Source organism: Panthera leo, chromosome E2 (assembly GCF_018350215.1).
Source record: "Panthera leo isolate Ple1 chromosome E2, P.leo_Ple1_pat1.1, whole genome shotgun sequence".
Classification (NCBI taxonomy): domain Eukaryota; kingdom Metazoa; phylum Chordata; class Mammalia; order Carnivora; family Felidae; genus Panthera; species Panthera leo.
The window spans coordinates 12,644,622-12,703,696 of record NC_056693.1 but is presented as its reverse complement, the minus strand read 5'-3'; the positions used below and the strand labels follow the sequence as shown (position 1 = coordinate 12,703,696).

Here is a 59,075-nt window from a genome sequence, read left to right as displayed (position 1 = left end):
CCCTCCTCCAAGGCCCTGATCGCCCATCAGCGTGGCCACGGTCCAGCCACCAGGCCCTCCGTGCCAGTTGCACCCGCCGCTGCCCCGCCCACCTTCCCCTGTCCTGACTGTGGCAAGACCTTTGGGCAGGCTGCTTCTCTGAGGCGGCACCGCCAGGCGCATGAGACCCGCACCCCTCCTGGCCCCTTCGCCTGCACTGAGTGTGGTCAGGACTTTGCCCAGGAGGCTGGGCTGCATCAACACTACATCCGGCATGCCCGGGGGGAGCTCTGAGTGAAGGTTAAGCCCTCCCTAGGGCAGTGGGGGTTCTGTGGCTGCTGGAACCCACCTCTGGTATAGGATGGGGGCCTTGCAAGGATTTGCTTCCCTCCCGGGACAGGCAAAGGACTTCTGATAAATAGGACCCAGAAGATTCTCATCTAGAGCTTCAGTCTTTGGAGGACACAAAGGCCTTCAGGGATACAGTGAAATTAGACAATAGTGAAATCTTTTGTTTAAAAAAAAAAAGGAAGCAAAAGGGAAAATTGTTGTATCTCCCTCATTCCCAATTAAATAGTTTGAAATCACAACTAGCTACAGATTGTGTAATCACCTTTAATTCTTCCCAGATGGATGCCATGGGCCGTAGGAACAAGTTCCCCCAGATTTGTGCCTGAATGGGGGAGGGGAAGGCGAGGTGTTGTGGGACTGTAATGTCACTGGAAGGATCCCAGACGTGCAGCAACGTGGGCCTTTGGGGATGGGGCAGCCAAGTTGGGAGCTGTGTTCTGAGTCGTGTAGGGGTTGCAATCAAGCTCTTATCTCCTCCCACTCCACCCCCCATCAGTCTTTCCCACTCAGAGGGGCCATGGTATTGGGTGGATTCAGGTGCACACACACAAACACACACCCCGATAATTTATTGCCCACTTAAGTAATTTTATGTACCATTCTGGTCTTAGAGTATTTTTTTCTGGGTGTAGGTGAGATGACATGAATAAAATAACAAATAGTATCTAAAAACAGAAAAGGTCTGTATTGAAATATCTAAACAAGGAACTCTGGCCGTTGAGCAGATATTCCCAGAAAATATAAGGGCACAGGGAGGGGGGAGCTCAGGTCAGAGCTGGCCTGGCCCTGCAGGGAATCTGGTTTGGAATCAAACAGAGATACCTTCTGTTTCCTGTTGTATTTGGCCAACATTGGGAGAGTTCCCATTAAGATCCTATTTTCAGCTCTTGAAAGGCCTAAACCTGTGGAGTGTCCCTCCAGGGCACTGCTGAATGTGGTCAGGACTCTGGGTGACCTGCCCTGCCCTTAGAGTCAATGGCTGGTGCCCTGCATGCAATAATTATAGACCCTATTCGAACTGATGGATGTTTTTAAAATCCACAGCGGGGACACGGTAGAGACTGATAGCTGTCCCCCAATTTTTAGCTACGTACATGGTAGCTACAAACACAATTTCCCAAAGTCCCTTGCAGCTGGGTGTGGCCCTGTGACCCAGGTTCTTTCCTGGGTAGAGTTCTCAAGCTTCAGAGAGGGACACGCCTTTCCTGTACCTTTCCGCCTGGAGTGTGGACACGGTACCCAACCACCTAGGACCATGGTAGAGCAGCAAGACAGCAGAAGCCTGCGTCGCTTGTTGACTCCACAGAACGGAGTCCTCATCCTCGCGCTAGAAGATCCACTTCCATACTACCATGTAAGAGAGAAATAAACCTCTATCTTGTTTAAGTCACCATTATTTTTGGTCTCCGTCACAGGCAGCGTAACTTACAGGCTGTGTGCAGCATAGAACAGCAGATCTGAGTCGTTGCGACAGAGGCCGTATGGCCCACAAAGCCTAAAATAGTAAAGGGCCATCTGGCCCTTTATAATGGAAGTTTGCTGACCTCTTGTCTAAGTGATGAGACATACAATCTACTCTGAGCCTGGAAACCGGGATTCCCACCCTGGGAAATACTACCTCTAGTAGGGGACTGTGTGTGTGTGTGTGTGTGTGTGTGTGTGTGTGTGTGTGTGTGTGTATTTGTTTGTACAAGATTCGTGCAGGGCTAGCTAGCCTGGATCTCTTTGCTGGGGTGACTTGTGGGGAAACTGGGTTGGAGTCAGTTGGCCATCACTTTTCCCAAAAATGTCGGCTTCACCAAAGCCAAATATTTCCTCTGCACCTGGTGACAGCCCAGAAGTTTCCAAACCAGATGTCCAAACCTAAGGCTCTAATCACACATGCTCCCCTGAGACAGACAGCCGCCCTGCCTGTGTTCTTCCTGTTCTCTCCACTCTCCAGATGTCATAGATTCCCAGGACTTTAAATAGCATCACTGGTGACTTCCAAATCTTTATCTTCAGCTCAAACCCCAGACGCCCCCCCAACCATGAGACAATCACTTGGATGATGACAAATAGAGGAGTCTCAAAACCTTAAAACAGGCCACTGTGACTCCTACGGCCCCCGCCTACACCACTACCATCAGAATGGTCAACTGTATACTACTAGATTCCCGAGTCTGACCGGCCCTTCCCGTAGCCGCTCTCCTAACTGCTCCCCCTGCACCTGCCACCACTGCTGCCCCCTCCAGTGGACTACAGACCACCCCCTGTGTAAGTCAATTCATATCGCTCCTCATTTAAAATCCTCCAAAGAGATTCCATAAATAACATCCAGAGACACCTTACCCAGGCCCAGAAAATCCAACAATGATGGGGCCCCCACCCACTAAGCAGTCTCAACTCCCTCTCTGCTCTACCTTTACTACGCTCCAGCCACACATGCCAGGCTGGCTTCTGCCTCAGGGCCTTTGCACTTGCTGTTCCCTCTGCCTGGAGTGCTCTAACCCAGAACTTTGCAAGGCTGTCTCTACATCATTCAGGACTCTACACATGCCATCTCCTCAGACAGGTCCTCCTTGACCTGCCTGGCCAAAGTAGCACCACTGAACCTCACCCTGGCTTTATTTCTTCCTAGCACCCTTCAACACCTGGGACTATCCCGCTTGTGTGTGTCATTATCTGTGTCCATACTCTGGAATCCAAACTCCTGAGGGCAGGCGGTGTGTCTTCCTCACTTCCCCAGTACCTAGGACAATGTTCACTGCAGAGGCTCAAAAAAAATGCTCGACTGTGCCCACTAGAGTCTCTCGGCCTGCAGCCCTCCCGATGATGCTCTGTAATGCTGGGCTTTCTGCAACTGTATTTCCCAGATTCCCTCCAGAGCTGGCTTCCTCAAGTTCTGCCCAAGAGAGGTCTGGGCAGAAGGTAGACAGAAAGAGGGGGAAGGGACTCACCTCACTTTGGGCTGCTGGAACCCCTCTAACAGCAGCGGCTCAGGCTCCAGTGCATTTCTACACCCTCAGCACAAGGTACCGTGCCTCTCTTGTGGTGTAGGTACAGCCGCACATGGCCTGTCCCTCCAAGCTCCTGTTGGGTTCTGGTAATGTCCCTTCTCTTTCTGTGCCCCGGTCCTAGAGGTGGGAGCTTTGTGCAGACACGAATATCTTGGGGGCCTCAACTGTCCACATTTGTGCTTTCGGCCTTCAACCAGCTGCACACCCAATCCCCTGTGTTAAATCCTCTCTTTGGAATTCCTAGCTTGGTTTCCATAGCTCAACCAGGCCCTGGGGAACTGAATGATCCCCCCGCCCTGCCGCCCCTGGCAGCAGACTAGGTCTCTTGATTCCTAGTCCTCTCATATCCTTAGGAATTTTTCCTGATGAACAGATAATTCTCTACATCTATGCTTAGAAAGCCCTGTCTTATGATTCCAACTATATGACAATCTGGGAAAGGCAATACCATGGAGAAAGTAAAAAAAAAATAAATAAAAATAATCATTGGTTTCCAAGGATTGTGTCGGGGGATGAACACAAGAGGAATTTTAGGATAGTGAAAACAGTCTATGATACTATAATGATGAACTCAGGTCATTACGCTTTGTCCAAACCCACAGAAGGTGCAACAAACACCAAGAGTGACTCCCAGTGTAAACTATGCACATTGAGTGATTATGCTGTGTCAATATAGGCTCATCAGTTGTAACAAACGGACCACTGTGGTGGGGAATGTGGATGCCAGGGGAAGGTATGCGTGTGTGGGGGCAAGGAAGTACACAGGAAATGTCTCTTATCTTTCCCTCAATTTTGCTATGAACCTAAAACTGCATTAAAAAAATAAAGTCTGGTTTAAAAAACAAACAAACAAACAAACAAACAAACAAAGCCCTGTCTCAGGGCAGAAGAGGGCTTAAGCATGCTGCTCCAGGAACTAAAATCCATCCGTGGTGTTTTAACGAGCTGTGAATTTCTGCCTTGACGATCTGAGATTCATTGATGTTAAGCTGTGATGGCTATGAAAGTCTCAATTCAAAGAGTGGATAAATGTCAGGTTCCCAGATTCTGAGCTTCTAGGATGAAAAGTGTGGGCTTTGACAGATGCTTTGGTATGAGATCCTGTAACAGGCATCAGGATGCAAACGCTCTTTGTGGCCAAGCAGGGTACCATAAGCAGTGAAGCAGGCAAGGTGTGAGGGGTCCAGATGCCACATGCTGAGGAATGGGCACGTGGGAGGGAACGCCCATTAGCAGGAGGTAAGCCTTCCTCAGCTCCAGAAAGCTACTGCTCCTTGGGATTGTGGGCTCAGCGATCGAGATCTCACGATTTTCAAGGGAAGCCAAAAAACCTCCCTTTTGAGGTGAAATCTGCCCAGTTTTAAATGTTGGTAACCCACATGATTAGAAGACCCCAGTAACTCTATGGAGACCAAACACGCTCCTGGCCAGTCAGACGGTGGCTGTGGAGAGCCAGGCTGCCATTTCTGGTATGTGGCTCCATGGTTAAGAAGGTACGCACCGCATCCAGTCGTCTGGAATCACAGCTGCGTTCTGCTTATTAGCCGTGTGACCGACCTGTAGCAGCTAAGTCAAGTTCCCTGTGCCCTAGCTGGAGCGGCTGTGAAATGGTCACCATAATAGCCCCTGTGCCTCTAAGGGCTACGACGAGGACTCAGACATGGGACGCAGAGCCCAAACTGGTAGAACAGCCGACAGGGCCCGGCCCTCTGCCTCTCCCTGACCTTGCCCTTCCCCTAGTCTTCCCCTGCCTTCCTCAGCAACGGGTCTCATGCCCTAAGTGTTCTTCCGCCAACATCCCAAGTAGGGCCCCACTTCAGAGCCTTTGCACTCACTGCTCCTGTAGACAGTGCAGGGGCCCCACTCTTCCCTACTCCCCATCTCTGCCTGAAGTCCCCCTTTCCCTGAAGCCTCCACGACCACCCTCTTTGGAGCTGCCGCACACACACACACAAGCCTCCCCACCCACTCTGTTTCTCTCCACAGCACTTACTATCTTCTAACGTTCTATACTTTTTATATATTTTACTTAAATATCTAAGTCTCTGTCTTCTCTATAATAGAACCTCCACAAAGGCAGGGATTCTTGTTCATCATGTTTACTGCTCTGCTCTCAGCTCCCAGAATAGTGCCTGTGTCTGGAAGGTATTCAATACGTCATTGTTGAATGAATGAATAAATAAATAACAGCCCCTACCTCATAAGGATCCGATGCGATTGTCCATACAAAGCGCTTACAGGGCCTGGTCCACCGTGAGTGCTGCTTTAATGATGGCCATTATGGTCATTCAGGTTCTATTCTTGAAGGTTCTTAGTTGCCAAGCTTCTATGAGTTAACACACGTAAAGCGCCTTAGAACGGGGCTTGGCACAGAGTAAATGCTCAATAAATGGCAGCTATCATTATAATTAGGCTTCTATTTTCAAAGGAGCTTTGGTGCCAAACTTCTATGAATTAGCACGTCCCTTCTCAGAGCGAGAGCCAAGGTTTCGACAGAGCTGTGAGGAGCTGGCCCTCTGCTCCCCTCTGCCCTCATCCTTCCAGCCCTGCCCTGACAGGTGGCAGGCTCCTGCCTCCTCCCACCCAAGTGCACAGCCCCCTCGCTCTCTCTGGTCTCTGTCACCTCCTCAGGGAGGGCTATACTATTTAAAATGGCAACCGCCTTCCAGGAGCGTTCTCCCTTCTCTGCTTTATTCTTCTCCACGGCATCTACCACCACCCAGCATTCCCTCCAGCTTGATTACTATCTGTCTCTACCAGTGGCCCTGCCCACTGCCCCCCCCCACCCCCCACCTCGGCCCCATGTAAGCTCCAGGAGAACAAGGATTTTATGTTACTCACTGCTAAATTCCCAATGCTCGGCATACAGCAGGGACCCACAAGATACTGCTTAAATGAATTAATGGATCACAATCCCTTCCTCACAGAGTTATTCTAAGGACCTGATGATCTCATGCAAATAAAATGCAGCACTCTGGAAGTGCTGGGGAAATGGCAGCTGTAATTATAATTAAGGTTCTATTTTTGTAAGTTCCTAGATACACAACTTCTATGAGTCAATATATATAAAGCTCTTGGACTGGCACTTGGCACCCGGGAAGCACAGCTCTGATTATAATTAAAGTCCTCTTTGTAAAGGTTCTCAGGCAGTGGCAGAGAACATCGACTGTCCTCCACAAACCGTTTTCTGCTTTCTGGGCACTGGCTAGACCTGCCTTTCCCAGACTCCCTTGCAGGGAGCTGTGGTCATGTGACGAATTTCTCGGCAAAGGAACGTAACTAGGAGCAGGCTGTGCTACTTGCAGGCAGGGGGGCCTGTCCGAGATCACGTGTACCTCTCCAGGCTCACCTTCCTCTTCCACCGGCAGGGCCCAGGCCACGGCCACTCAGCCATGACCATGTGGACGACAGCAGGCTTAAGGGATGGCCTGGGTCCCCAAATCACTACATGGAGAAGGGTCGCCCACCTACTGGAAACACCCACCCTGGACTCTATTACACGAGTGCGAAACCGTTGTGTTGTACGTCATCAGGTCTATGAGTTAAATATACGGAAGCCACCTGAACATAAGCCCTTAGTAAATGTTAATGGTCTTGGCTACAGTGATCTTAAGCTTCCCCCGGGGAGGAGCCAGGGGAGGGGGGAGGGGGAGGGATAAATGCCCCAGGCCCGCGCCTCGCACACTCAAGCGTTTACACACATGCATGCACGCACACACACCAAACACGCTGGACCGACACACACAGAATTCGGCTTTTATTCTGGCCTTCACACATCTACTGCTAAGACGACACAGATCGGCGGTACCCCGTCCCACATGACCGCTGCGACCACCCCGATTTCCTCAGCCCCCTCCTCCCACCCCACCCCTTTAGCCAAGCTCCCTGGGTGGGGGGCTCTGCCTACACCTCGCCCCGGGCATGCAGCATGAAGTGCCCGTGCAGCTCCCCGAGGTTGTCGAAGGAATCCTCACACTCTGTACAGTGATAGGTGCCCTCCTCCTCCTCCTCCTCCTCCTCCTCCTCCTCCTCCTCCCTCCCAGCTGGTCGACCCTCCCCAGCCCGAGGCGGCTCCTCCTCTTCCTCCCCGAGGGCCCTGCCTTCAGGGGCTGGAGCTTCCTGGGGGGCTGTAGCAGGGCAGCAGAGCCGGCACGGTGGGGTGCCTGGTGGGGCCTCCCCAAGGGGTGAGCGGCCACAGAGCTGGCAGGGCTGGGCTGGGGGGCCCGGGGGCTGGGCTGCACGGGGGGCCCGGCGGGACGGGCCCCCCCGGCCCCCCCCCAGGCGTTGCTTCACCTTGTAGCCAGGGTCATATTCAGGATCGTCAGTGGCCTCCTCCTCCTCCTCCTCCTCATCTTCTTCCTCTTCGGAGTCTGGCTCTGAGAGAGTGTATTCAGAGTCAGAGGAATGCTCAGGGCCTGTAGAGGGACGGACAGGGAGAGTCAGAGGCATCTGAGGACAGGGCTGTGCCCCTCCCGGGGCCCCATTCAGACTCGCCACAGTAGGGAGGGGACAGCCAGGACACAACCCTGCCCTTCCCCATGGAAGAATCCCTGTCACATGGAACACGGCCTGGCACACGGCAGACACTCAGTGCCTGTGTATTAAGCAGATGAATGTCTTGCAAGAACTGCATCTCCAGGGTTTAAGAAGGACAAAGTAACAGTAATAAAAACAGTACCAGTAACAGCATCCACTGCTACTTTAAGAGCCCTGTTCTTCTATATTAACCTGCCGAATCCTTACAACAACCCTTTGAGGGACGTACTGTTGTCATCCCTAAGTGACAAACGGGAAACTGAGCTACAGGGCGGTTAGGCGACTCACTCGCCTCCAATCACACAGCTCTAACAGGGAAAGCTAAATACGGGCGGCGGCCTACGCCAGATCATTTTAGGAAGACCAACACCTGAACAGGGTTCAAGCAAATTAAAACACATACATATATGATATGTGTGATAAATGTGTGTGTGTGTGTGTGTGTGTGTGTGTGCAGTTGAGTGAATGAAAATATTGATTTGCAAGTACAGATATATTGCTGTGATTTCATGAGCATGCAGAACACGTCTAGGACAAGTTTAGGTTAAAAAAGGAAAAAGATTTGAAGCCGCCATACAGGAAAGGGTGACACCAGTGCATGCAGAGCCTGGGTCTGGGAGGAGGGAGTCCCCACCACAGCGGCAGCGGTCTGCCAAAAGCATCCCCTAGGACCGCAACAGCCTTGCCCTGTGTCCATCCCGGCCCCTCTTCCTCACTTTCCTCCAGCAGCCCAGAAGGGTCCTGTGAGAACTGAGTCAGCCACACTGGGCTCCTCCACCCCGCAGGCACACACCTGCCTCAGGGCCTTTGCTACCTTTTTTACAGATAGACAAGGCTTGCTCCCTCCCCTCGCCACGTCTGCTCAAGTGTCACCTTCTCAGTTTCACCCTGGTCACACTGTCTAAACAGCAAATCCTTCCCCCTACGCTCTTAACCGCTTTGTTCTCCTCCACTTACTGTAGGTGACATCTACTCATGTGTTTACTGCCTGTCCCCCAAAGCAGGGACTTTGGTTCATTGCTGCATCCTGAGCATCCAGGACACCTTCTCTGTGCCTGGCGTTCATTCAATTTGTCAAACCTTTTCTGAGGCTTTTCACATGTGCTGTTCCCTCTGCTGGGAGTGGCCCAGCCAGGTTTTCCACATCATTCTTTAGGACCCTGTAGGAAGCCTCCCTCCTCAGTGAGACTGTCCCAGGTGTCCTAGGCAGCCAGTCACTTTCTTTTGCCCTCTGGCTGTCCTCACCCAGCCCTGAGGGCTGTGCCGGTACAAAGTCCTTTCCCACCAGACCTGAGGGCGGGCAGGCCGGGTCTGACTCACTGCTGGGTCCCCGGCATCACCCAGCTTAGAAGAATGGGTTATAAATGTTGGCCTAATGTCCCTCCCTGCAGCTCTCTCTCTTGTTTCTGCCTCTGTCCTGCTTTCCCTCTGCCGTTTAACATATGTTTCCTGAGGCCTCGGCATGGGCTGGTCCCTCTGCCTGGAAGGCTGTTTCCCACTCTGGCCACCTGGCGACCTCCTACTCATCCTTCAGGACCTGAACAGGTTCTGTCGTCTATGACGGTGGCTCCCTCCACCCTGGCCCTTGTGACTGTCCTAGAGGCTGTAGCCATCTGGGCCCCGAAAGGTCTCCCCCATCAGACTGGGAACCCCTTGAGGGCAGATCTGACTCATCTTGGGGTCCCCAACACTGCCCAGCCCAGGACGTGCGGGTCGAGTGAACAAGGGGGGCCCGAGGCCCTGATCTCCCCCATCACTCCAGGCCTTTGGCTCCGCTCTTCCCCCACCTGGTGACCTTTTCTTCTCTAAGAGCAAACCCCTGCTCCTCTTTAAGGTCCCAGCTCACACATCACCTCCTCTGTGAGGTCCTCCATGCCTCCTCAGGTGGTTAGTGTCTCTTGTCTGGGAACTTCTGCCCCTGCCCCCCCCTCCAAACCCCAACATATCCTGACCACGTGGATAGTGACCCGGAGACTCCAGGAAGGCAGGACCTGGGTCTGACCCATCTCCATGTCCCCAGCAACGCTGCATCCCCAGTCAGCCTCAGAAGATACTCGCTGAATGGCGGCCAAACATGGAGGCAACCCCTCTGGCCTTCACCCCTCTTTCTCCTCCTACCGCTGACGTCACACCACCCACCCTCCAGGGGCTTCAATGCCCACTATGACTTCACGCAGCTGGCCTGTGAGAGGCAGTCAGGTGGTCGTCCACGGCTACCAGGCCTTTCATGTCCACTGTGACTTTCAGGGTCACAAGCCCTTTTGTACCTACCATGCCTTGTCCACCTACGAGACCCTCAAAGCCCAGCACGTCTCCAGCATCCACTGGACCCTCGATGTCCCCCGTGCCTCCCAAGCCTCCCGCCTCCTTGAAGACCACCAAATCGGCAAAGCCCAACAGTGCTTCGGTGCCCACCAAGCCATCAACAGCCCCTAACTCGGTCACAAGCCCAAGCAGTTCTAGGTCTCCCAAGGGGGCAAGTACAAAGACAGCTGCTTCTAAACAGTCCAGCAGCAAGTCCCGAGCCCGCAATGGGACAAGAACACCCAGCAAAGCCAGCACCGACACCAGGGCGAGGAAGGCCAGCACCGACACCGGGGCGAGAAAGGCCAGCACCGACACCAGGGCGAGAGAGGCCAGCACCGACACCAGGCCCAGGAAGGCCAGCACCGACACCAGGGCGAGAGAGGCCAGCACCGACACCAGGCCCAGGAAGGCCAGCACCGACACCAGGGCGAGAGAGGCCAGCACCGACACCAGGGCCAGGAAGGCCAGCACCGACACCAGGGCCAGGAAGGCCAGCACCGACACCAGGGCCAGCAAGGCCAGCACCGACACCAGGGCCAGCAAGGTCAGTGGGGGAAGACTCCACCAGCGGAGGGGCACACACAGCCGGGGCAGAACTCCCAGAAGAAGGGGAAGCCGCAGCTCCAAGAGGTCACCCAGCAGAGCCAGCACTACCAGCAGGATGAGAACTCATGGTGCCACCCCAAGTGTGCCCAACAGGATGAGAACTCCTACTTCCCAGAAAAAACAGAGTGGGGGCAAGAGTCGCAGCCGGCCTAGAAACAACAACCGAGAAAGAAATAACAGCCAGCTTAGAAGTGTGAGCAGAGAGAAGAGTTACAGCCTACCAGGAGCCTCAGGCATGGGGAAGAGTTCTGGGCTGGCTATCACCCCAAGCAGGGCAAAGAGTTACAGCCCCACTGGAACTCCCTTCAAGGAGAGAGGTTCCAGCCAGTCTCCATCAACATCAAGGAGGGTAAAGAGTTATAGTCAGATGGTCACCCCTGGCAGGGAATGGAGTTACAGCCCAAGTGAAGTATCTAGCAGGCTCAAGAGTTACAACCAGGATACTGCACCCAGCAGGACCCAGGGTCACAGCCGGTCTAGCACCCCCGGCAGGAACCAGAGTCACAGCCGGTCTGGCACCCCCGGCAGGAACCAGAGTCAGAGCCAGTCTAGCACCCCCAGCAGGACCCGAAGTGAGAGCCCGTCTAGCACCCCCAGCAGGACCCGAAGTGAGAGCGGGTCTAGAATGCCCAGAAGGGCAAGAAGTCATAGTATGGTGAGAAGTCACAGTTGGAAGAGAAGCCACAGTAGAGCAAGAAGTCGTACCCGGAAAGGAACTCCCAGTCAGATGAGAAGACACAGCCAATCTAGAATCCACAGCAAGGGGGGAAACTATAACCAATATAGAATGCCCAGAAGGGAGAGAAGCCCCAGCCAGGAGAGAGATCACAGACGATCGAGAACACTCAGGCAGGAGAGAAGTCATAGCCCATCTGGAACCTCCCACAAAGAAAGAGATCACAGCCGATCTAGAACTTCCAGCAGTGAAAGGGAGCACAGCCGAACCAGAACCCCCAGAAAAGAGAGAAACCGCAGCCAACTCAGAACCCCTAGAAATGAGAGAGATCACAGCCAATTCAGAACCTTCAGAAAAGAAAGAGATTGCAGCCAATCCAGAGAGGAGAGAGATCACAGCCTATCTAGAACCTCTAGCAAGAGAGGTCACAGCCAATCTAGAACCCCCAGCAAGGAGAGAGACCATAGCCGATCTAGAACCCCCAGCAAGGAAAGAGACCACAGCCGATCTAGAACCCCCAGCAAGGAAAGAGACCACAGCCGATCTAGAACCCCCAGCAAGGAAAGAGACCACAGCCGATCTAGAACCCCTAATAAGAAGAGCAATCCTAGCCAACCTACAAGCCCCAAAAGTCTCAGCCAGAAGGATTCCACTAGCAGGGCACAGAGTCCCAGTCAGAACAGAACACCTAGCAAGACAAGGTGCCCTTCCCCCTCCAGATTTCTCAGTGGAGCCCCAATTCCAAACCAGGATGATATTCAAGGTAATGCCGCCATCTCTAAGGCTGCCTCACCTGGAGAGAGGTCCTCATCGTCTTCTTCCAAGCTGGCATAGCCCCCAGTCTCAGCTGGCTCACGGGTCTCTGTCATGGCCAGGGGAGGAGACAGGAGACAGGAGCAGAGGAGCAGCTAGGCAGTGTCCCTCCCCGGCCAGCTCTCCACAGCCACACCTCAGCCACAAGTTCTCCAATGCAGGATGTCAGCAAAGAGAGCGGGATGCTGGACGGGGGAAGGAAAGGCTTGTGGTGACTCAATAAATTTTTACATAGCACCTGCCTCTCGGGGCCCAACTGTGTGCTCAGTGCTGGGGGAAAGGAAAAGATAGCCCCAGCTCCTCTGTAGATCTTAATTTCCCCATCTGGGCAACAAAGCCGTCTGTGGTTCTTGTTCAGCGGGATGGGGAAAGGTAATATTCCAAATATTTAGCAGCGGGTACTAGCAGGGGCACCAATCAGAACTGAGAGTGGAACAGGGGCCTATCCAGGAATTAACGCTTTGGTTGCTGGACTGTGGGAAAGTCTGGGGGCTGGGAGAGGGTCCAAAGTGGCAGTTGGGGGTAGGGATTATTTGGCGTGGTGGTGATATACTAATCAGCCTAGAGGTTTCAATATTTAAACAAGCGGTACGGCCGCCCTAGTTCGCGTCAGCCCTAGTTCTATCCCTTGGCAAGATGGTGTCCAGGTCTGAACCCTAAGTCTGCCACATTCTAGCTGTGTAGTTTCAAGCAAAGGACCTAATCTCTCTAGCCTGTTTCCTTCTCAGTACAAAAGGAGCTTCCAGGGCTTAACTCATGCAGGCCTTATAACTATGTTGAGACAGACTGTCTCCTTTGTACAGATGAGGAAACTGAGGCACAGAGAGGGTTAACAAGTAGCTTAAGGTCACACCAACTGGTTGATGGGTGGACTAGGATTTGAAGCCATGTTATTCTACCTCTCATAAATGGCCCCTCAGCTGAAATTTTTTTTTGAAGATTCAGTAGGGCTCATTCGATATAAACCACTGGTATGTGGCAGTTACCGCAGTAACAGTGGCTGTTAATACTCCCACTCATAACCCTTTCTATACACCCCAGCCATTCCAGACTTATCATCTCTCCCTGTGCACACCAGGACTTTTCACATCTGTGGGTCTCAGCAAATCCTGCCACTGCTGCCTAGAATGTCCTCCTTCCCCACCGTCTACCTAGAGAACTCCTACTCGTTCTCCAAAGCCCACCTCAAACACAAGAACCTCTGTACTTCCTCCCAGCCCCAACACCACCTCCACCTCTTCCAAGCCTTCTCTGAGTCCTTTCCTTCCTATCCCTCTTCACCGTACCTACACACACACACACACACACACACACACACACACACACACACACAGCAGTTCTTTTGTCTTCCACTGTAATCTTTGGCAGTAAAGAGCTAGGAAGAGCAAGTCAGCGAAAGGACTGGCAACCTCAGCTACGCCTCTTTATGCCAAGGTCCGTGCTGGGTACTGGGTACACAGTGATGGGAAATACACAATCCCTTCAAAGCCTGTAAGTCAAGTTTAACGCTGGGGACCGGAAGAAAAAAAAAAAAAAAAAAAAAGATTAAAAGTGAAGCCTGGAGGAGGCTGAGGCATGGGAGGGCTGGTATCAGTGGTAAACGAGCTTTCTAAAGACACCCCTGAATCTGGGCTTTAAGGACAGAAGATTCATAACTGGCAGAGGAGAGTTCTTATAATACCCTATTGCCTGTAGGGTCCCATTTAACTGAGGAGTTCTACTTTAAGCCAGGATAATTTGCCAAATTAAGTAAATAAAAGCAGACAATGCTAGGTTAAATGTGAATTTCAGATAAACAACAGAAAATTATTTAATATACATAGGTTCCAAGCAGTATTTGGGATAAACATTCCTAAAAGATTATTTATCTGAAATTCAAATTTTAAGTGGATGTTCTATGTTACCTGGCAACCACACACTACAATCAGGACTACCCAGGAGATGACCTGGAGACGCTGCTCACCAGTCCAGCCTACCCTCCCCCAAGCCCACATCACACAAGGACCCTTCCAGCGTACTCCAGATGTTAGGTGGAAGCATTCTTTGGTGCAGTCCCATTCCTATAAGGATTATGGTGGCCATACTGGCTTCCACAATTTTAAAGGGTTATAAATGACACTCCCTCGCTACCACAGGGAAAACACAGTGCCAAGACCCCACTACATTCTGAACCTACAGCAACCAACTCCCAAGATGCCCTGTGAGAACATAAAAGGCACCCGTTCCCACAATGGAAGGGCAAGGAGGCCAGAGCAAAACCTTACAACAGACAATAAGGACCAGTTCCCACAATGCCCTGCGGCAATTCTTCCCAGGATGCCTTGGGCCTATAATGACCGCCTTTCAAGGTGCTCTGCGTCGAAGCACTCCAAGCGTCCAAGATGCTGAGCGGAAGGTGTGTGACAAAAGGGGCCGGTTTCCCAAAAGGAGCTACAATAATCCTTCCCAGAATGCACCAGGCCCATAACGACTAGCAGACCGACTCCCACAGTGCCTTAGGGCGGGGCGTCCCGTTTCCCCAGGATGCCCCAGGGCTGCACGGAGCCGTGTTGGGGGAGAAAAGGGAGCCTGGGTCTCACCCTCCGGCCATGATGGGCCAAGACCGCTGCCAGCTCGCCCCGGTGATGGGAGCCGTAACTCCCATCATGCAGCGGTGTCGTAGCGCCCGCTTCCCAGCATGCCCCGCGCACCCCTATCCCTATCCCGGACACTCACCGGCACTAGCTGCCCCCGCTCTGGCTCGGCGGCGGCGGCTGCACGCCCGAGCTCTGCGCGTGCGCTGCAAATCGGGTAGGAGGGTGTACAAGCGGCGTGAAGCGCCTAGGGCGCTTGCGCGGCGAGGTGGACCATTCCCATTGCACAGTGGGGAGAGGGGCTCTCCGAGTCGGGCCATCGACTAGGCCCGCGCAGGGGCTTCCGGACTTTGCCCCTTGCTGTCCAGGTTTACTTGGTACAGTCCGCAGCTAGACGGAACTAGAAACTGCGAGGCTTGCGCGTGCGTGAGCAAGCAGGAACGCGCCTTACAGAAAATGGGATGAGCTAGGGGTTGGGGGCGCCAACTAGGCTTGGATCTTGGATTTGAGGCTTATTTGCATAACCTTAGCGCGGGACAATGGGAGCCCTACGGCGCTGAAGGGGTGATTTGCATATTCCCCGGAGAGGCTGTACTCTCGAACGTCGTGATTAGCATATAGGGGGAGAGGGGTGGCGGGGGGCGCGCCTGAGCAAAGCGCATGCGCTTACGGATTGCGGACTAGCGAGTGGCCTTGTTTTAGTTGGCGTCAGTTTGCATCCGGAGAGGGGGCGCAATGGCCAAGACACTTACTCTCACAAACCCCTTCCCCCACCACCATCAGAAATATTTATTGCCGTCGTCTGTGTCAAGCCCTGTGTTGGTGGGCACCGTGGTTTCCGCAGTGAACGAGACATACCTGGCCCCTATCCTGGCACCCCAATCAGAGGAAGGAGATCCACACAAAATCAGAACCACAACCCAGAGTGGTCAGATTTGGGATGAGTGAAGCATAGGAAGCTGTGGGAGCCAGAGGAAGTGCCTGCCCCAGCCTGGAAAGGCTTCCAAGAGGTGGTGATCTTTAAGCCATGGATGAATAGAAGCCAACTATAGCATAGGAGTCCTGGCACAGGGAACAGCAAGGGCAGAAGCCTACAGGCAAAAAGTAGTGCATGGTTTGATTGAGAAAGTGATAGCAGCTACGTATGCCTGAAACAGAATTAAGAGAGGGGAAAGGCTCCTAAAGGTAGAGTTAAGAGCTCTGACTATACAGTTTGATGGCATAGGAAGCTACTGCAGTATTCCAGGCTTTTAGAATTGACTTATATTTTAGCTCAAAACTCTCAAGAGCTCCCATTATACTTAAACGTTGTCATGGCCCAGGGGCTATACATGTGGTCTGTTCTTACTTGTCTCTGACTTCACTCACCTCTTTATCCATCCCTGTGTACCTCTACTTCCCCTCAAACACCAGTCCCCACCACCTCAGGCCTTTGCCCTTGCTGTTCCCTTTGCCTGAAAATGCTTTTCCCTCTGATCTTTGACTCATCATTCATATCTTGGCACAGGTGTCAAACAGGCTCTTCCTGATCTTTCAAAGATGGCACGTCGAATTTGCATTAGAGAAATGAGCAGGATTGTGGATACAGCAGGATTGGCCACGAGTTGATGGTTGTGGGAGCTGGGGTGAAGGGTGCATGGGACTTCATAGTCCTGTTCTGTCTACTTCTGTATTTGAAGTTTTCTATAATAAATTAATAGTACCCCATCCCCTCACTCTGCATTTTATCTTAAGAGTACTTATGGCAAGCTGAAATTAAAGGTTTTTTGCTTCCTGTTTTCCTCATGGAAGCTTTGTGAGGGTAAGAAGGGAGTCACCCTTTTTCCTTCAGTCCTCAGTGCCTAGAAACAGGATCAAGTTTCAGATTAGTACGAAGCCATCTAGAACACCTAACATTTGCCTATTTTATTCATCACGGCATCTCCAGATCTTTGGGTAGCACCTGGCACAAAGAAAGAGGTCAGTGTATTTTTTAATCTAAAATTAGAATCACTCATTTAAAATTTAGTCGAATGAATGAGGGGCCAGGAGTGCCAGGCTAAGGGGGCTTGACTTGACCTAGAGGTGATGGGGAGCTAGGGAAAGATTTTGAGCAGAGCAGGCACAGGTTTTGACAGGGCGAGATGTGAGTTAATTGAAAGGTCCTTTGGAGATTGATTTCCGGGTTAGAGGTAAACCAGGGGAAGGATCTGGGCCTTTGGCTGAGGACAGGGTAGCTCAGTGGCTACTGACTCAAGACTCAGTGACTTTTGGCCGAAGGAGTGGCCAGGGAAAAAACCAGATTCCTTGGAAGGGTGGAGGTGCCCCTGAAGAGGTACGGAACTTCTCCTGGCTTGTACTATCCACCAACAACCATCTTACTTCTCTCCCTCCTCCCTCCCTTAGTTCAGTTCCCCTCCCAACATAGTGCAGCTCTGGGCAGAGGGACAGACACACAGCCACCCCAGACACTTGTTCTCTCCTCAGTTTAATGGTGGTTAGTGGGATTGCCAAACCCCCTCCCCGTTCCCCTCCCCGCCCCGTACAAAATGTGTGGTTTTTTTTTTTTAAACAAGAAAAAGGGGGCAAAAGCCAGGAATGAGGGGAGGGGGGTGCAATCTGATATTTTCATACAGATTTTTAATTTTTTTTTAATATATTATATATAAAACCATAGAGACCAACGCACCCCCCCAGACTCCTTTCCCTCTCCCTGGAGGGCCTGGAGGAGAGATGGGGAAGGCCCCCCCAGGAGTGGGTGGACAGAGAGACAAATATGGATAGGACAGATATGGGGGGAGGAGGTGGGGAAGGGGAGCCCAGGAACCTGGGGATTGGAGAAAAGGGTTGGGGCTGTCTCCCTCACCGCCCCCATCAAAGTTATGACACAAAGACACAGAATCCCTGTTTCCATGCCCTCCCCCCCCACCCTTACCCCCACCGTGCAAACATGGCTTTGCAAAGAGGTGCCCAGAGCTCTGTGGAACTCCTACAATGGCTGGCATGGGGTCTGGGACCCCCAAAGAAATCTGTGTTCCCCTTCCCTGCCCACCCCACCCTTCCCAGAATCTGACCCCCTCCCCACAAGACCTGGTTCTGCAGCCTAGGGGCCCCGGCCTTCCCCCAGTTATCTTCCCCCAACCCAATCCCTACCGCCCTCCCTGGACTTGGGGGGTCCGGACCTCTGGCCCCTGCCCCCTGGGGGGCCCAGGCCTCTAGGCCCTTGCTTCTGGCCCTTGCAGAGACCTGGGATCCGACACCCCCCATCCCTGCCCAAGCGTCTGAGGTGTTAGTGGTGGGGGGAGAAGCCCACCATCCCAGACTCTGGTAAATGTCTTTGCAGCTGGCAGTGGGGTGGACCCCAGCCCAGGCCCAGGCCCAGGCCCGGGTGGAGGTGGGGTCAGATGAAGAATTCTTCTTTCCTCTTGTGTCCGTCGCTGCCATTGAGAAAGGCTTCTCTTGCTTCTCCCTGCTCATCCAGGCCACTGGCCTCGTGGGTCAGATAGGAGCCTGAGGGGTGACAGACCCCCAGACAGAGGTGACATATATGTGGACCCAGGAGTTGGACAGAAATATACGGGAAGGGGAGACAGACAAGACATACCAGGCGAAGGAAGAGGGAGAAACGGAACATTCAGGGAGGGAATCAAGTGCAGGGGATTGCAAAACAGGGGCAGAGAAAGAGGTAAAAGCAGAATTAGGAAGACTCCAAAAGTTCAAAGAAAGACCAACCCTTATCTGTTCTCCTGGTGGTGTCCCCTTACTCTGCTCCCAACGAATCCAACAATTTAGGGAGAAGAATTGTTTTATTCAAACTCTTGGCCTTAATTTCACCTTCAGTGTTTCACCCCTTTCAGAGTCAAGGCCGAAAAGTCAGCCCGGAATCTTGGCCTCAGGTCCCGCCAGGTTTCGAATCCCGGGTCTAGGTTCCGCCCTCTTATCCTCTGGGCTGTACGCCCTCCCTCTTTGCAAGCCGGGCTCTAGGGCCCCGCCCTTCCCGAATCCCACAACCAACCACACCCCCTGCAGAATTCAGTCCCCGCCCCCACTCACCCTTCTGCCGTACAGAGCACCAGACCATGCCCACCAGCACACATATGATCAGAAACACCAGTAGCGCCAGGATGCCGCCCACAATGGCGTAGGGCACCGACGTCTGAGCCTCTACCACCGCACCCGGGTCTGCCAGAGGGACAGGGCGCAGGACCAGGTCATCAGAGCACAGTCCCAGCCTGGCCCCATCGCTGCTGCTCTTGTAAACCAATCCACACAACTAACCGCGCTTTTACGCGTCACGCCCCTCAAACTACTGCCACGCCTGGCCCCTTGTCCTGGTTCCACTCTTTCCTGATGCTCCACTTCCACAAAGAACGCGTGTGTTGGTTTGTACACTGGCCCGAACCAGCCCTTGAATCATTTTGCCAGTACTACCCCACTCCCTCCCCCCACCACTCCCCAAAGAACGGAAACAGCACATCTCTTTTCGTTCGATTCCTTTGACCCACAGAACCTGAGGTCCAAGTCCCTTCCCATCTTGTCTAAAACGCTCCAGGTATTTAAAAATGCGGAGCTAGGGCCCAGCAACTTCCAAAATTCGTGCTCCACTGTCATAAGAGCTAAACACATAGCACTTATTTTGTGCTAGGGACCATTCCAACCGCTTTATATATTTAGCTCATATATAATCTTCACACCCCTATGAGGTAGGTGCTATTGTTTATTTCCGCTTAACCAATGAGGGAACTAAGGCGCAGAGTTACGCGCAATAGGATGCCGCAGAGCCCAGTCTGAACCCAGGCGGTCGGTCTGGTCGCAGAACTCCCGGAATTCAGGTGGCTGTGGACCCCAAAGAATCACCCTTTGCAACAGGCCCCTCAAACACCCCTGCAGGCCTTGAACCATCCAACCCAGCTCGCCCATTCCCAAGAACCCCTGCCTCCCGGGACGAGCAGAGACCTCCTCCGAGGCCCCGCCCCCGCCTTGAGCCCCGCCCCCAGGCCTGCGGCTGCGTGCCCTCACCGTAGACCACGAGTACATAGAGCGCCCTCGCGTGGCCGTGCTTGTTCGACGCCTCGCAAGTGTAGGTGCCATTATCTGCGGATACCAAGCCAGGCAGCGTAAGCGTCTCCCCGACCGCCTCGGCGCGCTCTGGCAAAGACTCATTCCCGCGGTTCCAGCGGATCTGGTTTGGCCTGGGCGTGAGGGAAGTATAGTCAGAGTTAGGGACACAGGTGCCACCATCCAATTCTGACTTCTCGGTAATCTAGATATGTAGTATCTGCCAGTAAGAGGGTCCTTACTCTCCCCATCCTAACCAATAAAACCAACAGTCCCGGGCACAGCTTTCACCCATCACCGGAGTCTCAAGAATCCTAGCGTCCTGTCCCCCGCCCGTTCCACTATCAGAATTCAGGAGTCCAGGGCCCCACAGCCTCCCCCCTTCAGGACGCAGAAGTCCGGGCCCCAGCCCCTCTGTTCGCCCAGTCCCCTCTTTCCCGAGACACAGGTGTCCAGGTCCCCGGTCTCTTCTCCTCAGGACCCAAGAGTGTCGGGTCCAAGAGCTCACCTGGGGTTCCCTGTTACAGCACACGTTAGCACCAGCGTGTCTCCCTCCCTCACTACAGCTTGGGAGGCATGGATCCGGGCCGTGGGGGAGTCTGTGGGCGGAAGTGAGATGGGAGAGTGGTGGTCTGGGTCATCTCGCGGGGCTAGAAACCCTCCCGGGGGCAAGCGGCTGGCGTTGGGACCCTCCGGCCCCCGGCGTCCCGGCCCGCCGGGCACTTACACTGCACGTCCAGCACGTACTGCGTCTGCTTGCTGTGTCCGGAGGGCAGCGCCTGGTTCTGCGCCTCGCAGATGACGATACCGCCGTCGTCCTTGCGGTCCACACGAAACCGCACTGTGCTCGCCACGCTCCAGACTTTGCCATTTTCCTGGCCGCTGCTCACTCCTGCCAGGCCCCGCCGGGACTCGGTCAGGCCAGGATTCCGGCCCCGCCCACCCCCAGCCCAAACCAAAGCAGGCTATTTGCCAAGCTCCGCCTCTTAGCCACAGGCCTCGCCTCCAGTCCTCCAAGCCACGCCCCTCCCCGAACGTAGCCCGCAGCCCCAGGTGCCTCTTCCCAAAGCCCCTCCCTCTTTCACTCCCAAGCCCTCCCATCGGTCAGTTCCTTCCGTAGCAGCATATTGGGTGGCCAGGGTCAGCGAAACCTGTGCGCTCTTCTCCAAGCCCCGCGCACTTATAAGCCAGGAGGTCCCAAGACCCGCTTCCTCTCAGTCCCACCCCTCGCCGGCACTTCCCCGGTGACCCCACCCCAGGTAGTACCTTTCAGCTCCTTGCGGTCCCGGTACCAGCGCAGGACAGCGGCGGGGCGGGACCGAGGAACCAGGCAGCTGAGCTCCACCTCGCCTCCCTCCACCGCCTGCTCCCGGACCTCCACCACGGGATTCTCTGGGGCCACTGCAGGGAGAAAGGGGTTAGGGGGGCGGTCAGCGGTGGCACTGAGGTGGACTCAAAGAAACTAGGTGCAACAAGGGTCCCAGGTGGCAGGGGTCAAACACAGGCTGGAGGTCAGGAAGACCGGCCGTGTTTCCTGGGGGCAGGTGTCGAGGAGGTTAAAAACAACCAGATTTAAAAATCAGGTCTCAGGATAAGGGACAAGCGGAGGAGAAAGGAGGAGGGGATGAGTTTGAGGAGGGAGAGGCGTTACCCAATACAGTGAGCGTGGCAATCTGGTGGTGGGTATCCTCCGTGTAGAGCTGGCAGAAATAGCCCCCCTCGTCCTCCAGGCGGGCATCTGAGAGCCGGATCCGCACGCGGCGCGGAGAGAACTCCTCAAGCTGGAAACGCTCATCCTTCAGGGCTAAACAGAAGGAACAGGAAGGAGTGAACCTAAGGAATTCTGGCTCCACGGACCTGCCCTTCTTCCAGAAGCTTACAGTCCTGCGCTCTGCCCCTTTTCCCCATCCAGCCATACCCGTGCATCTCAGGGGCCCCCACCAGTGACTCCCTTAGGGACCCAGAATGATCCAGGCCCTCGTGCCCACAGGACCAGTTGTCCAGGCCCCTAGCTCCATGCTCTGTCAGGACCCGAGTCCACACTCTCCCCTCTGTCCTCTTTCAGGACACAGGGGTCAGGCCCCAGTCCTTCTCCTTCAAGACTCAGGATTTCCTACCCCAGCACTCACCGCGGGTGCCGTTGAAGAAGAGGGTCTGCCGGGCTGGGTTCTGAATGACAACTATGGATCCATCGTACTGGTGCAGACGGCAGGTTATCTCGGCCACCCCTCCCTCAGCCACGGTCACATTCTCTGTCTGTACTTCCTGTCCAGCCCCTGGACCAGCAGACAGAGAGACAGGATAGGAGACTCGTTGAGGGCTGCGATTCAGTCTTTTCTCTCTCCCCCGTTCCTCCCCCATCCAAATCGCCAATCTCTCTCTTTCCCCTCTCATTCAGTTCCTTGCAGCCAACATTTCCCGAGGGCTGGATTCTGGGAGGTAAAGACAAGCTGCTCCAGAGAAGCTACAGTCACGATCCAGTGGTATGTGCTCTAATGGGGACAGCACAGAGCACACGGGGAGCCCAGAGGAAGGGGAGACTAAGGCTGCCTAGGGAGATGGGTGATCAGAGAAGGTTCTGGAAGAAAGCTCCATTGGATCCAGATTTTAGAGTGAGCAGTTCACCAGGTGTGGGAAACTGCTATGTGTTCCCCAAATCCCACCTTTCACACCTGGGCACCCGTTGTAATTTGTCTGCAGCGATGGCCACAATATTCTTCCCATCCCTGTATATGCCCTCTGTAAGTTGACTTTGTCCCTCCTCTGTCATAAAGCAGGCATTCTGATCCTGTTGATCTGGGCAGGCCCTGTGACTTGCTTTGACCAGCCACTCACTTTGACTTGTTTTGATCACATTTCCTAAAAGGATACTGTATGGGTTCTCGAGCCTAGCGTTTCTATTCGTGCCCTCTTGCTGCCCTGAGACCATCAGGTAAAGATGCCTGGACTAGCTTCCCTGAGGGCAAGGGACCACATGGAGAGAGAAATCCAGCCAGTAGCCAGCACCAACTGCCGGTCACGTGAGTGAGGCCATCCTGGCCCATCCAGCCCCAAGTGACTGCAGCCACATGAGTGACTCCAGCTGAGACCCAGAGATGAACTGCCCAACCAACTCAGTCCAGATCGCTGACTCCCAGAGTTATTTCCCAGAGCAAATGACCATGACTGTTGTTTAAAGCCACTACATTTTGGAAGGTCCCTTACACCACCAAAGTTAACTGGTAGGACACACGATTGGACTACATTTCCTCAGATCCCTTGTACTTAGTTGGGACCACGTGGCTGGTTTCTGGCCACTGGGATGTAGGTGGAACAGAGAAACACCTCTTCCAGGCTGGCTCATGTCAATCACAGTCGTTCTCGCTGGCTGAATGGAGAGGACCCCAAGGAGCCTGTAGGAGAACAGGATCACAAGCTGGAAGGAGCCCAAGGCCCTGACTGCCCGCTGTGACCTGCCTGCACAGGACTGTAACGTGAATGAGAAATTCACTTTTTTGTTAAGCCGTTGGGATTTCGGGGCTGTTGTTATTGCGGTTAACCTACCCCGATTAATCCATCAGAGGAGGAAGGTAGGGGATTAGTAAGGGGGTATTTTCAGCAGAGGCAGCAGCCTAGAGTACAGCTCGAAGCTGGGATTAATCAGCATCACCATCACCATCACCATTGTCACGGTCATCTTCAAAATAAAATAACCACAATGGCTACTGTTTATTAGGCACTTGCTATGCCTGTGCCAGGCTCTGTGCTAAGGGTGTTACCTATATAATTTCCATTTAATCATCAGAGTACCCAAATAGTTAGGCACTATAAGCAATCCCCAGCTTAAAATTTTTTTAATGCTTATTTTTATTTTTGAGACGGAGAGAGAAAAACCGTGAGTAGGGGAGGGGCAGGAGAGAGGGAAACACAGAATCCAAAGCAGGCTCCAGGCTCCGAGCTGTCAGCACAGAGCCCCATGTGGGGCTCGAACTCTCGAACCGTGAGATCATGACCTGAGCTGAAGTCGGACGCTTAACCGACTGAGCCACCCAGGTACCCCAATCCCCAGCTTTTTAAAATTCCCATTTCATGGGTGAGAAAGTTGGTCCAGAGAGAGAAAATGACTTGCTCAAGGTCTCAGAGTGGCAGTGGAAGGGCCAGGATCTGCATGCAGAGCTCTCTGATGCCACATTTTGCATCCACATCCACCTCCTGGTTGTCTGGGTGAAATTGTGCAGCCCTGGGGAGGGGGTGTGGGATGTGCTAGTGGAGGGCCACAAAGGCCAAGCCTGGAGATTAGCTTTTACCCTGAAGGCCAGTGGAGGTTTTGAAGCAGGAAAGTGCCATGATCAGATCTGGTTATTTACCTTTAAATGTGGGCTAACTCTGGCTTCGTGTCTCTTGCATTCTGTCCCATTCATTCGAGTATTTCCTGAGCAGTAGGTAGGTGCTTAGGGGCTGGGTGCCCAGAGATGAGTCAGATGAGGTCCCTGCCCTGGAAGGCCTTCAAGATTTACAGGGAGGTAGATGCAAATCACTGTAATTGACCATCAAAGTGTTATATTCCCTGTAAGAGGGCTCAGTAACCCAATTTGGATGCTGAGGGGTAGAAAAGATTAATTCTGGAGAATGGAGGCAGAGACAGCTAGCTTTCTACCCAGCATCCATAATCCAGCATCCATAATTCTTCTTAGTAAAAGAACCCTGATTATATTTTAGTATATGTGCTGCCGAAGCGAGCACGAACCCTGATTATATTTATGGTTGCCCTATGTCCAGCAGAAAAAGATATTCCCAGACTCCCTTGCAGCTAAATGAGGCCATGTGATAACAAGTTTTGTACAAACTCGATATAAGGATAAGTGACTTCCCTGGTAATTCATATGGTAATTTCAGGAGGACTTCCTAAAGAAAAGGGACAAGTCCTTTTTCTTCCAGGTTGCCTTTATGCTGCCTGGAACTGGGATGTGATGCCTGGAGTTCTGGCAGCCACTTGACCAAGAGGACAAGGGCACGAAAGATGGTGGAACTAAGAGCTGGAAGGTACCTGAGTCTCTGGTGATGATGTGGAGCTGCCTCCAAAGCCCTGGATGCCTACTTCTGGACTTCTCTTAGGTTTGAATACAATGCTTTGTGCACTTAAGCCACTCTTACGGGTTGATTTGGCACTTCTTGGAATATCAACATGTCCAATCCTGGCCCCACGTATTTTTTCCTCCCCATGTCTTTTTCAATCTCGGTAAATATCACGACCATCCACCCAGTTGCTCAAGCCAAAAACCTTTCCCTCTCTCTAACATCCATTCCATCAGCAAGATCTATCCATCTACCTCTAAAACATATCCCAGATCAGTTCATCTTTTTACCGCCACCCTAGTCCAATGACACGGTCTCTTCCCTTGACCTTTAAGAGCTACTCAGGGGTCTCCCAGCTTCTATGCCTGCCTCCCCTCAGGCCATTCTCCACATAGCAGCCAGATGGAGTTTTCCAGAAGGTAAATCAGATCAAGTCACCTCTCTGCTTGAAACCCTCTGAAGGCTGGTGCCTGGATGGCTCAGTTGTTAAGCATCTGACTTCAGCTCAGGTCATGATCTCATGGTTCGTGAGTTCGAGCCCCGTATCGGGTGAACACGAGCCCTGCGTAGGGTGAGCTCCGCTTCTCTCTCTCTCTGCCCCTCCTGGGATTCTCTCTCTCTCCCTCTCTCTCTCTCTCTCTGCCCCTCACTCACCTGCACCCTCTCTCTCTCAACAAACAAAAACAAAAGACAAACAAAAAAACCCTGGAAGGCTGCCCATGACACTTAGGAAATAAAGTAAAATCTATATTCCTTCCCTGGACCTTGAAGGTGGTATGTGGCCTGGACCCCTCTGACCACAGTTCCAGCCACCCTCCTGCTACTCCCTTTCCTCCAGGTGCATTGACCTTGATCTTCCTCAAATTCACTGAACTCGTTTCCACCCCATGGCCCTTGCACTTGCTCTCCCCTCTGCCTGGAATGTTCTTCACTGCCTCCTGTTGTCATTCAGGTCTCTGCTCACATCCACACCTCCTCAGGGAGCCCTCCCTCACACCTCACACGTCCCCTTACCTCCAGAACACTTTCTGTTCTGTCCCCACTGGTTTTATTTCCTCTACAGAAATGTCACTGAAATTATCTTGGTAATGTGCTTACTCATTTACTGTGTTTGTCCCCTGCCACCAGAATACACACCCCATGCAAGCAGGAATGTAATCCATCGGTTTCACTGCTGTATCCCTCCTCCCTAGCAGTGTCCCTGAAGCTAGATAAGTGTCTGGGAGATTGACAGATGAATAGCGTGTGCTGGGCACGATTTCATTTCAACCTCACGACGACTCTGTGGCATCATTATCCTCATGGTGGACACCTGGGTTGATCCCAGCTGGACCACTGGCCATCTTTGTGACCTTGGGCAAGCGGCATGACTTTTCTGAGCCTCAGATGCCCTGTCTGTAAAATGGGGATGATGCCAGTGCCTTGTCTCCTAGGGATCAGCCCAGTGCCCAAAGCTCAGGGAGTCCTTCCTGCAAAGCTACTGTTATTACAACTCCGGAAACATACCCGTGCACATGAAAACTGGCCTGCCTGCACATCCTGGTGCTTAAAAAACAAAACAAAGCAAAGCAAAGCAAAACAAAACAAAACAAAAACATCCTGAAGCCTAGCCATTGATCCTGGACCTCAGGGCTAACCCAGTGCTAGCCCCCCATTTTACAGATGTGGAGAATGAGGCTCAGGGGTCCCAGGCCAAGTCAGTGGCAGAAACTCAACATCTCCTGGGAGCCATCAGGACCTCTGCATCTGCCCCCGCCCCTACCGTGCAAATTATTCCTCTGCTGTCTGCTTGAGGGTGCACATGGGGTGAGGGTGGGGGGCTTTTGTCTTGTTCCCTCCCCCTCCTGAGGAGTCAGTAACCAACAGTGTCTGTGCCTGGAATATTAATGTCCCAGGAGCTTTTGTTTCAGGGTTGGGGAGTTGGGGGGTGGTGAGGCGGGACTTGTTAGTCCGAGAGGGCTAAGCTTTTGGGACTTGGGCACTGGCCCTTTAAACGGTGTTGACAGCCTGGAGTCGTCATGGGGATGGTGCCTGGAAAAAGGGACTGGGGAGGGCTTGGGAAAGAGTGGCTGAGCAGGTGATAGGTAGAGACCCAGAATCCAGCCCTCTCCTCCCTTAGACCCAGAAGTCCAGCTCCCAACTGCCTCTTTTCCCAGGATCCAGGAGTCCAGACTCCTAGCCCCCTCCTCCAATCAGGATCCAGGAGTCTGGGTTCTCAGCCTCCTCCTCCTTCATCCCCAGAAGTCCTGAGCCCCAGCCTTCTCCCCCTTCAAACCCAGGAGTCTGGGCTTCCAGCCCCCTCCTCCTTCAGGACCCAGGAGCCAGGGGTCCAGAGTACACAGCTGGTGGATGTTTCCACGGAGACTAGACAGGGTGGGGGGAGCACTTCCTGGGTCCTGAGTCAGCGAATACCCAAGGGAGTCTCAAGGTCACGGTTCCGGGAAGGTCACAGCCACCCCCTCCGTATCCGCTCCCCAGGGGGCTCATGGCTTCATGCCTCCTTCCCCCACTTCCTCCCCTAGGGAGGTGGTACATCCCTTCGTCCTGAATGAACCCCCCCTCAGCCCCCCATCAATGGCGGAGTCCGAACATCCTCGCACAAAGCATCAATTCTTCCCCAGCTCAGCCTTGTGAAGGCGCCTGTATTCGCAGGACCTAGGCGTCAGGGTCCCAGCCCCTCCTCCCTCGGAAACCTGCAGTGGGACCCCGGTCCCTTCCTCTCCCAGGACTCAGTAGTCTGTACCTCCATTCCTCCCACATGACCTAGGAGTATGGAGCCCCAGCCCTCTTCTCCCCTTAGACCCAGGAGTCCAAGCCCCCAGCCCCCTCCTCCCTCTGAGACACTTAGCCTTCTACCTCAGATCCCAGAGTCTAAAACCCTGGCCCCTCCTCCCTCAGACCCAGGAGTCCTGGCCCCCCAGCCCCCTTCTCTCCTGGAAACTTGACTGCAGGTCTACAGTCCTCAACCCTCAGAATCACAGTCCTGCCTTCCCCCAGCCTTCCGTCCCCCTCCTATCTGGGGACCAAGCATCAGGTGGGGGCGTAGGGGTGAGTCAGCAGCCTCACACACAAAGTGCCCCCTATGGCCCCCACGTTCCTGGGATATTCAGAACTCCCTAGATTCTGGGCCTCAGGCCCAGCCAGGGGGTGGGAGGTTTCCCCTGGGCGTGGGGTCATGGGGGAATTCCTGCTTCAGGAAGGGTGCAGGCCTGCACTGAGCCCTCACTGTCCTACCCTCCACCCCCAGTACCCTCTAGTCACCCCCTCCCAGGAGAGCCCAGGCTCTGTCGCTGCCCTCTTGCCCCACTGAGTTACTGCAGAGGAGCCTTAGTGCCTGGTTCTCGGAGGACTATGGGCCTGGGGTCTGCACTGGCAGGAACCAGAGGGTGCTTGGGTCTTGGTGCCACAGGCCATTGGGCGCTGGCGAGTCTGACTGTCTCCAAGCATCCCCCCCCACCTCCCCCACCCAGAGAGAGAAAGCTGCCTTTGTGTTCCCCAAGACGGGGACAGGCCAGGCTCGCACGACATTAACCCACCCCGGGCCCCAACCCTGCTGTGTCTAAGGTCTTGGAATCCATTGCTGAACCTGACCCCCCGCTCTGGAGACTCAGGCATCCAGCTCATGGGTGGGTGGGGGTCAGTGACAGAAACCACCCAAGGCCTGCACCCTGGGGTGACTCATATTGGGGGCAAGGTCCCCCTGCTCTCAGAGTGACCTGTCAGAACTCTAGCAGGGAAAAGTGAGTCACTGGGGAGGAAAACATTTGGGCAACAACCAACTCCCCCTCTACAAAGCCCCCTAACTCTAAACGGTCACTCTGTCTTTTCTCTGTATCTGGATATCTGTTCCCTCTGCCCCTCTCTGCTCTATCCAATTCCCGGCCTGTGGATCTCTGGTTCTGCCTGCGTGCATCTGGTCAGGCAACGCATCTCTCTCTCTCTCTCTCGCTTCCTCTCGCCTGCCCACCCTGGGCCCTTCTTCCCTTTGGCATCAATCTCCTCCTCCTTCTCTGGTATTCTTGGCAGATGTGTGAGCCAGGAAAGAGAATTCGGTTTTGGAAGGGCACAAAGGGACCCCCATCTTCCTTCGTGCTGGCTGGCCAAAGTGAGAGAGGAAAGGGGTGACTGAGAGGAAGATGATGGAGGGACCGTGAGCAACGCCTGAAATCTGGCGGCCAAGGTCATTCAGAAATATCCAGTGAAAAGGAAAGCAGACAGGGCCCTCTGATACCAGGTACCCCAGCCCCCTAGCCCACGCTGTACAGAAGGGGGAAAGTGAGGCTCAGAGAAGGGCAGAGACTGATATAAAATCACACCAGAGAGGCTGGTTCCTCAGCTCCCAGTCCAGAGTGCTCCCCGTGACACCCAGCTGTCTCCCAACTTTTAACGCCCCATGCCATTTAATTTAGCGAAAGTTTAGAGAAGTAGGATGCAGGTTCCAGGAAGCAGTGGTTTGAACATGAAACAAGAAACAAGCCTCTAGAGCTACCTCCCAGGAGCGCTGGAGAAAAGACTCTTGAACTGGGCAAGCCGTCATCTTAGGTTCTGATTCTGAGAGAATCCATCCCATGATTCTAAGCTGTCAAGATTCCAGATGTCAGAGGTGTCAAGACTCAGGATCTCCCGGAGGTCAAGATCTCAGAATTTTAAAGCTGTCAAGAGGCTAGAATCCTAACGCTGTCAAGGTTCTAGAATTTGCAAGGTGGCAAGATTCTAAAGACTTGGGGATTCTGGAGTCCTAAAGACGCCAGTGTTTTCAAACACCCTCAGGTTCTTTGTTTACTGGATTCATTGGTTCTAGGATTCTATGAACCTGGTTCAGGAGCCTAAAAGAAGACAGAATAATAAAACTGGAGGGCATGTAGCTAAGGTACCAAAGCGCTCATGGGGAGGAGGGCGGGGGGATTGTGGCTTGTCTGCTGCAAAGAAAGAAGGAAATGGTAAAAGTTCCAAGCAATGGCAGAAGACTTTAGAAGAAAGCAAGGTGCAGCGTGAGAGGTCAGCTTTGCCCCTCTGGCCTCGTCCTGAGGAGAGGGAGGCCGTGCCCAGCTTGCCAGAAACCCCTTGGGAGGTCCGAGCTGGAGTTCCCTTTCAGGTCACTGGGTTCAACACTTTACAGAAAGGGGAACTGAGGCCCAGAGAGAGGAGGGGGCTTGAGGTCGGCTGCTGGGGCAAATGGCAGGAGGCAGGATGCAAATAAACCCTGGCCCCCAGCCCTGTGCCATCTGGCTACACGCCTCTCCCAAATCTCTCCGTAGCATCCTGCCCTCCACTTCTGCCCAGCCACCTCCCAGCCATCCATTCCTCCTAAGAGCGGCCTCACCCGCTGGGGAGGGGGTGACCTGTGGCAGGTTTGAGGCACACGCAGTGTGAGAGTGTGAGTGTGTAGGTGACGTTTCCTGACCTTGTCCCCAGCCTCAGGGTCACCCTATCGTGGAGGTGTCCGGCTTTTCACAGTGTGTGATGTGGCTATGTGGAAGGCTCCCTAGACGTCCTGGAGGGGGGCTTCTCTGTAAGTTATGGTCTGGGTGTGTGAATGGGGGGGCAGCATTTGCGAGGCATTTGCTGAATCCACGTGTGTGCCCACATGCCAAGGTTCCTCACACACTTCCCAACACGCACACATGCGCGCACACACACACACACACACACACTTCCCTCCAAGGCCCTTCAGGATGCCCTGTCTGACTCAATTCCTCTCCAGGGCACAGAGGGATGAAGGGGTGCAGGTATTAAGGATGGGGTCAGGGAGGTTGTAAGGGCAAAGGGGGGAGCAGAGAGATGGGGGACAGGGGGACACTGGGACAGAGAGGCGGGGATGGATAGTGGGGGGAATGAAGAAGAGAGGTGACAGAGGGGGCTAGAGAAACAGGCAGGAAAGATAGGGGATAGAGACAAGGGGATGGGACAGATGGGGGACAGAGGGAAAGGGACAGAGAAACAAGGGTGACAGTGAGACAGGGACAGAGAGGGAGAATGGGGGCAGAGAGGGACAGCAGAAATATAGAGGGACAGAGAAGGAGAATAGAGAGGATGATGGGGGGACAGAGTGACCCAGTAAAAAGGGGCAGAGACCAAGGGACAGAGGTGGGGGACAAAGAGGATGGAGAGGTGGGGGACAGGGCGGCAAGGAGAAAGGGGGACAGACGGGGGGACAGGACTTCCAGACCGAGGGACAGAGGACAAGGGTAGGGGGACAAGGAGAGAGACTGAGGGACTCACAGACAGGCGGACAGAGGGACGCAGAGACCGAACAGAAGGACAGCGGGACCGGCCCAGAGAAGGCGGGCTTGCGGAAGGGGTGGGGGGGGGGGGTAATGGTGGTCTCGGTCCCTTTGTCCCCGCCGGGATCCGGGCCTGTGCGGGGGGGGGGGGGGGGGGGGCTGCGGCACAGCGGCCGGGGCCCGCGTCCCCCTCCCCCCGCTCGCGGCTCTCAGCTCCCGGCTCCCGGCCCGCGCTGCGCTTTGTCCCGGGGAGGGGGCCCGGCCCGGCCCCGCGCGCATTGTTCGGCCTCTGCGGCCCCGCGGCAGCCGGGCTGTCACCGCAGCGCGCCCCCCGCCCCGGCCCGGCCGGCCGACCCCGGCCCCCGACCCTACCTGGCCCCGCCGCGGCCGCCCACAGCAGCAGCAGCGGCCACTGGAAGCGCCGGGCCCGGCCCATGGTGCCGCCGCCGCCGCCGCCGCCGCCGCCGCCGCCGCCGCTCGCTCCCGGCCCGGCACCTGCACCGCCCGCGCCGCCCGCCCCGCCCCCGAGCCCCGCCCCCTGCCCGCCCGGGGGCGGGGCCGGGGCCGGGGCGGGGCCCAGGCCGGGACTGGGGGTAGGGGGTGGGAGACCCAGGGGACCGAGAGACCGTGGGGGTGGGGGGACGGTGGGGGTGCGGGTCCCCCAAGAGCGGGGCAGTTGCGGGCGGGGGCGTGCAGGGGATGCGGGAGAACGGGAGGGTGCTGCGTGAGGGCAGAGGTTGCGGGTGCTGTGTGAAGGGGTGAGTGTGAGTGTGTTGGTGGAAGGGTGTGCGAGGGTGCGGGTGTCGCGTGAGGGGAAGGAGGTGAGTGGTGTGTGTGAAGGCTTGGGTGTGTGTGGAGGGGAGTGTTGCGCGAGGGTGTGAGCATCGAGGGAGGGAGGAGTGTTCTGTGGGAAAGGTGAGTGTGAGAGGTGTTCTGTGGACAAGTGAGTGCAGGTGAAGGTGTCACATGACATGATTGTGACCTTAGCCACCCCGAGCTCCGGGAGGGCGGCAGAGGGGTGTCTGGGCAGGTCCTGGATCTCCCAGGCAGGGCTGGGCGGGGCGGGGGTCAGGCCCCACCCTTCCTACCGTCCAGACCCAGGAATCCAGTGTTTGCACATCATGCATCACTCTCCTGAAAGGGGCCCCCGAAAGGGAACCAACTGGAAGGAAGCCTAAGTCCTGAGCCCCAGAGAGGGAGAGGCTCCTGTGGATGCGTCCCACGCCCTAGCGTCTAGCTTCCCCACCCCTGCTTCCCCCGCTCTTCCTGCCCCAGTCTCTTTTGCGTCCCCGACTTTCCACGCGCGCTTCCCACTTCTCTCCCATCATTGTTGCTGACTCACCCCTCCACATTCGGGTCCCTTCTCCCTCCTGGGGAGTGGTCTCCCTGAGCCCACTTCTGTGGGACCTTGTAGACCCGGTGCACGCTTATCACCCTTAGAACCCGGGAAGAGTGAGAAACAGAAGGTAGGAGACCGCGACCTCTCCCGGGCCCGTTTGACAGTCAGACAAACGGAGACATCCCAACTTTGAAAACCCTTGCTCTTTACCTCCATCGCTACCGGAGTGTTCTACATTCAGGCCCACCAGGGGACTTCAGCTCCAGATACCCTTTCTGGCCTCGGTGTCCAGCTCCCAGCATCCTCTCTGTCTTCGGGACCCGGACTCCCATCAACCTCTGCGTCCCCAGGATCACACTTCTAAGCAACCCCTCTCCTTTTCCATTCTCAGTTCACCTTTCTATAAACTGGGGGAAGAGGCCTCGCATTCTCTGTCTGAGGACGGGTGGAAGAGAGATGTCTGACCTGGAGGTGGGAATCTGGGTTGGGAGGTAGGTCGCTAACTGTTGTCTTTGCCCCGAGAAAGGTCCCCTTGCCCATGGCTCCAACCAACGTCTCCTGCTTCAGCTGAAGGACACCCCAGTAGATGTTGGTTTGGTTCTCGTCTCTCTTCTTTGGGCCCCGCCATTTTTCCCTTCCAAGGATATCAGGAGAGTGGTGGACACCAGGGTACTTTATCCATTGGGGTTTTCATTCAGGTGACAGCAAATCCGACCCAAGAGGCTTCAGAGAAAGAGAACTGGGCCACATAGAAAAAAGTCTCGGGTACAGCTGGCTTCAGCATGGCCCGTCTGTCTCTCTGTCCTAAGGGTAAGTGGCTCCCCTCATGTTGCAAGATGACTGGCCACCACACCTTTCCTTCTCATCTGGAGAGAGAAAAAAGCAAGACAGATGGAGATGGAGAGAGCCAGACTGATAGAGACTGAGGGGAGGGGAAGAGAGAAAGAGGGGGAGAAGAGGTTTAAGCTTCTTCAGCAGAGTGGGGAAATACTTTTCCCCAGAAGCTCCTAGAAAACCTTTCACTGGGTCTCATTGTAAATTTTTGGAAATGTTGGGATGGTGCAGACTGGATGTTAATTGTTTACTCGATATCATTCTGTGAGATAATACGAATATATGTATATATATGGTCTTTGCCCCTGGCTCCTGACACAGAGCTCCCGAAAGCCTTGTAATTTCCTGGGCGATAGGAATGTCTTTTGTTTTTTTTTCCAATTTTTTAAATGTTTATTTATTTTTGAGAGACACAGAGTGTGAGTGGGGGAGGGGCAGAGAGAGGGAGACAAAATCCAAAGCTCTGAGCTGTCAGCACAGAGCCCGAAGCGGGGCTCGAACCCACCGACCGTGATAGCGTGACCTGAACCAAAGTCGGATGCTTCACCGACTGAGCTACCCAGGCGCCCCAGAATGTCTTTTGTTTTAATGAGGTGACTCTGGGTGGGTTTCTGGATGGCTCCTAGGTGAGAGTTGGTTCCTGGGATAGAGCAAGCAAGCCATGATGAGATGGGAAGCTTGGAATTTTCCATCCTGCCCCCCCCTGCCAAGAAGGGAGAGAGTGAAAAATGGAGTTAGAGAACGATCACGCCTATGTGATGGGGGGGTGCTCCAGGTTGGTGAGCACGAGAAGGTGCTGGGCTAGTGGTGCTCCTGGAGAAGCTTCGTGCCCCTTCCCATAAACCTTGTCCTATGAGTCACTTCCATCAGGATGTTCATCTGTATCCTTTGTCATATCCTTTTACAATCTACTGGTAAATGTAAGTAAACTATTTCCCTCAATTCTATGAGCCGCTGTAGCAAATTAACCCACCCCTAAGAGGGGGTCATGGGAACCTCTGGGTTTTAACCGGTAGGTGGGAAGCACAGGTGACCACCTGCCCTTGTGACTGGCATCTGAAGTGGAGAGTGTGTTTGTGGGACTGAGCCCTTAACCTGTGGGATCTGACGCGATCTCCAGGCCGATTGCGTCAACGTTGGGTGACGTTGTAGGACACCCGGCCCAGGTCACAGAGAACCGCTTGCTGCGGGGAAAACTCCCCCACATTTGGTGAACAGAAGTGTTGTGAGCGTGGCAGCGGCAGTGTGGCAGTGAAGGGACAGGAGGCACACAGGAGAAAGACACAGTAGGAAGAACTGGGTGGTTTTTTTTTTTTTTTTTCCTTACACATTCCCTCCCTCTTTTTCCTTTTTAAGAGAATCCTGATTTTGTTCAGGCATCCACCTTTCTTTAATAGCCAGATGATGTGAGGGAAGCCTCAGGAGTGTGGTCTAAATATACTTTTGCCTAATATTGTGGTTCCACGGCCTCTTCCAGTGGTCGTTGTAGGCATAGGTGTATGAAACAAGTCAGGCAAGCACAATGTGAGGGCAAGTCGGCTTGGGAGTTTTGGGTTAAGCTTTCTTTGTTTCAAAAAAGAGGCCCACGAAGAGATGGCCTTTTGTTATTGCCTCCGAATGTGGGTGTGATGTCTGGAATTGCAGCGGCCATCTTGAGGCCATGAGGTGGACAAGCCTGAATGGATCTTTCAGGACATTGCAGAATTAGTCAACTCAGGCACTGCCCTGACTCATGATCGCTTGTTATGTAAGATAATCAATTTCTTCTTTGTTTCAACCATTCTGAGTTGGGTGCCCTATCACACACATCCCTGGCCTCCATGTTGCCTCTGATTCGTATAGAATGTATGGAGGCAGCCCTGCTTACAGATTAAAGCATTAAAGCTTAACGATTAAAGTGATAGTTTTCTTTTTCAGTTGTTCCCCCAACCTTGTGGTCGGATCTCTCTCCTAGGGGTCACTTTCCCCACTCTGGCCGAGTGGGCTGCATGCTAGGCCCGCAGGAGCGGTGGATGCCTGTTCACAGCCTGAACAACTGTACGCAGTGACTTATATAGGAACTTCCCTGGGTGTAGCAGAGAGGGTCAGAGGCAGAGGCCTGGCCCAAACTAGACCCCATCAGAACCTGTCTGCTAGCTAACAGTTTGGAACCGGGACACGAGGAGTTCTTGGTGCTTGACATTTCAAGGGCATATTTGGCTCCTCTGTGTGAAGCAGAAGAAGGTGGTCTGTGGAGAGACAGAAAAATAAAGCGGAAGCCCACGAGGGAAACCACACAGTCGGAGAGAGACAGAGAGACAGAGAGATTCTGCAAAAGGGAGACAGCCTTGTGATTTCGCGCAGCTTTTCAATTCTGTTTCTTGTCCCTGGTGAGGCCCAGAGACTAGCTCTTGCTTGGATTCTAAACTTCCAATAACATTGTCGTTTTGCTTAAGTCAGCTTAAACAGGTTTTATTTCTCGCAACTGAAATCCCTCCACAAAAACCTGGGAGCCATTAACGATGAGGTCCTGATCACAGGCTCCGGTGTAGAACATTATGAGAAATGTATCCCCGAGCCTCAATATCTGCTGTTGTGGGATCTACTCATTGTGGGACGAGTATTTCAAACCTCTGATCCTTACTGGAGGGCATGCCAGGAGGTGTAATCCTAGCCTCCAACCTCTGCCCCACGGTCTCATGGGAGATGCAGTCCTAGCCTCCATTCCTGCTGTAAGGCATCATGGGAAATGTATTCCTTCCCCTCCAATCTCTGCTGTAGGGCATCATGGTGGGTGTAGTTCTTGCCTCCCACCTCTGTGGTAGGGAATCGTGGGAAAGGTGAAACTACCCTCAATTTTCATTCTAGAGCGTCTCACAAAATGTTACCTTGGCCTTGTCTCTGCTGTTGGGAATCAGGAGAGGACGTAGCCCTAGCCCAGTTTTTGTTGCACGATACCCTAGAAGATGTGATCTTTCCTTCCTTCCTTCCCTACTTTCTTTCTTAATTACCTGCCACGTTCCAGGCATTACTCTTCTAGATACTGCGAAGACAGCAGCAGTGAGCCGATAAAGGTCTTGCCCGTTTTGGAGGTTATAGTGGGGAGAGTTAGCAAAAAACCAAACCAGTGACTGACTGTTCCTGTGAACCACTGCAGCATAACAAAATGCCCTAAAACTCAGTGGTGGAAAACCCTCACCTTTTTATTTTATGATTCTGTGGGGCAGGAATTTGAGCAAGGCACAGCAGGATCAGTGCCTATCTTGCCCCACAATCAACTGGGGCCCAAATGGGCTGGCTTAAACAGCTGTAGGGGGGGTGGGATGGTTCATTTGGGGCCATATATCTCAAACCTTGGCTCTCGCTGCTGGCTGGTGGTGTGGATCGAATTGTGTCCCTGTCCCCACTGAGAAATACGTTGAAGTTCTAACCCCTAGGAGGTACGAATGTGACCTTGTTTGGAAATAGGGACTTTGCAGATGTGATTTAAGATGACGTCACACTGGATTAGGGTGGGCCCCTAAATCCAATGACCCGGTGTCCTTATAGGGAGTGAGAGAGATTTGGAGCCACACGGCCACATTCACTGAGAGGAAGGCCATGTGATGACAGAGGCAGGGACTGGAGTAGTGTGGCTCCAAGCCCAGGAACACCCAGGATTGTCAGCAACCCCCAGAAGCTAGGATGAGGCCAGGAAGGATTCTTCACCAGCGACTTTAGAAGGAGCACATCTACTGCCAATACCTTGATTTCCAACTTCTAGTATCCAGAACTCTCAGAGAATAAATTTCTGTTGCTGGAAGCCACCTGCTTCGAAAGTTTGTAGTTACTCTGGCAGTCCTAGGAAATGAAAACAGCTGGGCGTCCTGATTCTCCTGCACATGACGTCAGCTGGGGTCGCGATGTCCGGGGTCGCTCCTTTGCCCGCTTGTCTGGTGTCTGGGCTGAGCTGGCTGGAACATCTGGGGCTCTCTCCCCATATGGCATCCATGTATGAATAGCGTGGGTGTCCCCAGAGCATGGCAGTCTCAGTGTAGGAGGACTTTCACATGGCAGCTGGCTTCCCCAGAGCCAGTTCCTGAAGCCTGGGCCCAGAACACGGCATGACATAGCTTCCAGACCACCTTCTGTTGGCCAAAGCAGTCACAGAGCCACTCACGTTCAAGAGCTGGAGATGCCACCCCACCTCGTTAAGCCACCACAATGACCATCAGTGATGTGTGATTAGAGGAGGTCCTAAAAGGAAACCCTGTCCCTTACCTGCCCCAGATACCTTGCAAGATGTCTTATCCTTTTGTTCATTAGCCATAGGGTGCTGGGGAATGTAATTTTGTCTCTACGGGTTTGCCTCAGCAAGCATGGGATTCTTCGATGTTGTGCCCCCAGAGTGCCACTGAGATGATATTTGTGTCTTTTTCTCGGTCAGTCTGAAGGCATCCTAGGAAATATAACCCAGCCTCTATCTCCTGCCACCAGGGCATCAGTGGAGATGTAATCCTGTCCTTATTCCTCACTGCAGTGCCTCCAGGGAGCTCCGGCCATCAGAGTAACCCTCCCATTCATCTCCTGTCTCAGAGCCCCCCTGGGAGAGGCAGATGCTGCTCCTTAGAACAACAGAGTAGTCTTGACCTTTTGGAGCTCGGGAGAAGAGACTGGAAGGTGAGTGCTTGGGTGAGCGAGTTGGAGCCCACAAATCGATGTGGAGGTGGCTTTGGGTGGGAGTCTACATGGGATCGTTCCCAAGGCTAGGGCCTCAAATGCCTCGGTCCTGCAGTGTGACCCCTGATTCCAGGAAAGGTGCCCCCGCCCCGCCTTCATCCTCCCAAAGATAGATGCTACAGAGACGGGAAGATCGGGCCTTGTTCACTGGTATAAAAATCTTTACTTCAGTATAAAATATTAAATAAAACAAATATTAATTAATAATAACAACGATGGTGCAACAATACTAATGTGACAAGACCTCTCCCGCTGGCCTGCAGCCTATCTCCAGCTTTTCTCCTCTGGTTCTGCAACTCTGTGAGACAGGTGTCTTGACAGCTGGGATGGCTGAGACCCACAGAGGGCGCCACACTGGCCTGAGGGAAGGGCAAAGGGTTCCCCTGGATCCAGCCAGGGCAGGGGGAGTGTGGGCTTCAGGTCCAGAGGAGAGTGCCCCCCCACAGTCTGGCACTTATAAGCAGGGTGACGGTGAGGCTGAGGTGGGCAGGACCACGCCGGGCGGCACCCCCCGTGCGTGGCTGGCGATCCAGGACTGGATGGTTACAGCCATTTCCAGAACAGCAGGAGACGTTGAGATGGGTCAGGCTGAAGGCTTCAGCCACGTGGAGACTTTGGCACCATGAGGGGGTTGCACAGCCTCTCACTGTGTAGCTTGGGTTGCCCAGGCCTGAGGAGAGAGAAGGCTGTGTGAGCTCCTGGGGCTAGGCCTGGAATTCTCCCCAGGTGACATGCCACCTTGTGGTGGGTGCCACCTGAAGAAAGCGGCAGTTTTAAATGTGGTCCCTCGGGCCCTTCCAGGGGAAGTGTGAAGTCAAAATTATTCTCATAATAATGTTAAAACAGCATTTGGCTCTTCCGCTCTTTTACGTGTGCAGTGGGGTTTTCCAGAAACCCTGGGATATGTGATCTTGCAGCCGACCGAATACAGAAGCAGATAGGAGGCTCCTGGGGCCCCTGGGTGGCTCAGTCGGTTAAGCGTCCGACTTTGGCTCAGGTCATGATCTCACGGTTCGTGAGTTCCAGCTCCGCGTCGGGCTCTGTGCTGACAGCTCGGAGCCTGGAGCCTGCTTTGGATTCTGTGTTTTCTTCTCTCTCTGCCCCTCCCCCGCTCGTGCTCTGTCTCTCTCTGTCTCTCAAAAATAAATAAAAGTTAAAAAAAACGTGAAAAAAAAAAAAAAACCATAGGAGGATCCAGCTGTCTTCTCTTAAGCCAGGCATTAAAGATATTTGCAAAACGGTAGGCCAATGCCGGTCTTCTCATTAAATGTTTTCGTTGTGGAAAGTGGCATTAAAAAATTTTTTTTAAATAAAAAATATGTTCAGATGGGATGAAGTTTTATTTTAAAATAAATTAATAAATACATCTCACTTTTCACTTCTAATGCCGTAAATATCTACAGAGATCATGGACACAAGTAATGGTTTTTAAGAGAATGAGGAAATTTTGAGATGAAAAACGTGGAGAACCACTGGAATAGAGAGGCGGGTCCAGGATGGCACAGGATGGGAGCCCGTGATGTCCGTAGGAAGTCCCACCCACTTGGGGAAGCCCCGCCCCCAGAGAAGCCCACATTCTGTTGCTGAAACACCCATTTCCTAATGGAAGCCCTAATTCCCGACTACACTTTGCACCCTCCCAAAGGAAGTCCTACCTTTTCCACAGGAAGACCCACCTCTATCAGGGCGACCTCTAGCCCACAGCCTCCCACCCACCACTCTCCTTTCCCAGCCTCCTAGAGGGGCTCACCATTACTGCCAGTGGCTTCCAGACATTGACTCATGGGGCCACGGCAGGCAGTCAGGGAAGTCTCTTCCGAGGAACATCCATGGGTGCTGTTCCCCTCACAGCTGTAACACTGGAGGCCATTCAGAGGCAGGTTTTGAAGCTCCACAACTTGGAAGAAGACAAGGACACAGAAACCAAGGAAATTAGCACGGGGGTCTGGGCAGGTGGGGTGGAGGGGTGTCCCTCCAGGTATTACCTCCCTAGAACTGTCAACTCGCAGCCTAGAGATGTCTTGGAGCCACCTTGTGGTCAGGCATTTGAACGGCACTCTCTTCTGGCGGGTTCTTTATAGAACAGAAATCCCACCTCCCGGCTCCTCCTGAGCCCCCATCTGACCAGGCACTGGGCAAGCAGCTGTGGAAGACCAAAGAGTCCAGCTACCCTGTCCAGTATGGTGGCCACTAGCCAAGTGTGGTTGTTTACATGGGCACTGAAGTTAGCTCGTATTAACTACAGTTCAAAGTTCAGTTCACGTTTCAAGTGCTCAATGGCCAGATGAGGCAGTGGCTACCATATTGGAAGGCACGGGTATAGAACATTTCCATCACTGTGAGAAGTTCTGTTGGACAGTACTGGTTTATAACACGAAGGAGCTGGATTACACTGGAGGGGAGGGACAGGGACACGTTTCCCCGAGGACCATACTTCAAAGCAGAGACCTAACAAATGAGAAGTAGCCAGCTAGGCAAACTCCCGTGGGCGAGACGTGTTCCTGGAGGAGAGGGCACTGCATGTGCAAAGGCGCCATGAGGCAGGATGGAGTTTGGATCAGTGCAGACTGTGAGGCAGACAGGTGCTGATCACATAGGGCATAGGACGGCCTTTGGATTTTATTCTGAGAGCAAGGGGAAGTCGCCGCAGCGACTTGAGGAAGGAGGGGCCCATGCTTGCTCTGGTTTACATTTTTAAGAAATCACTCTTGCTGCTGTGCTGGGCACTGGCTGTAGGGTGCAGGAGTGGAAGCAGGGGGGCCAGCAAGGTTACTGTAACAATGGAGGCAAGGGCTCCAGGTGGCTCAGACCAGGGAGGTGAGCAGTGGAAAGATTCTAGGAAGCATAAAGCATGGGTCTTGGTAAAGGTTTGACGGGCTCATCGAATTCCCACACAACCCATCTTTGAGGACGGAGAGACCTAGAGAGGAGGGGTGGTCTGCGAGTGAGTGGCAGCAGCCTGGGTACACCTCCCTGCCCCGACCCCAGGCCTCGCGTGGCGCGCGTCCCTTGCCCCTCACCTGGACCCCCGTTGCATTTGGTGGTGTTACAGCACCGCAGGAAATGGAAGGTGTGGTTGTTGTGGAAGCCGGTGGGGCCTGGGCAGCCAGGAAGGTTGCCACAGCCGCGGGTGTGGTGCTCATCCCTTGGACTGCCTGTAGGGGGCAGAGGAGAGAGAGATCAGGCTACTGGCCAGGGCTGAGACTGGGTTTGCCCACGGCAGCAGTCATCTGCCCGTTTCCTGCTTCGCGGTTCATTACAGGACCCTCATCTTATTTGGGGCAGCCATTATCTAGCCAAAAGACACATTTTCCACCCCCCACAGGTGTAGTCATATGACTGAGTTCTGGCCAATGTGATATAAATAGATTTTATGCGACTTCCAGAAAGGAGAACCCTCACGAAAGGAAAAGTGCCTATTTTTTGGTCCCTTTTTCTCATTCTTCTTCCTAGAACTTGGACATGAGGTCTGGAGCTCTGGCAGCCATCTTGGACTATGAGGCAATCTTGAGAATGGAAGCAGAGACGAGAAGGCATCTGGGTTCCTGGTGACTGTAGAACTGTCCTAGTGGCCCAGGACTTCGGATCACTAGACTTTTGTGTCACAGAATTAACTTTCTGCCTTGCTTAAATGCTTGTTATTCTGGGGTGGTTGTTAAGTGCAGCCTTGGGACGGGACAAAGCAGGGAGGAGGAGCTGCTGGTAGGTTGGGGCTCACCTTCCAGAGTCCGGTGGGTCACCACCTCCAGGCACTGTTCTCCAGGGCTGCGGCATTGCAGGCTCTGGACCCAGCCTCTCTCACAGCTCAGGTCTGATGAGGCGCAGGAAACACATTCAAGGTAACGGCTTCGGGTTCGGGGAAAGGTGGGAGGCCGACCTGTTTGGGGAGGGGCGGGAGGGTGAGACTCCCTGGGAGAGTCCCGGAGATCTAGTTCCCTTGAAGACTCACTTTAGCGTCAATTCCTCTTCATCTCACCCTTCAGCCAATCATCAAAGCCCTGCCCATCCCACCTCCTGAATCTTTCTAGCATCCATCCCCTCCTTTCCAGCCCCATGACCAGGTCAGACCGCCTTCAACACCAGGTTTGTCTTTGGCCTTCTGGTTTCCATTCTTGCCCCCCAACCCCACCAAGTGCATCCCCACACAGCCCTAGAAGGATGCTTCTAATTTTTTTTTTAACATTTATTCAATTTTGAGAGACAGAGAGAGACAGAGCACGAGCAGGGTAGGGGCAGAGAGAGAAGGAGACGCAGAATCTGAGCTCTCAGCACAGAACTTGGAAGGATGCTTCTAATACTTGAATCCGACTCTGCCTCTGCTCTGCGCAAAACCCCTCCATGGCTCCCCGGTGCCCTCAGAATAAAATCCAAGCTACTCAGCACGGCATTCAAGGCCCATCAAAGTCTGGGTCCTGGCCACCTCTCCTGCCTCATCGCCCTCCACTAGCCCCTCAGGCTCTACCCCTCCACAACTTCCCACAGCCCCTGAGTGTACAGGCAGAACAGGCTTCCTTGTTCCCTACTCTCCCTGTCTCCTCCTACTCATTTTTCAGGCATCATCTCAAATTTCACCTCCTCTAAGAAGTCCTCCCTCACCTCCCAGGCCGGATCAGGTACCCCTCTGGGGTCCCCTTCCAGCCACGCCCACTTTAGATCCTCCCTGGGAGCCCCAGCAGGGTAGGTCCGGGGGGCTGTCTCCATCATTAACTTGTCCCAACACCACCCAGCACAGGGCCAGGGCCAGAGAAGATATTCAATAAATATTTGTTAAATGAATGAATCAACAATTGATCAAAACTCTGCTATCGTTCCCTGTGGTAGCCAATCTCCGAGCCCCCAGGACCCCTCGCTCCTGGTATGCGTGCCCTTATAGGGGCTGACCTGTATAACTAAGAGGAATATTGTGGAAATGATGGCGTATAACTCTTGTGCAAGATCGTAAAAGGCACTGCAACTCCTCCCTGGCTCTCTCTTGGATTCCTTGGTCTGGAGGGGATCCAGCTATCACGTTGTTAGGACACTCAAATACTCCGCGTACTCGTCTACATGGCGAGGAACTGAGGCCTTTTGCCCAAGTCACGGGATCACATCGTCCGTGAGAGTGAAGCTCCCTTTGGAGCCAGCAGTCACCTTGACTACACCTGCATGAAAGATCTAGAATCATCTGTGCAATCATCATCTGAAAGATCTAGAATCATCTAGAATCATCTAGATTCATCTGGAAGTTACTTCCAGATTCTTGACCTTCAGAAACTTTGTGAAATAATACACGCTTAATTTTGTTTCGAGTTTTGGGACAATCTGCAATGCGGCCACAGATAATTAATACACTCCCCAGTTGTGTCAGGGATCCAAGCCTCACTTGATCGATCTGTGAAAACTCGGCCTCTCACCCCTTCTGGTCCAGGCCAAGAGGATGAATTATTTTTCCCTGGAAACACCATAGCCATTTCCTCTGCCCAGGCCTTGGCCCACACCATTCCTGAGCCTGGCATGCCCTCCCCTTCCTGACCCCAAATATCCAAGTTGAGTTGGGGCCAAGTCTTACATCAGAGAGAGGACGGTCTCAGCCCCTCTCTCAACTGGCAGGCCAGCTGCTGGAATTAGGTGAATCATTTACATCCAAAGCCAAATCTTCCCCAACCCTAAAGAAAAGTAACTAAAATTCCAACATGAACTTCCATGAAAACAACAACAACAACAACAACAAACACCATTGGGTTTGATTGCCGTCCCCACTCTCATACCACTCTAGGGTCCCCTGGTGAACTTTTCTATCTCATTCTTCTAAATGTGGGTGATCCTCAGGGCTCTGTCTCGGGCAGTTTTCATTTCTCACGGTACGCGCTCTCCCATGGGGACGCTATCCATCGACCTGATTTCATTTCCATGTGTTTGCTGGGAACTCACTCCAGGCAGGACTTCTCTCTGAGCTCCACATCCGTACACCCAACTGCTTCCTGGAGGCCCCCTGACTATCCCTCAAACACCTGAATCGCTACATGCCCCAAGGGAAGCTCTCCTTCTTCTCTAAACTGGTCCTTCGCTCCTGAATTCCACATCTCTGAGGTGGCCCCGTTCTTCAGTCCCCCAGGGCAGACATCTGGCAGGTTCCTTGATCCTCTGCATCCAGCATCAATTTGGATATTTCTAGTTGCCCCGTCTTCTAGTTCTTTAATCCTTTTGCCGCACGGCACACATCTTTTAAGCACATCTATTAGGCTGTTAATTTCAGTCACTATTCTGTATTTCCTGTTTGACTCTTTTAAAAAACGGACACCACATTTCTGCTAAAATTTATCCTATTCTCTATTTTTTGGACTCTGTTGGTCATGGCTTATTTATTTATTTATTAAAAAAAATTCTTTTTAATGTTTGTTTTTGAGAGAGAGACACACAGAGTGCGAGTGGGGGAGGGTCAGAGAGAGAGGGAGACAGAGAACCCGGAGCAGGCTCCAGGCTCTGAGCTGTCAGCACAGAGCCCGATGCGGGGCTCGAACTCACAAATGGTGAGATCAGACCTGAGCCGAAGTTGGACGCTTAACCGACTGAGCCACCCAGGTGCCCTGATTATGGCTATTTTTAATTTCCCTGTCGGGGCCCCTGGGTGGCTCAGTCGGTTAAGCGTCCGACTTCGGCTCACGTCATGATCTTGCAGTCTGTGAGTTCGAGCCCCGCGTCGGGCTCTGTGCTGACAGCTCAGAGCCTGGAGCCTGTTTCGGATTCTGTGTCTCCCTCTCTGACCCTCCCCCATTATGCTCTGTCTCTCTCTGTCTCAAAAATAAATAAACGTTAAAAAAAATTAAATAAATAAATAAATAAATAAATAAATAAATAAATTTCCCTGTCTAATAATTCTACTATCTGAATCATTACGGGTCTGTTTCTACTGTTGGATTTTTCTCTTGGTTTCCTGTTAATTGGTCCTTTTTATTTTCTTCGGGGTACCTTGTAAGTTTTGATTAGATGCCAGACATCACAATGAAAATTTGTAAAGGCTCTAAATAATGTTATTTTCTTCCCGAGAGGGGTAGGTTTTCTTCCTGCTGACGATCAGATGTAGGCATTTTTAGGGCTGGTCTATTTCAGTTTTGCCCTTACGCCTCGGGTGTGGACTGAGAGGAAAGCGTGGGGTGGTTACCAAGGCCTCTCTCTCTCCAACTTGGCAACTTTGGTCTTTCCAGCATCATATGCCTGCTGGAATCTTTGCTCAGTTCTGTAACTTCCCAGATACTATTTTCTGCTGAGTTTCTTGGAGTTTCACCCTATGCACATACAGCCTGCCAATGACTTAAAAGAAGTTTGCAAATCTGGGGACTCCCTTTTCTGTGGTTCCATGTGTTCCAGGATTTTACCACTCATTTTCTAGACACTCTGGCAGCCCTAGACTCTGACCCTTGTCTGCTCAGCCTAGTGATGATCTCCCTTATTTGGGTTCTATTTCCTCTCCTCAACAGTGAATGGGAAAGTGCACCCAAGGAAACACCCAGCTTGTCTGCATAACTCAACTTCTGTGCTTCCCTTATTTCAAGGATCGTAGCATCTCAACTTCCTCTCTTCATTTGCTGCTCTCCAGTGACCTCAAATAATTATTTATAATTTGTCCAGCTTTTCTGGCTGTGACTGGCAGATTAGTCCAATACATGTGATCCCATCATGACCAGAACTGCAAACCAACCTCCATGTCTAATCCATCACTAAGTCCCGCTCATCTACCTGCTAAATAGTTCTTTTTTAAAGAATATTTATTTATGGGAGCACCTGGGTGCCTCAGTTGGTTGAGCAGCCGACTTCAGCTCGGGTCATGATCTCTCGGTTCGTGAGTTTGGGCCCTGAGTCAGGCTCTGTGCTGACAGCTCAGAGCCTGGAGCCTGCTTCGGATTCTGTGTCTCCCTCCCTCTCTCTCTCTCTCTCCCTCCCTCCCTCGTTCATGCTCTGTCTGTCTCTCTCTCTCTCAAAAATGAATAAAAATTAAAAAAACTTTTTGTTTATTTATTTATTTATTTATTTATTTATTTATTTATTTAGAGACAGACAGACAGCATGAGTGAGGAAGGAACGGAGAGACAGAGGGAGAGAGAGAGTCCCAAGCAGGCTCCACACTGTCAGCACAGACCCTGATGTGGGGCTCGAACTCACAAACCTCGAGATCATGACCTGAGCTGAAACCAAGAGTCAGATACTCAACCGATGGAGTCACCTGGGTGCCCTCTCTGCTAAACCCTTCTTCAACCCACCCCCCTTCTCTCCATCTGCATGGCTGACATTCTAAAATTTTTTTTTTCAACGTTTTTAATTTATTTTTGGGACAGAGAGAGACAGAGCATGAACGGGGGAGGGGCAGAGAGAGAGGGAGACACAGAATCGGAAACAGGCTCCAGGCTCCGAGCCATCAGCCCAGAGCCCGACGCGGGGCTCGAACTCACGGACCGCGAGATCGTGACCTGGCTGAAGTCGGACGCTTAACCGACTGCGCCACCCAGGCGCCCCTACCCACTGTCTTTTTAATAATCTGACTCCTACTCATCCCTCAAGATCCAGCCTAGTCATTGCTTCCTGTAGGAAGACTTCCCTGACCTGAGTCCAGTATTTCCCCCCAAGGGTCCCACAGCCCCAACGCTTCATGCCTCCCGGCCCCGATCACTCTGGTGTCTGTTTCCTTTATCTCAGCCCTGAAAGTTCTGGACTATGTTTCCCCATTACAGCTCTGACCCCTCTGATCTGTTTCCCCATCCTGGCGCTGACTAATCTTAGCAGTCACTGTCTGGTGATGGGTCTCTCACCCCCACTCCCACCCCACTGGACTGTAAGCCCAGTGGTAAGGCCCAAAGCTGTCCCGGTCACCTCTGTATCCCCAGTATCACATAAGTACAGGATGGGGTTTAACCAACTATTCCAGTCACCGCCTGCAGGATAAAATGGCCTTAGAAATGGGGCTGGTATAGTTTTACTACTTACTAAATTACTGAATTGACAGCTGCTGCCCCAAGCTTGCTGGTGGACCCCTGGCCACTCCCAACTCTCTCTTTATTTCCTTAAAATTTTTTTTTTTTGTAATGTTTATTTATTTTTGAGAGAGAGAGAGAGAGGGAGAGAAAGCATGAATGGGGGAGGAGCAGAGAGAGAGGGAGACACAGAATCTGAAGCAGGCTCCAGGCTCTGAATTGTCAGCACAGAGCCTGACGCGGGGCTTGAACCCACGAACCGTGAGATCATGACCTGAGCTGAATGCTCAGATGCTTAACCGACTGAACCACCCAGGCACCCCCCCGCCAACTCTCTCTTTAGAACCCTATGTTCCCAAGATTCATCAGCTAAGGTGGGAGGGGGGTGCTCCAGGAGTCTGTTCTGACTGGTCAGTGCCTTATGCATCAACTGATATCGTTAAATATTTTGAATATTATCTGCAATATTCAATATTTTGAATTATCTGCAATATTCAATATTTTGAATATTATTCAAAATAATATTTTGAATATTAATTATCTAATTAATTAGAATTAATTGAGTCTACTCCATTATTAGTGCTTTCCTTATGCAAATCTAACAGCAAGATGATGCTAGTGACCCTTCCCTGAAAATAAACATCTGGGGGCGCCTGGGTGGCTCAGTCGGTTAAGCGTCCGACTTCGGCTCAGGTCAGGATCTCACAGTTCGTGGGTTCGAGCCCTGCGTCGGGCTCTGTGCGGACAGCTCAGAGCCTGGAGCCTGTTTCAGATTCTGTGTCTTCCTCTCTCTCTGACCCTCCCCCGTTCATGCTCTCTCTCTGTCTCAAAAATAAATAAACGTTAAAAAAATTAAAAAAAAAAAAAAGAAAGAAAATAAACATCTGATTCAGTCCCCGCCAACAGATGGAAGTTTGAGGTCAGGAAGGATGAACAAGAAACAGTGCAAATGCAGGTGCTCTGCTTAACTGACGTCATTGTGACTGGTCTGGACTTAGCCAATTTCCTTCCTCACCAGGTCCAGAAAGAGGAAACGGCATGCATGACCAAGCAACATGGATCCGTTGCTTCCTACCCTCTCCTGTGGGAACTTGAGCCTTTCTAAGGCTTTTTGTTAGACGGGCATTTGCATGGGGGCTGGTGGGGACAGGATCAGGAGAAGGACGAGTTTAAGTCAGAGATGGTGCGGGGGTCGGGGACGGCAAGGGCTGCCCAACTCACCAGCTCTGGGTCGGTTGCACAAGTCAGACCCACACACGGCCTCCGTAAGAGTGATGATCTTCACGCCTGTCCGATAGCTCATGGTCCTGTTGCTTTTCTCTGGGTGAGCACAGCCTCTCTCCACCACCTCCAGCTCGTCACCTACTGTGAGGAATGCGTCTCTGTCACCCCAAAGGCTCCACTGGGCTCAACCGGCCTCTGATACCCCTGGTCATATGGTCACCCACTTCCAGGGCTGACCTCTTCTCTTGGGGCCAGCTGTCTCCCCTCTCCCCCTCCCAGCACAGAGAACCTACTCTCTCTTAGGGACAACACTGTTGTGGAGAACTTCTGGATCCATCTACCCCTCCTGCCCAGCTTAGCAGTGAGATGCCTCTAATAGGATTTTTTTTTTTTTAAGCAGGCTGCATGCCCAACGCTGGGCTTGAACTCACGATGCTGAGATCAAGACTCAAATGCTCCACCAACTGAGCCACCCAGGCTCCTCTCTAATAGGAATTTTTAAAGGAAAATGTTACAAGCTTGCCAAATAGTATAAGAGAGTGATATAGTAAATATTGTGTATCTGTCACCAAACTTTATAAAGTATTAGCATTTTGTTTCAGATATTTTTAAAAAGGAACTTAAATTTAAAAGATACATTTAGGGGTGCCTGGGTGGCTCAGTCGGTTAAGCGTCTGACTTCAGCTCAGGTCATGATCTCAGCCTGTGAGTTCGAACCCCGCGTCGGGCCTCTGTGCTGACAGCTCAGAGCCTGGAGCCTGCTTTGGATTCTGTGTCTCCCTCTCTCTCTGCCCCGCCCCTGCTCATGCTCTGTCTCTCTCTGTTTCCAAAATAAATAAAAACATTAAAAAATTTTTTTTTAAGATACATTTAAAGTCTCCTGATCACTCCCCCACATCCATTGCCCTTATGCCCTGCCCAGAAGCAACTACTGGCACAGACAATTCTCACACTGGGTGTGCCTAACATACTGTTGTTTATTTGGGCAGTGTTTATTTATTGTATATTGTTACATACTATTTACATTAAAAGGTATCATACTCTGCAACGTGCTTTTTCTCTCTCAACCTTATGTTTTTTGAGATGTATCCACTTTAATGCCTACAGCTCTAGTTCCTTCATTTAAACTGCCTGCAGCATTCCATTGTGTGCTTATGCCATGTTTCTCCTCTGCTGATGACTAATCTGTATCACAGACGTCACTGCTGAGAACCTTCTTATACACGTGTCTCTGGGCACGTGTGTCCAAGGTTCTTCGGGCTTTCTATATTCCTAGGAGTTGAACTGCTGGCTGTGGGGTATGCTAATCTTCACCTGTACGAGATATTGCCAAATTGGTCTTTGCGGGGGATGCACCAATTTACCCCCGCTATTAACAGGGTCTGCAGCCTCACATTCTCATCCATTCTTTGCTTTGTCAGTGTTTCGAATGCTTGTCAATCTGGTGGGTGTGAAATGGGGTCTCCTTGTCTTTTTCCTTTGCACTTCCCTGATTACTGGTGAGATGAGGGTTCTTGGCCACTCGAGTTCCCTGCAGGAACCAAGTGCGGGAATCTCACCTTCCCACATGCGCATGACCGTGGTCCTGCAGAGGTCCTGGCCCGGGGCACACTCTTCCACCTGGCACTTCCCGGTCCTCCCACACAGCATGCACTGCAGGCCCCAGGAGGCTGGGGGAAGAAAGAGGAGAGGGAAGATTGTTATAGCTCCGTGCCAGGGTCCCCCCTTGCCCCTTCATGCCCCAATACCGGGACCAAGTCTCCAGGCCCTGTGCACTCAAGTTTATGCTCCGCGTTCGGCCCGACCTTTAGTTACAACACTGGGTTCAGGCCAGCTGCTTCCAGTCTATCTCTAGCCCCACGTTGTATCTACGTCCCCCTACCCTAAAGTTCTATCCCCGCCCACAATACCTCTCTAAAGTCCCGCCCTGGCTCATTTTCCCTTGAATTCGGTACCCACGCGGGGCCAATCCTGAAAGTCCAGTCCTCACCCTCTGTCCATCTGGACCGTCTAGCCTAACTGCAGTTTAGGTGCTTCCCCCCACCGCACCGGGCCTCGGTCTATTCTGCCTCTCAAGCTCTCCGAGGGGCGGTCTACGCTCACCCTACTGCAGCTGATCTTCCTTCTACCCCACTTCCCCGTGCCTTCCACCAACTATCCCCCCGTTAACGACCCCAAACTCTACTCTTTTCCCAAAGTTCTCTCTCCGACCATCAGCCCAGGCCAAAGTTCTAACTCCGCCCACCAGACCTCTGGAGGTTCTAACCCCCACTACTGTAGCCTCGGTCTAAGTTCTCTCCGGGCTCACCGTGAGCTCCTCCCCCGAAGCGCTCTCCCCGCCCACAGGCTCCTCCCCCAAAGCTCTCTCCCCGCCCACAGGCTCCTCCCACGAAGCTCTCTCCCCGCCCACCGGCCCCTTCCCCGATGCTCTCTCCCCGCCCACCGGCCCCTTCCCCGAAGCTCTCTCCCCGCCCACCGGCCCCTTCCCCGAAGCTCTCTCCCCGCCCACCGGCCCCTTCCCCGAAGCTCTCTCCCCGCCCACAGGCTCCTCCCACGAAGCTCTCTCCCCGCCCGCCAGTTCCTCCCGAGGTTCTAGCCCCAGCCCGCTCCACGTCCTGCGGTTATAACTCCGCCCACTAGCTCCGCCCCAGCTCCTATCCCCGCCTACCAGGCCTCCCCTGCAGTGGGTCCCTTCCCCACCCCAAATTCGCACTCCCCTGGAGTCATTACTCATTCTTGGCCACGAATGATCCGGAGAGCTTTTCGGGTTATTCAGTGTCGAACCACCCCGCAACCCCCGTTCCCGCCCCGCCTTGACTCAGTTCCTTCTCAATTTCCTCTCGCTTTTCAACCCTCTCCGGTACATTTACGGGGAAAAAGAGTAGAGAGGGTAGCGTCGGCCAGGGGACAGTGAAAGCAAAGGTCCTCGAGGTTCGAGGGACAAGCCCTGGATCCCAAGCCCCTGCCTCCGCGACGTTCGGCCTCCCTAGACCTCTGGTAAAATGAAGCTCCGTCCTCCCTGTCTTTCAAGCGGCTGGTCGGTGGGGGGAGATCCGACAGCGTGGAGAAGTCTGCGCAACGTTCCTGCTGCGGGGTCAGAATCCCACTTACTCAAGGGCTGGCTGTGTGACCTCGGACCGGTTACTTAACCCCTCTGTGCCGGTTTCCTTCTCTGAAGCAGGGCTAAGACTAGTCCAGCCCGTCCAGTTTGAAATTGCAAGGAAAGCGCTTAGAAGAGCGGCCGGAATAAAGAACGCACTCACTCAACGGTGGCTGTGGTTAACTACACGCCTTCGCTCGACTAATATTGCCTGAGCACCTACTGTGGGCCGGGTACGGTGCTGTGTGGGGCTGCAGACAGCAGGATTATTATTTGAGTGTGTGGGTGGGGGGTGCTGGAGACTGAGCCCTCGCCCTCCAACCCGTCGAACTCTGAGGCCACCGCCCTCCCCCACCCTCTCCTCTAAGTTCAAGACCCAGCTCCCCGCTCAGAGGTTCCGGCATCCAGTCCCTACCTGGAATGCAGGTCTGAAACAGCAGCAGCAGCAGCGACAGCAGCAGCGGGCGGCCCATGTCTGGTGGCAGCAGGTCCTGTCGGCGGCCTCCCTGCACCTCTCAGTCTGGCCTGGGGAAGTAGACAGTTTTGTGGCCCCGGGGCTCCTCCCAGAGATTTTGCGAAAGAGCGAGTCAGCCCCAGATGCGTGGGTGACTCCCTCTCCTCCCCCCACACCCCTCCTCCTCAAAAACTTCCTTTGCCAGGGCGCGGCCGGCCAGGAGTAGGGGGGCTGGCTCTGCTCTGACTCATGTGTAGTGGTCACGGGCCGTCTCCAGTCAGCCGAGGTGCAAATTCCAATTCTCCTGCTTCCTGCTATGGGGCCTCGAGCGAAGGACCTCAGCGGGCCGGTTAAAACTCCTGATGGGACATTTGATCATCAGTTATTGTTAACGATTTTTGTTAGTTTTGTGAGAAGGGATAATGGTGTTGTGGTTATGTGGGGAAATGTCTTTATCATTAGAGATGCACGCGGGAATATTTGGAGGTGGAATAATGTAATGTCTCTAATTTGCCTTAAAACACTTGAGCCAAAAAAGTAGATCTTGCTGTTATGAAAATGGTTTTGCGGTTATGCGAGAAATTGTTCTTAGTTTTTAGAGACGTTAACTTAAATATTTAGAGGTGAATGTCACTGATGTCTCAGTTTACTTTAAAATGCTGTAGGAAACAAGAAAGGCAGAATACTTGCATCAATTATATCAGGGTAACCAGGGTAACTGACTTGCCATTCTGTCTCCTTTTCTGTGTGTTTGTAATGGTCCCTAATAAATTTTTTAAAAAGTAAAATAGGGGTGCCTGGGTGGCTCAGTTGGTTGGGCGTCCGACTTCGGCTCAGGTCATGATCTCCCAGTTCGTGGATTCGAGCCCCGCGTCGGACTCTGTGCTGACAGCTCAGAGCCTGGAGCCTGCTTTGGATTCTGTGTCTCCTCTCTGCCTCTCCCATGCTCATGCTGTCTCTCTCTCTCTCTCAATAATAATTAAATGTTAAAAAAATGTTTTTTTTAATAAAATCACATGTAAAAGATGAAACAGTCTAGTGTCTCCATCTCGGGGTGCTTCTGACCGACCAATCAGAGCAATTTAATGCAGGTGGAATGTCTGAGGTAGTTGCTGGTCCCCAAGGAAGGCTCAACAAATTCCTTCAACATTTACCAAGGACCTACTTTGTACCAGGCACTGGTCTGGGGACTGGGGACACAGCAGGAAACAAAGCAAAGTCCCTACCCTTGCCAATGAGGAGTAAACATGTGTTGTTTAATCTACGGTTGTCAGGCAGTGATAAGGAAGGTGGAAAGCAAACCGTGGTGAAGGAAGTGCAAGGGCACAAGTGAGGCATGGCTAGTTTAAGTGGGGTGATGCGGAAGAGCTTCCCTGAGCAGGTGGCCTGTGAGCAGAGGCTGAATGTGGTGAGGGCAGAAGCTGGGTAGATGGCCCAGGAAGAGTTCCAGGGAGGGGCCGCAGCCAGTGCAAAGGTCCTGAGGTGGGAGTGTACTGGTGGGATCAAGACCAGGAGAGTGGCCAGTGTGGCTGGAACAGAATAAGGGAGGGAAAGAGGAGTAGGCAATGGGTACGTGGTACTCCCTCTACCGCTCTAATAACAGGTATTGCATTATTATTCTTACTAATTCATTGAAGCCTTAAGGTAATAATTTTAAGGTAAAGTAAGAAGAGTCACCCCAAAATCCTATCTTCTAAGAGGCAGTAGAGCCTAGTGTTTGTTTTTTTCACATTTATTTATTTTGGAGAGACAGGGTGAGACAGAGTACACGTGGGGGAGGGGCAGAGAGAGGGGGGGACACAGAATCCGAAGCAGTCTCCAGGCTCTGAGCTGTCAGCACAGAGCCCCACGCGGGGCTCGAACTCACAAACCGCGAGATCGTGACCTGAGCCGAAGTCAGGCACTGGTCCTACTGAGCCACCCAGGCGCCCCTCCATGCCTGCCTTTCTTTCTATCTCTCGGCCTCTTTCTCTCTGTGACTCGTTCTCAAGTGACACACACCTGTGAGGTCCAGTGACGTGTCATGAGAGGGGGCGGGCAGGAGGCTGGTTCCATGTACAATCCCAGAGAAGCTCCAGGAATGTCAGCTCCTTCCTCCTCCTGACTCACCTGGGCCTCGCCCCTCTCTTCCTTGACTGCTGGGCCCTGAGGGGGGCCTGCAGGTTTCGGGGGCTTCCCCTAGCTGAGGAGAGGAGACTCTCATGCAGAGTCAGGGAGAAAGACCGTGAGAGACAGAGACACAGAGAGGGAGAGACGGTGAGAGGGACAGAGTGACAGATGGCGGGGAGGAGAGGAGAGGGGCCATGGACAGACTGATTCAGGGGCAGCCAGACAGGGAGAGAGATCTCTTCGCCTGAGAGGACGGAGACGGAGAGAAATAGAGGCACAGAGACAGAGAGAGGCAGACACAGAGGCAGAAGCAGAGGGAGTTGGAGAGCACGACACCCAGTTCCTTCAGAGAGAGCAAGGGGAGACACAGAGACCGCGTGTGTGAGTGCATACCCACGACCCCCTCAGCTTCTTGCCACCAGCCCGAAGCCCCTGACCTGGCTGTCAGTGGGGGCACGGCTGTGGCTCCAGGGGACACTAATGTGGCTTTCCCATCCCGGCCTGGCCACCTCCCAGATGTGGTGACATCACCTGTCAGGGCCTCCCTCTGCAAAAATGGGCAATGAAAGAGGAACCCCACCCACCCACCCACCCCAGGAAGTGAAAGAGCTGGGAAACTCCTGAACTCCACACCCCTCTTTCCCCATTTTCCAGGCAGAGAAACTGAGGCATAAAGGAGAGACTTTATTTATTTAAAAAATCGTTCTAATGTTTATTTATTTTTTATTTATTTAAAAGAAATTTTAATGTTTATTTATTTTTGAGAGAGAGAGACAGAGCGTGAGCAGGGGAGGGGCAGAGAGAAGGAGGGAGACACAGAATCCGAAACAGGCTCCAGGATCCAAGCTTCCAGCACAGAGCCCGATGCGGGGCTCGAACCCACAAACTGCAAGATCATGACGTGAGCCGAAGTTGGACGCTTAACCGACCGAGCCACCCAGGAGCCCCACTGAGGGCTTTATCTTTACAACTTGGTGAATCCTCACAGGATCTTGTTTTGTAGTTGGGGGAACTAAAGTTTAAAAGAGCATGATTGGGGGCACCTGGGTGGCTCAGTCCATTAAGCGTCCGACTTCGGCTCAGGTCACGATCTCGTGGTTCGTGAGTTCAAGCCCTGCGTCAGGCTCTGTGCTGATGCCTCGGAGCCTGGAGCCTGCTTCGGATTCTGTGTGTCTCCCTCTCTCCCTGCTCATGCTCTGTTTCTCTCTGTCTCTAAAAAATAAATAAATGTTAAAAAAAATTTTTTTTAATAAATAAATAAATAAATAAATAAATAAAAAGGCATGATTGGCTGAATAATGGCAGCCACAAATCTCCAGGTCCTAAACCCTGGAATCTGTGAGTGTTACTGTTTGCGTAAAAGGGGTCTTTGCATTTGTGATTAAGTTAAGGATCTCAAGATGGAAACATTATCTAGATGACCCTTGTGGGCCCTTGATGTAATCACAAGTGTCCTTACAGAGGGAGGCACATGGACATTTGAATATACACAGAGGGGAGGAAAGCAGGGTCAGAAAGAAAAGACACTTTGCTGCTGGTATTTATTTATTTATTCATTCATTCATTTATTTAGAGAGCATGAGCAGGGGAGAGGCAGAGGGAGAGGGAGAGAGAGATTCCCAAGCAGGCCCTGCACCATCAACACAGAGCCCAACACGGGGATCGATCTCACGAACCCACAAGATCATGACCTGAGCTGAAATCAAGAGTCGGACACTCAACGGGCTTGATTTTGTCCCTTTAAGACTGGTTTTAGATTTCAGATCTCCAGGGCTGTAAGAGAGTACATTTCTGTTGTTTGAAGCCGCTAAATTGATGCTAATTTGTTACAGAGCCAACAGGGAACTAATACCAGAGGCTGTCACTTGCCTGTAATGGCCCGTGGGCACAGAGTCAGGATTTGGACCCAAGCTGCCTGGCTCCAGGGCCCACGTGCAAAACCATCACGGTGAACGTTGCCGCTCTGGGGGGGGACAAGAACCAGGAGCCGGAAGCCCCCAGCCTCTTTCCATCCGTCCTCCACTGGTGTTCTTGGCCGTGCCTTCCCCTGGCTTCTGGGGCAGGGGTGACTTGGGGAGGGGAGAAAAGATCTGCTGAGTTAGTGCAACAAAGACAATTTCCCCGTGTCTAGCACCTTGCAGCTCAAGTAACACCACTAAGTTGCAACAGCAGAAATAATCATTTTGTACTTCAAGGGCTAATGTTGCTAATAGATAAAGAGCCCTGATTGAGGGTTGACTGTGTCTTCCTTGGCCTCTCCAGTCCCCCTCCCCCCATAAAGAAAGAAAGAGATCTATTGAAATCCTAACTTCTAGTACTCAGAATGTGACCTTATTTGGAAATAGGGCCGTTGTTGATGTAATTTGTGAAGATGGTGTCATAGGGGAGGAGGCGGGGCCCCTAATCCAAAGCGGCTGGTGTCTTCATGGGAAGATCATCACATGAAGACAGAGACACAGGGAGAAGGCCATGGGATAAAGGGAGCAGAGACTGGAGTCAGGGAGCTGCAAACCAAGGAATACCAAAGATCGCCAGCAAACCAATAGAAGCTGGCAAGAGGCAGGAAGGACTCACCCAAGAGGGTTTCAGAGTAAGCAGGCCTGCTGACACCTTGCTTTTGGGTTTCCAATTTCAGTTTCCAGCCTCCAGAATTGTGAGACAGCACATTTCTGTTGTTCTTTTGTGCATTTCTGTTGTTCTTTTTTTTTTCCCCCTGAATTCAGAGTAATGCCTTCTAGGGCTACAGCAGCTAGTCCTGGCACTTTTTTTTTTTTTTTTTTTAATTCTTTTTTTGGCGGGGGGGAAGAGAGAGAGCGAGCGAGTGGGGGAGGGGTAGAGAGACAGAAGGAGAGAGAATCCCAAGCAGGCTCCTGTGCGGAGCCCGATGCAGGGTCAGCCGGGCACTTCTGTGATTCTGAGTCATCCTGTCCGAGGCTCCTGGTTGCCGCAGCCTCAGGAAACTAACACGGCTCCCAAGAACCAGCAGAAAATTTGCAGAGGACCTAAGAGGAAGCATGAAAGCGATACTATGATGCGATTCGCATCTGTTCGCTTTTGCTGTGTTGCACCACCCCAAAATGTGGCGGCTTAAAACAGCACATATTACACTCGAAGGCTCTGCGGGTTGGCCGGGCCCAGCTGGTCCGGGCTGGCTCGGCTGGGCCTGACTGGTCGTGGATGGCCTCACTCGTAGGTCCTCGCTGGGCGGGCTGGGAGGACCGGAGCCTTCCTCTGAGTGGTCTCCGCCCTTGCAGGAGGGGAGCTCTTTCGTACAGTGGCAAAGGGGTCGCAGCAGCAAGACGGTGACAACAGAAGCTGCAAACTCTCCCGAGGCCAAGACTCAACTCATGCAACATGGCTTCTGCCACCTTCTATGGTCAAAGCAAGTTCCGAGATTGGCTCAGAGTGGACGAGAGGGAGTTAGACTCCATCTCTCTCTCTCTCTTTTTTTTTTCAAGTTTTTATTTAAATTCCCATTAGCATACGGTAGACTCCATCTCTCTCTGTCTTTCTTTTGATGTTTATTTATTTTTGAGAGAGAGACAAAGAGGGAGACACGGACTCCGAAGCAGGCTCCGGGCTCTGAACCGTCACCACAGAGCCCGACGTAGGGCTTGAACTCACAAACTGCGAGATCGTGACCTGAGCCGACGTCAGACGCTTAACCACAGAGCCGCCCAGGTAGACTCAGAGTTCATGGCCATTTCCATCCTACCACGGCCCTTTCCCCTCCACGCTGGCAAAAATAAAACCGAGTGATGATACGCAGAGTCGGTGAATCTGTGCGGAAGCCGACGCTCCCTGACGCAGCTGGTGTGAGCATAAATTGGTACAATCCCAGGAAGGGTGATTTTGCAATTGTTCTCAAAATGACAAATGGAGACAAACCTTTTGACACAAACCACTTACCGCGTGGGGGAACTTGGGGCGTGTGTGAAACTATCGTGGTGCAAAGTTCTTTGTTGCCACAGAGTTTGTAATCACAAACTGAGGGAAAATACAGAACTGTACGAAGGTCCACTTATCGAATGGAAGAAAAGAAGGAAAGAAGAAGCTGTAACTCTGGTTACATTATTTTCAGGTGGAGAATTTTAGGGACGGGACGGTGCTTCAGTTTACTCTGTGGTTTGAGCATTGAAGGGGGGTGTGCGTGGGCCCACAGGCTTGTGTGGACATTACATAATTCCTCCTATGTCCCCTCGCCTCTGGGTTTCATTTTGTTTTGAATATATATATATATTTTAAAGTTTATGTATTTATATTGAGAGAGAGAGAGAGTGCATGTGTGAGTGGGGGAGGGGCAAAGAGAGAGGGGGAGAGAGAGAGAATCCTAAGCAGGCTCCGCATTGCCAACGCAGAGCCCGATGTGGGGGTCCACCCCACGAACCGAGACATCATGGCCTGAGCCGAAATCAAGAGTCGGGTGCTCAACTGACTGAGCCCCCCAGGTGCCCCTCACCTCCAGGTTTCAAAGTAAGGGCAAGAACATGTCCTTTGCCTGCCTGCCTGTCCTTCACACACTTTACCTCGTGTTTGTGCAACTCCAGGCCCGTTTGCGGAGCCTGAGTTATCAGCTAACCTTTGAGGAGATAGGAGATACGTTTGTAGTCACAAAGCACCAGAGGGACAAAGGTCCCTCCTCCCGGACTCCAGACTCCAGACTCCAGACTCCAGACTGGGGCACCTGTTCTCCCTTCTTCCCTCTTCTCCTGGACCAAAGGGTTCTGGGTCCACTGAGAAGGCGGTGGACCTCCTCCAGAAGCTTCTCCCTGCCACAGCACCCTGTCAGGCTCCCTCCTCCCTTAGGCCCAAGCTGCTTTTTTTTCTTTTTTTTTAATTTTTTAATGTTTATTTATTTTTGAGGGAGAGACGGAGTGCGAGTGGGAGACGGGCAGAGAGAGAGAGGGAGTCACAGAATCCGAAGCAGGCTCCAGGCTCCGAGCTGTCGGCACACAGCCCGACTTGGGGCTCAAACTCACGAACCGTGACTTCATGACCTGAACCAAAGTCGGACGCTGAACCGACTGAGCCACCCAGGCGCCCCTCAAGCTCCTTGATTATACCCGCTGATTGAGGGCCCCGCCTGGACTCTAGGGAGCCCAACAGGCCTGCGGCTGACCTTGGACTGGCTCTTTTTCTTGTTTGGGATCTCTCCTCTGAGCCAAGGGGAGAGGCCAGCCCCAGCCTTGTAGGGCACACTGCTAAATGTGCTAAAT

The 59,075-nt window shown here is 52.8% G+C and overlaps 5 protein-coding genes across 11 annotated transcripts in view; 2 read left to right on the top strand and 3 right to left on the bottom strand.

Annotated features, from left to right (window-relative positions):
* Window positions 1-578, top strand: part of ZNF576 (zinc finger protein 576) — a 3,136-nt gene extending 2,558 nt beyond the window's left edge. For all 3 annotated transcript variants that reach the window (XM_042918243.1, XM_042918244.1, XM_042918242.1), the window contains exon 3: window positions 1-578. This exon is cut by the window's left edge and continues 155 nt beyond it. In XM_042918243.1, the coding sequence (XP_042774177.1) occupies window positions 1-273 (273 nt within the window). In that variant the 3' untranslated portion in view covers window positions 274-578.
* Window positions 579-7,069: 6,491 nt separating this feature from the next.
* ZNF428 (zinc finger protein 428) lies at window positions 7,070-12,328 on the bottom strand. Of its 3 annotated transcripts, none has more exons than XM_042918238.1 (2): window positions 12,248-12,328; window positions 7,070-7,744 (listed from the first exon to the last, which is right to left on the bottom strand). In XM_042918238.1, the coding sequence occupies exons 1-2, from the start codon at window positions 12,321-12,323 to the stop codon at window positions 7,233-7,235; spliced, it is 588 nt and encodes a 195-aa protein (XP_042774172.1). In that variant the 5' UTR covers window positions 12,324-12,328; the 3' UTR covers window positions 7,070-7,232. The 3 variants fall into 3 exon arrangements, with proteins under 3 accessions (XP_042774172.1, XP_042774173.1, XP_042774175.1); XM_042918239.1 differs by lacking the exon at window positions 12,248-12,328 and adding an exon at window positions 9,833-10,152; XM_042918241.1 differs by lacking the exon at window positions 12,248-12,328 and adding an exon at window positions 9,857-10,152.
* Window positions 10,020-12,509, top strand: SRRM5 (serine/arginine repetitive matrix 5). Its single transcript, XM_042918233.1, is given in 2 exon segments — window positions 10,020-10,082; window positions 10,084-12,509. Coding segments are annotated over 2 exon segments (2,268 nt in total). The 3' UTR covers window positions 12,289-12,509.
* Window positions 12,510-17,427: 4,918 nt separating this feature from the next.
* Window positions 17,428-31,621, bottom strand: CADM4 (cell adhesion molecule 4). Of its 2 annotated transcripts, XM_042918236.1 has the most exons (9): window positions 31,529-31,621; window positions 22,007-22,153; window positions 21,529-21,681; window positions 21,144-21,278; window positions 20,605-20,769; window positions 20,386-20,476; window positions 19,839-20,011; window positions 18,873-19,001; window positions 17,428-18,329 (listed from the first exon to the last, which is right to left on the bottom strand). In XM_042918236.1, the coding sequence occupies exons 1-9, from the start codon at window positions 31,590-31,592 to the stop codon at window positions 18,220-18,222; spliced, it is 1,167 nt and encodes a 388-aa protein (XP_042774170.1). In that variant the 5' UTR covers window positions 31,593-31,621; the 3' UTR covers window positions 17,428-18,219. The 2 variants fall into 2 exon arrangements, with proteins under 2 accessions (XP_042774170.1, XP_042774171.1); XM_042918237.1 differs by lacking the exons at window positions 17,428-18,329; window positions 18,873-19,001 and adding an exon at window positions 19,489-19,655.
* A 6,549-nt stretch (window positions 31,622-38,170) lies between these two features.
* PLAUR (plasminogen activator, urokinase receptor) lies at window positions 38,171-52,377 on the bottom strand. Of its 2 annotated transcripts, none has more exons than XM_042918683.1 (7): window positions 51,712-52,377; window positions 49,756-49,866; window positions 48,194-48,334; window positions 41,746-41,904; window positions 41,048-41,182; window positions 39,778-39,924; window positions 38,171-38,697 (listed from the first exon to the last, which is right to left on the bottom strand). In XM_042918683.1, the coding sequence occupies exons 1-7, from the start codon at window positions 51,767-51,769 to the stop codon at window positions 38,444-38,446; spliced, it is 1,005 nt and encodes a 334-aa protein (XP_042774617.1). In that variant the 5' UTR covers window positions 51,770-52,377; the 3' UTR covers window positions 38,171-38,443. The 2 variants fall into 2 exon arrangements, with proteins under 2 accessions (XP_042774617.1, XP_042774616.1); XM_042918682.1 differs by having other exon boundaries at window positions 48,194-48,337; window positions 51,712-52,374.
* Between the last annotated feature and the right edge of the window lie 6,698 nt (window positions 52,378-59,075).

Coding starts and splice junctions, on each gene's coding strand:
- ZNF428 (XM_042918238.1), bottom strand. CDS start 12,323: ATGACAGAGACCCGTGAGCCAGCTGAGACTGGGGGCTATGCCAGCTTG. Junction 7,745..12,247: donor CGATGAGGACCTCTCTCCAG/GTGAGGCAGCCT, acceptor GTCCCTCTACAG/GCCCTGAGCATTCCTCTGAC.
- CADM4 (XM_042918236.1), bottom strand. CDS start 31,592: ATGGGCCGGGCCCGGCGCTTCCAGTGGCCGCTGCTGCTGCTGTGGGCG. Junction 20,770..21,143: donor GGACCGCAAGGAGCTGAAAG/GTACTACCTGGG, acceptor GGGGCCTGGCAG/GAGTGAGCAGCGGCCAGGAA. Junction 18,330..18,872: donor GTGCTCTGTACGGCAGAAGG/GTGAGTGGGGGC, acceptor GTCACCCCTCAG/GCTCCTATCTGACCCACGAG.
- PLAUR (XM_042918682.1), bottom strand. CDS start 51,769: ATGGGCCGCCCGCTGCTGCTGTCGCTGCTGCTGCTGCTGTTTCAGACC. Junction 49,867..51,711: donor GTTTCAGACCTGCATTCCAG/GTAGGGACTGGA, acceptor TTCTTCCCCCAG/CCTCCTGGGGCCTGCAGTGC. Junction 48,338..49,755: donor GGTCATGCGCATGTGGGAAG/GTGAGATTCCCG, acceptor CATTCCTCACAG/TAGGTGACGAGCTGGAGGTG.